We start from the raw sequence: 72089 nt of genomic DNA on the forward strand, positions 1-72089 counted from the left end.
AGCCATAGCAACTGTGAGATAGAGGGAGGGGGACCCAGCTACTGGCAGGGCAGGACAAGCCATAGCAACGGAGGCCGAGTAAGAGCGAGAGGGAGAGGGAGAGAGAGAGAGAGAGAGAGAGAGAGAGAGAGAGAGAGAGAGGAGAAAAAAGAGATAAGAGATAAGAGAGAGAAAGAGAGGAAAAAAATTATCTACCGGCCTCACCTCCATCATCATGGTTAGAGATAAAAATGATATAGATATTATCTATCTGAATCTATTTTCGTATTCAAATCAATCCAAATATAGATAAAAATTTGAGAATCCGACTAATATTCGTATTCGTATTCATATTCATCAAAAAAAAAATACATATGGATATGGATAGACAACTATCCGATCCTTATCCAAACATCCGAATCTGTATGTAAGCTCATATAATTTTATATAATACTTATTAATTTTTTTAAAAAATATGTAACTATATAATAGTGTTATTTACTTAATTTATCATCTATTAAGTAATATTTTTTATTCTATAGTCATAAAATTTAATTGTCTAAATAATATTTATAACTATATCCATACTTTCAATATCCTAATTGTAGCCGTATCCATTTAAAACAAATATGAATATGAATTTTTGTATCTAAATAATATCTATATCCATATTTATATTTGATAGATAAAATAAATATAAATATGTCCATATTCGATCTGATTTCAATTTTAATCTTGGTCGTCAAAGAGAAGACTAGAGAATAACACCGCCTATGGTAGTGTGGGTAGAATTGTGCTGAATTTCGCCACAGGACCTACTTCTCGTCGAAGTGTGGAGAAGTTGGGAGATGAAAATTTTTGTTGCGGAAGAAAATAACCATATTCAATTGAGGATAATTTTATCTAATAAGGATTGAAAGTTAAACTTAACCTAATAATGGATTGAAAGTTCTAAATTTGGTCAACAAGGATTAATTACAAGCTCAAGTTTGGCTCACTAATGGACTGGGCATTAAATTCCCAAATTGTATTTCTTTTTTCACGTGTCAACATGGAGAGAAAAGAGATACCAATTTTCAAAAAAAGTTGTCCACGCCATGCTTGGTCCCAGGGGACATGCATAATATCATGGTTTGCATGCTGGAGCTTCGAGCACCTGGCGATGAACCTAAATGTCACGTGGCACTGTAAATTAGTGAGAGAGGCCCACGACATCACGTGAGCTTTGGATTCTCATTCCACCAAGCAGCTTCCATTCGTGCACCAGGGAAATTCTTTGTACACCATCTATCACGTAGAAAATCTGATATGAAGCTCGTCGATTGAATCATAAAATTATTATTTTTAATATATATTTAATAATAATATATATTTAATGATGGAATGGTGTATTTTACGTCTGATTTTCTATATCGCAGGGTGTACAAAAAATTTCTCCAGTATACTATAATTCTATTCTACAGTAGTGCTACTACACGGCCCAACCCGGGTACCAAGCAGATTTGTCTTGTGGCCATCATGCAACTTGGCATCAGTTTGGTGCGATCAACAGTTGGTTGCAGCAAGGCACCAGGGCAGTGGCGTAAACATCAATGTCCTCGTGCCACGTGGTATGATAGCTTTTACACAGAAAGTCGTCTTGCAAGAGTGACGCCCTTAACGATTTTTTTCCCTATATCAATATGAAGCTTGATTAAATCCCACCACAATTTATTTTTCTCACACCGAGGTACGACTCTTGTGTACTAGCTTTTTTTTTTTTTTTTTGATAAATTACAATAATCTTTCTGATATTTTCATTTATTATAATTACATCCATTATTTTTCAAATCATACACTTACACCCCGAAATTCAATATCGTTAATCAAACCATTTCAAAAATCTGAAATAACCAAATTATCCTTCATTATAACCCGATAAAAAGAACTTAGCATAATCTTTTTCTCCGTCTTCTCCCCCCTTTTTCACTGATCTTCATCTTTTTCTCAAAAAATAAGGTTTCTTCAAAACAATTCCACCCATCTTGTACGGTTAATCTCATAAAATTATAAAAGAAAAGATTTTGGAAGCGACTGGGAGCCGACTTATTGTTCTTTGGTGTATGGTAAAATTTTTTTGGGGTTTTTGCCTTGATTTTTCTTTTAATTATAATACATGCATTTTTTCCAGCTGCATGCATACACATCCTATTATTCTTTTGAAGAGACATTGCTTTCTCTTCAATTTATTTGTTTTAGTGGTAGAAACAGAATGCTGTTTGTCAATATTTTAAAAATCCAACCGCATGTGGTCCCCTTCCTAACATGGGTAAATAAGTAAATGAACACCATTTGTGATCCCTTTCCCCATGTGATTGTCCAATATCATAGAGTAGGCAGCTTATCTCAAATATTTTTTTTTCCACTTATCTATTTGGAATATAGGGTAGAAGGTCGGAGATAGTGCCAAAACAGTATTTTTTGCTGACAAATTACTTACTGGATGACTTATGATAATGAATTAAGAGCTCATGCATTTTGCCTCAATTGACTGCGTATTTTACTTTGATGCATTTTATTATAATATCAGTTCTCCTTATTTACCTATTTGTAGCTATTTCAATTATTTATGATGCAAAAAAATATCTAATGATTAAATGCCTGATGGTCAAATTTGTGTGGACTAATATTGTGATCGATTTATGCAGGAATGCAATGGCATATCATAATCTGGTGGTGCACTATAAGGATGTCCGACATTGGATCGACAATGTTGATGAGGATCTTTATTCATATTTCGAAATGGTGGCTAATATTTATAAACTCATTGGTAAGAGGGGTATTAATCTTACTATCTCTTATGGCAGTGGCTTTTTAATTAAGAATGTTGATGATGTGATGCATATATTTAGTACACATCAAGGAGTTGAGGAGATACATTTATTTGTTGAAGATAATGTTAATAATCTAACTCCTTCTATAGTCATACCTTTTGGATGGGATGTAAATGAGGATGAAGTTCAAGATGAAGCTGAAAGGGATGTGGGAGGAGATGTTGGAAGGGATGTTGGAGGAGGGATGGTTGAAGGGCATGTTGGAGGTGAAGTAGGAGTAGAAATTGAGGGCAGAAAAGATGATGATATGCCTGAATTAACAGAGGAGGTTTATTCTTTTTCTAATTCAGATGACGCTGATTGAATGGAGAGAGAGAGTCAAATGATGAGAATGAAAATGATTCAACTGATGGGGGTGATAATGAAAAATCTGAGGATAAAGATAGTGATGAACTGCTAAGTGATGTGAACTCTATTGAATCAGTCAATCCCTTGAGTAGTGATAAGGAGCTCGATTCTAAGATAAGGAAAAGAAACTTCTCCTCACCGGATATAAAGGGGAAATCATTTAAGGCTGCAGAGGGAGGGCAAATTGTATTTGAGGAAGGATAGCTATTTGTAGATGTGAATGAATTTAGAAATATATTAAGGAATTATGCAGTTTTGGATGGATATGAACTTAAGAGAGTGAAAAATGAATTTGAAAGAACCATTGCTCATTGCTTATGTAAAGGATGTAATTGGAGAATTCATGCATCCATTACTCATGATAGTAGAACTTTCATGATAAAAACTTTACAAGGGCATCATACATGTGTGAGATCTATAAAGAATAATTATCATGCCCCCGATCCGAGATTGTGAATCGAGGGTCGCGGCAACCGCCGCATACTTATGAAGAACTCTCTCCATAAGCATGCAAGGCATCTCATCACGATATCAATGCATCACAGCGGAATAAATTCAAATAATTATTATTCAACTGTAATTCAAGTAATTAAATCAAATGTCTTACATCCAATAAAATTTTTGCTAAAAATAAAACAATAGATCTAAGTTTATTGAAGTTGACAATGCTAAATCTCGCCTCTAAAAGCTCTGTCCCAATATTTCTTCCCACGCTCGAAATTAATTATCTGAATCTGAAAAATAGAAAGAAAAGTAATGAGCTAGACAGCCCAGTAAGTAACAATTATCTCAACTAGATATTTCAGATATTATATAATTTCCAAGAACAATGTTGCAAATAAACATAAAAAATATATTTCATGCTGATTTAATACAAATTCAATATTTTCAAATATTCACACATAATATGATCATAAATCCGATTCGATTCAAAATACTCATAACTCAACAGCCTCGACTATGACCAACGTTTAATCCCCATTGGTGGGGTCCACAGAATACCAGCGCACAACCCCCACTAGCAGGGTCCACAAATACCAGCGCACAACCCCCACTGGCAGGGTCCACAAACACCAGCGCACAACCCCCACTGGCAGGGTCCACTGAGTACCAACGTATAATCCCCATTGGCAGGGCCCACTGAAACATAGTTAGGCTGAGAGCATAAATCCGATCTGTATCAAAATACTGTACCATAATATATCATAATTTTTCATTGAACATGTGCATAAATCGACGTACCATAATATTTCAAAAGTATTTTTCTTTCAAAACATAATTTCATAAATCATGCATAATTTCAGAGAATAATTATTTTTTTCAGAATAAATATGAAATATCTCAAGAAGATGATTCATTACTTACCTTTCACGGAGCACTGAATGAACAGATCGACTAACTTCTAGGAGATTCTTCCGTGCCTATTATCCAAAATTATATTTTTACATTAATTTTAATTCAAAATTAAATCTAACAAATTTCAAAATCAAAACCTCACTTAAAATCAGACTCTTCCCTAAACTCGATCAAAATCATCAGATGAAGCCTTCCACTACGCTAATCCTAGAGGAATAACTTTAGAGAGAGAGAAATCCATCAAGAGAGAGAAACAATCTAGAGAGAGAAAATTTTAGAGAGAGAAAGTAGAGAGAGAAAGTCCAATTCTAGAGAGAGAAAGTAAGGGTTCAGATTGAAAGAAGAGAGAGAAGAGAGAGAAACTCTCTCTCTCATCATTTTTTTATTTTATTTATTTATTTATTCATTTATTTATTTATATATATATAAGTATATATATATATATTTTTTTTTTGTTATTATTTTTTCTTTTCTTTTCTTTTCTTTTCTTTCTTTTTTTTTTCTTCTTTCTTTCTTTTCTCTTTCCTTTTCTCTTTTTTTTTTCTTTTTCTTCTTTCTCTTTTCTTTTTTCTTCTTTTTCTTTCCTTTTCTTTTTTTTTCTTTTCTTTTTTTTTTCTTCTTCTTCTCTCGGCTCCTTCCAGGCCGAACAGGGGACGGCAGTCCCCTCCTTGTGCTGGGCTGTTCAGGCCACGGCCACCGCGGCGGAGGCCGATGGCAGAGGGGGGCCACTCCCCCGGTCACGGAGGAGCATGGCCGGCGATCGATTTCGATCGCCGGCGTCAAAAAATTCATGGAAAAAAGAGACCAAAACAGAGGTCCCTTTTTTCGATCGAAAATCGGCGACTCTCGTCGCCGGCAGCCGCACACAAGAGCACGGGAGGAAGGGGAAGGAAGAGAGGAAGAAAAAGGAAACTCACCTCGGCCTCCGGTGACCCTACCGGCGAGCAATCACGGTGAGAACGAAGCAAGGATCTGCGGCTCTAATTCGAGAAAATCAGAGAGGAAAAGAGGGGAAAAGGGCCGATGATCGGCTTCAAGGGAAAGGGAAGGTCTTTTTATAGAGGACCCTAGGACTCCGAGAGGTCCTAGGATTCCCGATTTGCCCGGTCTCGTCGGAGAAGAAGACTCCTATCGGGAGTCTTCTTCCCAGTTTGATTCCTCTATTTTTTTTTTTTTTGGGCTTTGGTGGGCTGAGATTTGTTGGGCTTGGGCTATAACATTCTTCACCCCTAAAAAAAAATTTCGTCCTCGAAATTTTTTATACCTGTCACCAGTGTTTTGGAAACTTGTGCATTCTGTTGAGTAAGCGCATAAACTCTTCCCTGGGTTTTAGAAATCTGTCCACCACCCTTATGTTGTCCTTCATGAGTTCTTTGGCCAACTTGATTTTCAGTATTTAGCGGGCAGCTAGCAATTTTATGATCCATCTGATCACATTTGAAACAAGTACCTGTATTCCAATAGCAATCCTTGTCAGCATGATTTTTACCACATTTGGAGCATGGCTCACCATCAATCTGTTGAGTCTTATTGTCTACTGCTCCCTTAGCTGATCTTTTGATATTTTTATTATTCTGCCCTTGTGTATCATTTGATTTTGCTCTCTTTCTTTGCTTTCTTTCCCTTTCCATGCGTTCTCCATTGACTTCCCTTTCAATTATCAGTGCTTTGTTTACCACATCGGCATAAGTTGTCAATTCATATGGAACCACTTGTTTTCGAATCTCAGTTCTCAGTCCCATCTCAAATTTGTGAACACGTTCTTGCTCACCATCCACTAATCTCGGAGCAAATTTTGCTAACTTTGTAAATTTTACTTCATATTCAGTCACACTCATACCCTTTTGCTTCAAATAAATAAACTCTTGCTCTTTCTGGATCCTTATACTCCGAGGAAAATACTGATCATAGAATGCAATCCGAAATCTTTCTCAGATAAGTATTTTGCCGTCTTGTTCATGCTTGCACTGTAGTCGCTAACACCAGTTGTATGCTTCTCCTTGTAGTAAATAAGCTGCATATCGAATCTTTTCTTCATCAAGACACTCTTGGACAGCGAAGGCCTTCTCCTTCTCCATTATCCAGTTATTAGCATCCAAAGGTTCAGTAGTCTCCTTGAAAGCTGGAGGAGCAAGCTTTTTAAATTTTGAAATGTTATTCCGTTGTACTGGTTGCTCTCCATGTTGTGGTGGTGGATGCTGATGTTGTTGTGTATCTCGTTGTATCTGCTATTGTTCAAGCATTTGCTGCTGTATTTGTTGTTGTGCTTGTACCATTCTGATTAGGGTCTGCATTAACTGAGCCATATCTGATTCTTGACGTGCTCTCGAAGTACTCCCATTAGGATCTACGAATCCCTCCTTCTGAGGGGTGCCACTGATCAGATGGGGAGTGCTACCATCCCGTGGTTGTGATGTCTCTCTTGCAATTCCTTGAGTAGTTCTTGTCATTCTACGGGGAGGCATGGTAACCTTGTAGTAGTAAAACCTTATTAGATTCATTTATCTATTTGCTAGGATAGATTTATTATGATGCTCATACTTTAACGTCCCAATATTCTTAATATTTACCCACCTACACTCATACTATGTCTAATTTTATGTGTCACAATTTATCCACTTATGCTCTGATACCATAATAATTGTCACGCCCCCGATCCGAGATTGTGAATCAAGGGTCGCGGCAACCACTGCATACTTATGAAGAACTCTCTCCATAAGCATGCAAGGCATCTCATCATGATATCAATGCATCACAGCGGAATAAATTTAAATAATTATTATTCAACTGTAATTCAAGTAATTAAATCAAATGTCTTACGTCCAATAAAATTTTTGCTAAAAATAAAATAATAGATCTAAGTTTATTGAAGTTGACAATACTAAATCTCGCCTCTAAAAGCTCTGTCCCAATATTTCTTCCCACGCTCGAAATTAATTATCTGAATCTGAAAAATAGAAAGAAAAGTAATGAGCTAGACAGCCCAGTAAGTAACAATTATCTCAACTAGATATTTCAGATATTATATAATTTCTAAAAATAATATCGCAAATAAACATAAAAAATATATTTCATGCTGATTTAATATAAATTTAATATTTTCAAATATTCACACATAATATGATCATAAATCCGATTCGATTCAAAATACTCGGAACTCAACAGCCTCGACTATGACCAACGTTTAATCCCCATTGGCGGGGTCCACAGAATACCAGCGCACAACCCCCACTGGCAGGGTCTACAAATACCAGCGCACAACCCCCACTGGCAGGGTCCACAAACACCAGCGCACAACCCCCACTGGCAGGGTCCACTAAGTACCAACGTATAATCCCCATTGGCGGGGCCCACTGAAATATAGTTAGGCTGAGAGCATAAATCCAATCTGTATCAAAATACTGTACCATAATATATCATAATTTTTCACTAAATATGTGCATAAATCGACGTACCATAATATTTCAAAAGTATTTTTCTTTCAAAACATAATTTCATAAATCATGCATAATTTCAGAGAATAATTATTTATTTTCAGAATAAATATGGAATATCTCGAGAAGATGATTCATTACTTACCTTTCACGGAGCACTGAATGAACAGATTGACTAACTTCTAGGAGATTCTTCCATGCCTATTATCCAAAATTATATTTTTACATTAATTTTAATTCAAAATTAAATCTAACAAATCCCAAAATCAAAATCTCACTTAAAATCAGACTCTTCCCTAAACTCGATCAAAATCATCAGATGAAGCCTTCCACTACGCTAATCCTAGAGGAATAACTTTAGAGAGAGAGAAATCCATCAAGAGAGAGAAACAATCTAGAGAGAAAAAATTCTAGAGAGAGAAAATAGAGAGAGAAAGTCCAATTCTAGAGAGAGAAAGTAAGGGTTCAGACTGAAAGAAGAGAGAGAAACTCTCTCTCTCATCATTTTTTTATTTTTTTTATTTATTTATTCATTTATTTATATATATATATAAGTATATATATATATTTTTTTTTGTTATTATTATTTTTTTTTCTTTTCTTTTCTTTTCTTTTTCTTCTTTCTTTTCTTTTCTCTTTCCTTTTCTCTTTTTTTTTTCTTTTTCTTCTTTCTCTTTTCTTTTTTCTTCTTTTTCTTTCCTTTTCTTTTTTTTTTCTTTTTTTTTTTTTCTTCTTCTTCTCTCGGCTCCTTCCAGGCCGAACAGGGGACGGCAGTCCCCTCCTTGTGTCGGGCCGTTCAGGCCACGGCCGCCATGGTGAAGGCCGGCGACAGAGGGGGGCCACTCCCCCGATCACGGAGGAACATGGCCGGCGATCGATTTCGATCGCCGGCGTCGGAAAATTTACGGAAAAAAGAGATCAAAACAGAGGTCCTTTTTTTCGACCGAAAATCGACGACTCTCGTCGCCGGCAGCCGCGCACAAGAGCACGGGAGGAAGGGGAAGGAAAAGAGGAAGAAAAAGGAAACTCACCTCGACCTCCGGTGACCCTACCGGCGAGCAATCACGGTGAGAACGAAGCAAGGATCCACGGCTCTAATTCGAAAAAATCGGAGAGGAAAAGAGGGGAAAAGGGCCGATGATCGGCTTCAAGGGAAAGGGAAGGTCTTTTTATAGAGGACCCTAGGACTCCGAGAGGTCCTAGGATTCCCGTTTTGCCCGGTCTCGCCGGAGAAGAAGACTCCTATCGGGAGTCTTCTTCCCGGTTTGATTCCTCTATTTTTTTTTTTTTTTGGGCTTTGGTGGGCTAAGATTTGTTGGGCTTGGGCTATAACAATAATAATGCAAACTTCAAGTGGACAGTCAGAATATTAGAGCATTACTTAAAGGCTGATCCACATATGAGTTATGAGCTGATGTATCAAATTTTGGCTGAGAAGTATGGCGTTGAGCCTCACATGATGCAGCTGTATAGAGCAAAAAGAAAAGCATTGGAGGGGGTTGAGGGAAAGCATAGTAAGTCCTATTCTAAGTTGTCGAGGTATGCTGAACTACTTTGGATAAAGAATTTTGGTACATTAGTAAAAACACAGTGACATGGAAGGTTTGTGCAATTCAAACAACTCCCAACATTCAAAAGGATATTTATATATTTTGATGCAATAAAGAAGGATTATTTAGAGGGGTGCAAACTCTTCTTAGGGTTGGATGTGTAGGAGTTGGTGTGGTGCTCTCAAACCTTGGGAGGCCATAAAGAAGAGGAATCAGGGTGTTGGCTTAGAGAGACTAGGACGGTGTAGTCCTAAGACTAGGACAGGAGTAGTCTTAGGGTGGAGGCATGAAGCTCTTTACAAGCTTGAGGTCCAGATGTTGAGGACTTTGAGGAGCTTGGTTCGTACTCTAGAGATTTGGAGACACAAGATGGAGTAAGGAACCAAAGCCAAGGATGAAGACTATTGGAAAGAAGCAGTTTTAGGATCTTAGTCGACTCAGTCTGAAATTGAGTCGACTATATCTCAGAGGACGAGCCAGACAAAAACATGCATCTTAAGATTTTTTAGGCCGGCATGCAGGTGAGTCGACTCAATTTTAGTTTGAGTCGACTCAGTCTGAGATTGAGTCTGTTCAGTTTCACGGACAGAACTGCATGGATTTTCTATTTGGATTTAGGGTCAGATTTGATCCTAGAGATCTTAAAGTCTGGTTTGAGAGGTCTTAAGGGAGCTAACTAAGGGTTTGGACTAGGATTAAGTCCAAGAGATAAGGGTATGCAAGACTTGGGCTTGGGTGAGTGCTTTTATGTATGGATTAGCCTAGGGAGTTTTTTGAGCTCGAATTGTTTAACCCTTTATAATTGGTATATACACAAATCTTGTAATACTAAGAAAAAGAGGAACGAACATAAAGCTTTTTCTCCTGAAACCCTAGCCGTCTCTCTCTCACATCTCTAGTCTCCACCTAGGATTGCACACCAAAGAGAAGGTAGCCTTGCTACCCCCATCTGCCATCCAATCAGGCTTCCGTGCTTTTTCTTGTCTCTTCTCCAGTTTTTTGGATTAAAACCCAGGTTTCACGCAAGAGATCGATCCATGGCTAGTATCAGAGTGGTACCAAATTCTTTCAGTTGGTATCAGAGCTGGTTGAGCATGGAGGAGGAAGAAGAGAAGATCAAGGAGTTTTCTACAGCAAAAGATTAGTAGTAAGGTTTCAGATCTAGAATTTTCTCTAGATTTTATGAGGAAGGAAGAGATCTGGCAGTTGCTGTCCACCATTCCTTATCAGGTATTTGTCAGATCTGCCTTTGTGCTGTATATGATTTGGATTGATCATGGAAAGCAACGGGGTGAAGGTTGGGTTTGATAAATTTGATGAAAAGAAAAGTTTCATCACGTGGAAGGTGAGAGTGGAGGATCTGCTGGTACAGATAGAATTAGATTCAGCCTTAGAAGATAGGTCGGAGGGGATGATTGACAAGAAGTGAGTGTCCTTGGAGAAAAGGATAAGTACCATGATTAGGGCTTGTCTGGCTGATGAGGTATTGTATGGTGTATTGGAGGAGAGATCACCCAGGGATCTGTGGTCGAGGTTGCACATATTGTATATAGAGAAGAACATATGTAACAAGTTGATGCTGAAGAAGCAACTTTACAGCCTTCGGATGTAGGAGGATGAGAATATTGCAGGGCATATTTAGTGGTTCAATCGGATGAGTATGGACTTGCTCAATATTGGGGTGGAGCTTGAAGAGGAGGACAGGAGTTTACTGCTATTGTGTTCACTATTCAGAAGCTTCGATCCATTGGTTACGATGCTGCTATATGGTAAGGAGACATTGGTGTATGAGGAGATCGTGTCAGTGCTTAGGTCCAATAAGCAGTGGGAATGGATGATGAAAAGGAAGATTTTCTAGAAGGATCTTGCTATTTCGGAGAGACCCAGGAGTTGGAAGAAAAAGAGCGAGTAGGTGGGGCAGAGACAGTCCCAAAAGGACAGCAAGGAGGCTAGGTGCTTCAAGTACAATGAAGTTGGGCACTTTAAGCGGGAGTGTCCATTTTGGAAGAAGTGCAAAGGAGGAGAAAGAAAAAGCTTGGATTTTTTAGGTTCAATCACTGAATTAGAAGAGTCAGATGAGCTCTTGTTGGTTTCGAAGGAGCTCGTGGAGTGTGGAGGGTCTAAAATGACTTCAGAGGGATCTGCGGAGTATAGAGGATCCAAAGGAACGGCGACAGTGATCGAGATGCAGTGGCAGGGCCAACAGGATAGCATTGGATGGTTAGCCTCGGGTATAAGATTGACTTCTACAGCATCAGGTAGACTTCGAATTCAGATGGAGCATCAGACAAAGGTGGCTTCACAGGTGGAGAGAGTTTTGGCACAAGTTCAGAGTGGAGTTACAAAGGGAAAAGCAATATCCCAGCACCAGCATCAGAGTTACACAGAGCCAGGTGGAGCAAATTATGCAGATGGAGAGGTATGGCTCTGAGGAGACTATGTCAGGTGGAGCATCAGTTGTAGTGAATGCCGGTATAGGAATACTGCGGTCTCTCCAAGAAAGTCAAGGCAACAAGTAGTGCAACTGTTAAGCAGAAAGATGCCTATAACAAGTTCCAAGGCAGCACCAAGAAATAAGCAAAGATCTTCAACTATGGAGGTGGTCATCCTAAAGGCCTCCAAAAGAGCTCAGAAGCTGAAGAAGGTTGGCGGTGGCAAGGATGTTCCCACAAGGGACTATCAGGGTATACAGCGACAGCGGGATCGTGCAGTAGGATATTGCCAGATGTATCAAGGTTTGGAGGCACTAAGATAGAGATTGTAAGAGTTGGTGTAATGCTCCCAAGTCTTGGAAGGCCACAAGAAAGAGAAGTCAGGGTGTTGGCTCCGAAAGATTAGGACAGATGTGGTCCTAAGGCTAGGATAGGAATGGTCCTAGGGTGGAGGCATGAAGCTCTCCATGGGCTTAAGGTTCAGGTGTTGAGGACTTTAAGGGGCTTAGTTGGTGCTCTGAAGATTTGGGGAAATAAAGTAGAGTAAGGAACCAGAACCAAGGATAAGACTGCAAGGAAGAAGTAATTTCAAGGTCTTAGTCAACTCAATCTGGGATTGAGTCAACTATATCTCAGAGAAGGAGCCAGATAGAAACATGTGTCTCGAGATTTTTCAGACTAGCTCGTAGGTGAGTCGACTTAGTCTGAGACTGAGCCTACTCAGTTTCACGTGCAGAAATGCATGGGTTTTCTATTTGGGCTAGGGTCAGTTTTGATCCTAGGGGTCTTAAGGCCTGATTTGAGAGGTTTTAAGTGGGCTAACTAAGTGTTTGGATTAGAATTAAGTCCACGGGATGAAGCATGCAAGACTTGGACTTGGGTGAGTGCTTTCATATATGGGTTAGCCTAGGGAGTTTTTTGGGCTCGGATCGTTTAACCCATTGTAATTAGTATATATACAGGTCTTGTAATACCAAGAAAAAAGAGAATGAACATAGAGATTTTTCTCCTAAAATCCTAGCTACCTCTCTCTCTCTCTCGTCCCTAGTCTCCACCTAGGGTTGCACGCCAAAGAAGAAGGTAGCCTTGCTGCTCCCATCCGCCATCCAATCAGGCTTCTGTGGTCTTTCTTATCTCTTCTCCAAGTTTCTGGATTAACACCCAGGTTCCACGATCCGCAGCTGGTATCAGAGCAGTACCAGATTCTTTCAGGATGGATTTCATCTAAAAGGATCCTTTGGTGGTGTACTACTTTATACAATTTTTATTGATGGAAATAAGGGATTATTCTCCATGACTTTTGGTGAGGTGGAGATGGAGTGCAAGAATAGTTGGAAGTTCTTTCTGGAGCATCTATATATTTGTATTGGTGTTGGCATGGAAGACAGCCCATTAATTATAATGTCTGATAAGCAAAAAGTATGCTTTAATCATTTCATTAATGTTTTTGAGCTTTCATATTAATGTATATAGTCCATTTGGTTTGTTATATAGTTCAATTCATGTAATGTATGTGTAGGGTCTGGTTGAGGCAATTTCAAAAATATTTTCAGATGCTAGTCATTGATTCTATGCTAGACATCTGTATAACAATTTTAGGGCAAAGTTCCCGAGGTTATTGCTACGATTTGACTTTTGAAATGTAGTGAAAACATATGATCAGATGTGCTTTGATGATGTAATGAAAAGAATGAAGGAGCACAATAATGTCGAGGCTCATGCATACATGATGAAGATACAACTATCAATGTGGGTAAGGCATTCTTTTTATTCGGAAGCTCGAAGTGAGCATATTACAAATAATATGTGTAAATCTTTCAATCAAATGGTGAGTAAGTTTAGAAGCAAGCCCATTCTTGGGTTGCTTGAGAATATGCGGCTGAAGTTGATAAGCAGATTACAGAAGAGGTATGCTAAGGAATATACTTGGAAGGATAGATTAACTCCATATGCTAGATCTAGGTTAGATTAAAAACATACAAATCTCCTGAATCTGTAAATTGATACCAGCAAGCAAACAAGAGTTCTAAGTGATGGAAGGAGCTAGAAAATTTGTTGTGGATTTGAATAAAAGGATTTATACTTGTGGTGAATAGGAGATCACTGGAATGCCATGTAAAAATGCTGTGCTATGTGTTGGTTATACAAGAGAAAATTTAGATGAATTATGTGATGATTATTATACAGTAGCAAAATACTTAAAAGCTTATAGCTCAGTGATTGATCCATTACCTGATAGCAACCTTGATCCAAGAAATGATGATGAGAATTTGCAACCTCCTCCTCTCAAAAGACTACCCGAAAGGCCAAGAAAAAATAGAAGAAAGGAAGAAGGTGAAGCTAGTGGGAGGAAGAGGTCAACCACCGTTAGGTGTGATAATTGTAAAGGATTTGACCATAATAGGAGGACTTGTCAGCGTGCTCCTGTAGCGAAAAAGGTACCTACCTTATTTCCTTATGATATTTGCATCAAGTTATTTACCTTATTTCCTTGTGATTTTTGCAGACAAGAGCACAACAACACTCCCAAGCTAGTGATAGAACATCCACTACTAGATCTGCCTTAAGGAGAAGAGGTGGATTTACTTCAAAAGGAGGATCTGCTTCAACTGGTTCATCTACTTCAGGGGTTAGAGTTAGCAGAAGGAGGAGGCCTTGAGAGGATGGTTGAAGTATCGAATACGCTTCAAGAGGGAGGGGTGCAGATTTATTGCATAGCCAGTAAAGTAGCATTGGGGGATGTTAAATTACGCTGCTGGATTTCTGGCTTTTTTTGTCTTTTTGCTTGTAAAGGATGGACAATGCTTTTGATGTCATGTGGGTTGTAAAGGATGGACAGTGCTTTATACTTGTTAATCACCAAGTTGGGAAATGTGTCTATGCTTTATGTTTCTCTGTAATGGCTAGGGTTTGTTGATGTTAAACACTTTTTATCTTCAATATAGTATAATATTTTAGAATTCCGATATATGTCCTATGGAACATGTTGTGTTATACGTTATATAGTGTGCTTCAAGTTGTTAAAAGTGTATTGCACAGGTTGTTAGTCTAGGATACAGGCTCATTTAGTTGTTGGTTCCCGTTGGTTCAGGTTCATGTTCATATTATGGCCTGCAACAGTGAAGGGTTGTAATTAGATTTCTTGAGCTTTATGAAATAGTGAAGACATTTGAGAGTTATCATGGGAGTCCTTGTTCAGCAGACTCTTCTACTTGTTATGTTTAGATCAGGTTGAAATATTCAGCAGACTCTTCTACTTGTTATGTTTATAGTTATCATGTTCAACATCATTATTTTCAACTGAGCCTGATAAGGTTGAAATGTTTATAGTTATCATGTTCAACATCATTATTTTCAACTGAGCCTGATAAGGTTGAAATGTTAGACCACCTGAAACTTTTAAGAGCCAAAATAGATAATATGTTCAGTAGTGATTTTCTGGTTTGCTCTTAAATCCTTTATATCATGTTAGTCCCAGGCAGTTAGATCATGAGACCTAAAATACATTCATTAAGACTCTTGCTATCATGCTTTTGCCTTGATGCTCTTTTATGATCTGATTTCAGGAAGCGATACAGAAGAAACGAGCATTGCTCATGACTACAATACAAGCATTACAAAAATCTCATACAAGTCCAACTAATTACCACAAAAATCATTCTGTGCATTCGCACTTCATTAGAGTACAACTAAGATCATGCCATATAAAATTAAGTCAAAATGTTCATTGCAATAACAAATTTTCCGATAACATTCACTTTAATATAAACAGGACTCCAACAACAAGTAGTGTCATCATTTCAAACAGAAGTCTATTTGTCATGACACTATTCTTATCTAAATCTTTAATTTTACAATACAACTTTTTAGACTCCAACCTTAAATCACTAATTTCCCTTCTTATATCTCGAAGTGAATCATCTACTGAAATCGATGATTGAGGCTTTGATGGATCATTTATCGATAAATACCAATCTACAAAATGATATTCTTCACAACTGTAATACAACTTGTTTGGATTTTTTTATGAATTTGAGATTTTTATTGATGTTAATTGACCATAATAGCATCTCTTGTTCGAATAATCGAGCCAACATGAGCTACTCTAACAACTTGAACTCTGTTGAGACATTAAAACTTCTGCACAAACCAAAATAAATTGTATTAGTTAGGAAGATAGATAGGGAGACTATGTCAGTTAGATAGAGAAAGATATAGTATGTTCTACTACATTCAGCTACATTCAAATACTAAACAAGGGTTACGGTAGTCAAAAAACCAAAGCGTTAGGGTTCCAATAGAGGGAGCAATCCGGCTTCAGTGAAGGATATCGATTTGATGCTTCTGTAGGCACATTTGGAGGGGAGAAGGGTTTCATGCATGGGAGGCCGAAGAAAGTTTTCAGATTTTCAATAGAATGGGAGAATCTACAGGGTAGCTCGGAAGGCACGTAGGAGCTTTAGAGTGGACGCGCACTGGAGTAGGAGGCCATCCTTGCTCAATACCACTAGAAGAAGACAACAATGGAGCGCCCAACGATATCAGAGGTAGGGAAGATTTAGAGGGGAGAAAGGTTTTTATCTTACTCATCCTTTGATGGAGGGTATTTTTGTCATTTTTAAAATTTTTTATTATGTGGCACTTCAATCCTCTTTTGGCTTAACGGGCTGCCCAAAGGTCGGGACTAAACTATAAGGTTAAAATAAATGTTAAAGGTGTAATCGTAGGTTTTTCTAACTGTTGGATTTAAGTATAATTTCGATCTAATCTTAAGATTTTTTTTTTGTTCCTGATAAAAGATATTAGCGCTGTTTGAAGTCCAATGGTACGAGGGACAAAGATCTTGGTTTGGTGTGGATTGAATGCGAGCATTTTGGATTGACAATCTGACTAGAATTGTCAGAAAAATTGTTCTTACATGTTAAACAGACAATGTTTTTAAATCTGGATATATAAATTCTCTCAGTGGATGAAATGAATTAAGAAGTTGATTTATCTCGGACCATATGGTTGATTTATCTCAGTGATGGCAGCAACTAATGCGGACGGCTTTCGAAGCACATCACTGTCATGATCCACGCAAGCAAAGTGTGTTTCCACCTTTCATATGAGCTGGGCATTTCAGATGGATGGGCCATTAGGCCCATTTACCTTCTGGAATTTGCCAAAAAGGCTTCATAATTTTTTTTTTTTTTGGTTTTTTGATGGAAAATGGAGGAAGTGAGAAACTTCACTCAAAATTGACTGAAGAAGAATTATATACAGGAGAGATGGGAAGGAAGAGTATGACAGGCGTAAAGCAGAAGCTATAAGAAGATTTAGCATTACAGTGATTCCCTCATAAGGAGAAGAGGTGCAAAGTTGATAAGGCTTCATAAATTATGCAAACTGCTCTTTATGATTCACGTTTTAGGTGATTTCAAGCATTTGTATAGGTAATTGAAGGAGATAGCCATGCCTTCGTTGTTAGAGTAAGAACGATCCCTTTTATTGAAATAGAGAAAATACAGTACAAAGTCAATGAAACTGAAATACAAAGATACAGTACTGACCAGGAGACAAGTTCTCCAGAACGGACCAAGCAGAAGCCGACTAATACTGTGATGTTCCAGATAACTATTCTATGTGATTAGACTACAATTTATAATCTCGCATGTCGTGTAAACTTTATTCTAAGAAAGGCATCTTCTCATCATGGCTCCTAAGAATCAGCTCATTCTTTTATTTGGTATTAGAATCTTTCCCTCTTCTGGAATAGACCCTCAAAATCCGGTGTTCTTTATGATCTGCATGGTTGACTTGGCCAGCTGTTTGATTTGCATGATTCCCGCTCTTTTCTACATGGCAAGTGTGTCCCGCTTCCTCTCCTTGATTCTGGCCATCTATTGCATGATTTGCGCCTGTAACATTCGTTTTCTTAATTATGGTTATTCATAACATCTTCATGAGGCATCATGCATGCGGAAATGATCTTATTTTTATGGCAGAAAACGTGAAGCCGAAACGTCAATTGCTCGTCTGCCTATATTATCCTCTTTGTATATAATAATCCTCAATTGTTCTATAACTACAATCTTCCTACCTTCGGAATGCCAGCGTATGTTTGATAACCTATAAACATAGCCAAAATTCGAATGCGTATTAGCAGAACTTAACCAGGCCTCGAAGGAGTGAATAATCTTCTTACAACAGGAGTCTGCCTGTAAAGAAAATGAAACAAAGACAAAACGCTCATGGTCTATTTGGATGATTAGGCCCAAAATTTCATGAGATTCATGGGTTGGATCCATATAACCAATAAAAGCATTGGATTGTAGGTTGGATTGGGTCTCTATGTTTACAAGTACTAGTACTATTTTTTGAGTGGACTGGCCTTAATCCCATAGAAAAATGGCCTCGGCAGGTCATTTGGTGATGTCGGTATAATCCTCTCTTCTATCCTGTTCATATCATAATACCTTTTGTTCATTTGAACTGAATGGTGCAGGTCTTATTTTGAGGATTGGTTCTACCGTCGTTGAGTTTGCACTGGCTTGCAGGCAAACGGATCTCTTTGTAACCCTACCTTAGTGGTAACTATATTCGGTAACATCCCTTATCACCCATTTATCAACTATGCCATCTCGACAACATCTTCTGCAATATTTTATCCTCTGTCATCGTCTTTCATGTTTTTGACGTTTGTAGAGATGAAGTTAGCTCATGAGGCTGACAAGATCCTAAATAAATGATATAGACAAACATTATGTGAGCTCCAATATGTTTTCTACTTTGCCATTAGTTCCCGTCATAGCAAAGCCTTCTAGATTATATTTAATCAAATTTTATCCAATTCTTCATGGGCTTTCTCTCTCTGTATACTATTTTTTTTTTTTCTTTTTTGCTATTTTTCTGCTGCTTCTTGTATCAATAGGATACCGCAATTAGCCCTGAGGTGGAGGATGTATATCTGCTAGGTGCTTTCTGATATGTAGCTTGAATCGGAGGTTATGTCGGGGTTAAGAAACACGGCATCATTATCGGTGTTTGCTTCGTCTTCATCCTCTTCATTTTTATCATCCAAGAAAACAGGAAAAATCTGCTCATAAGAAGAAGCTTGGTGAGTTTTTCATGCATGTCATGACACTTTATCTGCCTGTGGTGAGAGTTTCAGAGCTGCTAATTCAGATGAAAATAGGTATGGGCTTTGACAGACACTGGATCACATTCCCTGGACACGAAACTTTCGGACATAAAAACCATCCCTTCTGTTATAAGGAGATATATTTCTTCAAAGATATATATTATGTCTTGATGATACTTAATTTTATTTGAGGTAAAGTAAGCAGTTTTATTGGATCCACGTTCGGTAAAATCGTTTCTTCATATTCCAGTTGTATTATTTGTGAAAATAGCAGCAAATCTATGGGAATCATCTCAGCTATATGGTAGTTGCAGGCCTTCATGGTTAAGTCATAGTTAGATAAAAGACCAGATATTTAAATAAAGGACATAAGCAAGCGTACAGCAACACTCTTATGCATCACCATGTTAAACCAACAGGCATACAACATGCTGAAACACACTTCAAACTTACAATACCAGCTACTTCACCAGTCATCTTTTCTGGTAAACTTGGGCTTACCACCCGTAATTTCTAGGAAGGTGGTTTAGGGTGCTGATTGTTCCATGTCTGCAGATCTATTGTGTGATGGCTATCTGTGCTAGCTCCCAGCTGGTAACCAGGGCCAGCTGGTTGCACCATTTTGTCATTGCTGGAGCTGCTTTCAGGAGAGTCAGCTTCTTGTATTTGTCTCCTTACATGGGCTTTTATCAGCTTCTCTGGAGGTATCAGATTATCATGTCCTTCCAACCCATCCAACAGCAACCCATGCTGGCTCCAGACTGATGAAGGTGATAGCAGTAAGGAAAGGACTGCAAGTGAAAGGAATAAACTAGAGGGTTTCATCTTAGACTTCGTAATTGAGGTTGTGTGGTTTATTGAGGGTTGTCGGAATTAATATGGTCGCCAATTTATAGTTCATTACTTGGTTGAGCTTAGCACGCAGACCAAAAAGTACACAGTAAATGAACAGGTTGCAAATGCTAAAAGATTTACAAAATGCATTTTTTTTTTTTGCCTGCAGCAGTGCAGTTTTTATTGCTTTTTAAAGAAACTGTGCATAAGCAACAAGGAATCTGTGTGCATGGTGTCAAGCAACATGCCTGCTCCTTTCCTAATGCCTTGGTGTCAGCAATTCTTGTCAATTGACCTTTAGTATTGGTTTCCTGCAGAAGGTATCTAAGTGCTTAATCTAGTCAAGTTATTAGTGTTACTTGTGACCACATTCACTGCACCATGCCAATAAATTCTTTGTTTCAGCAACATCATTTACTGCTGTCTTACGAGAGTTCTAATTGATCTCTGAATGGTTTTAACCAACAATGTCAATCATGTTGGTAATGAATAATGTTATTAATTTATATGGTAGAAGTTACTGGCTAGTTCGGTTCCTTACATTTTTTGTTAGTAATTGATAATTATTTCTTCGGAGAAAACTTATACTTGGAGGTTTTTGGTTCATGCTGTCTAATCCGTTGTCTATCTGTTATCAGATGTGATATCAAGGTGGATGCTGGCATTGAGGTAATCTCTCAAATTCTGTTTGATGCCTTTACCTAGCATAAAATTGTATCATAAATTTCTCTGGTTGCTCTTCTTGCTCAGCTTCTTCTTCTTCTTCTTCTTTTCCTCCCTTGTTTTTTTGTTTGACGCCTTTAATGTTGATCTAATTTTCTAATTTATTGTACTTCAAAAAATAACTAATTTACACGATACGTTAGCTTCCAAGCAGGAACACCACATCTTGCCGTTTGCTTGAATCTGCTTGATATGCTTATCCGCAGCACTTAATCGTTTCATCCTTATCTGTTTATCCTTAATCCCAATTTGGAGTCCTGTCAAACTTGTGATTGGTTGTAAATGCAGAAGTGGATGTTGGCCATCAGCATAAAGCAAAAATTTTAATCATGGTGCCAAGGCGCGTGCCCTTTTTTTAGATGGTTGCACCATTAATTTTGCACCAAATCATTAGACAAAACAAGGAAACGATGGTAACGAGAGAATATTATCAACCTACATCAACATTTTCGGTTTGAATAAGCAAGTAATTCCAATAAGTTTGATAGAAACTGGCGTAAGGTTGGATCATAACCATAGCTCTATTTGTAGATGGTTTCTGATTTTAGCTAATGGTCATGGTTTCTATATGACCTTGGCCTTTATCTCTTTATTCAATCTACTGGTTCTAGTTAGAGATTCTTTCCACACACATCTACGGCTGAAGCTTGCGTAGAACTATTGAGTTTTAACCTTGAAAGTGGTAGCACTGCATCAGTCGTCATCCCTTCTAGTATCAATTTTAATGTACAGTTGACCGCTTCCACCAGTGATTATTGCGGACTGCTCCAAAACTCATTTTTGTCACAAAGATGTTCAACCAGTGTCACATCTCCAACAACTTGATCATTTATTTTTACCCATAAAAGCTTGGTAATTTATAGAAAAAAAATATAATAAAAATAATGAAAAAAAAAAAATGTTCCATTGCACAAGTTTCCGACCACTTCAGGATCTAGGGAGGACAAGGTGCAGGAAGTTTACCCCATGTCCAAATACGCCATTTCAGTGTCACAGTGGATCAACCACCTCAATCAAAAGCAACCAGTTTGCATTTTCTTCCTATTCCAGTTCCTCGGCCAACCACTACCTGATGCCCTAGTTTCATTTGAATCAGGAAAATATATGACAACTCTAGTTATGCTGTTAGTTAAGCTGATTGAAGTCTGCGATGGGATTTAATAAATGTGCTGAAAAGCAATCAGTTAGGAACTGTTTGGTATTGTTGCCATTCTCTTTTCCTGTTCATCTACAAATTAGTCAGATCTCATATGAAGATTGATGCGGAAGACAGCATGGCAATGAATCTTTGATTCTATAGTATATTTTTTCTTGGATGTTTTAAAACAAAAACAGGAAACAGAAGCAAGACCGAAGGGCTACTACCTGGCAAGAAAAAGTGCACGACATGTTCTAGAGGACCTAGCATATTCCTACACAAGCAGAGACTCTTGACTGCAGAGGTTTCACGCAATTTAAACAATCTGAGCTTTAGATTAGAAAAACAAGATGCTCCTTTCACAATCTCCAGTTCCCTAAAAATAACTTTGAGGGGAAATGGTGGTGGAAATAGAGATAAAAGATAGAATTTTGCAAGAAAAGGGTCCATCTGAGGGAAGTATTATGTCTTGAAGCGCATTTGTACCAAAACAGACTACACACTAACCCGCAACAGCAAGAGATAAAATGCTAATAATATTACAGAGAATCCCCTGATGTGTAACCAGCAAAGTGTTTTAAATATAACCAAGCATCAGCATTAGCTTCATTTGATAGTCTGAACAAGTATCCCAAGCAGTGCAGTATCGAAGCTTACCAGACATGATTTCATTTTTGAGACAAGTTTGCCAGGCATGATTTTTGAAAATGTTGTCATCGCTCGGAACTTGTTCAAAGTCTGGGAATATGAGCCATAGTTTTAAACCAAAAAATTTTCATTGTTAATGCAGTTGATGGCTGCAACTATCAATGACACTGGCTGGTGATGCAGTCACACTGTTTCTAATCGGTGACAACATGTTATAGTTAAAAATTGAATGAAGAGAAAAATTTGTCGAAACACCACAAAGGCTGAGCATGCCTCATCCTCAATGAACTTAAATAGAAAAAGCTTAGTCTACTAGCGAAGATCATATCAGTACTTCAAAACGGACATATTTAAATACCTAGTAGTCACATATGCTAACCTGAAAGTATGAGTGTCACTAACAACATCTTCCAGTAGCTTTTGAGGAAGTTTTCACCGTACCTATGATGTCACCTGCCAATTTTTATTACTAGCAGCAAATTCAACTTAAAATACAGTCATAGACAGTCCTATTTTTATTTGCCTTTTCTTTAACAAATCCTTGATTTTTGTACTTAATTATATCGGACTACAGCACTGAAATCTGATTCACAACATTACCAGTAACATACCATCTAGTGATGGTTTCATGTATTATACTATCCATTGCTGATATAACTCAATTACTACATGCTGCACAACAGCAAAATGTTCAGCTTTGGAAATATCAGAAGTCGGAAAAAAAAGGAAATGTAAAAAGGTTAACCATGTGCAATTTGAACATAGGTGATGAGTCAAAGGAAGAAAATCATCATGTGCACTTCCCACTCCTGCATCTCATGGGTCATTATTTATTTTGATAGCTAGTGTTGATACAATGTACAACAACTTGAGTTCTTAGTTTATAGGTTTCTTATCTAGTTGACTTGTGCTTAATTTGAGAATATCCATGTTGTGACTTTACTAGCATTGAAATGCCACTTCAAAGTCTTAAACAGTAACAAAAAGTTGAATCACATTCTTGATAAGTGATTTTCAAACGCATTAGAATGATATTAATGACCCTAAGAATATTAATAACCATTTCTACTTATCTATACACCATTTTTTTCCAAAGGGCCCAACTTAGAGAAAGCTTATCAAGATTTTAGTTCCCAGTCTCCAGCTAACAAATAGGTGGAAACCGGCACCTACTCCTGATTGGTACAGCATGTGCAGGAACGACCAAAAGAAAGCCCAAATCATAGGTGTTCAAGTCTTCATCAAGGGAAGACCTGAAGGAAACCAGAGTAAAGCTATGATAAAGGAATTTATGCAATTTATAATGAATAAAAAAATTACAACAAAACAAATGAATGGCAAAGAAAGATCTATCACCATTACCCACTATTGGTGTTTATGGATCCAGGTTGCGCGCCCATGATGGGTCAACCTGATCCATTTGAATTTGTGTAGATGAGGGATTTGGTCTCCCACCAATGTGAAAAACTACTCTGTAGTTTTTTTGAACATGATAAAACCATCCCTTCTAAATATATGAGAGGATTTTTATGGTGGTTGTATAACTTACTTCTCCCTCTCCTTCTCTAGACACTCAATTATCTTCTCTATACTTATCCATACAAAGGCATTTAGATTGTAAATCAAGATATATTTTCCTCCTATGATTGCGCTTTGGACTAGCAGCCGGTAATCCAACATCAATTCTTGGGATTTTTCTTGAAAGCAACTTATAAGTTCATACACGTAGTATAAATTTTATGTTAAACTTCATTCTTTTAATGGTATCAGAGCCTATATTGTTGTTGTTCGGCAGGTCTAGTTATTGATTATACCATTGTTTGAGTGTTTAGAAGTTTGTTTCATATGTTTTCGTTATTTGAGAATTTGTTCACTCAACAATGGCAACTTTATGTATATAATGTTTCATGACATGATTTTTTACATATATGTACACCATATAGTATGAAACAATTCTAGAAATTTTGGCATTTCAACTTTGAGTGTGTAAAGAGAAAAATACAATCCTAGTTAAATGACCCAAAAATTGTTTGTCCATATTCTTTCCATAGAATATGTTTGAAGCAATAAAATTTATATGGGTCTATGGAGCTTTTCACAAGCTTCAAATCGGCATATTTTTTGTGAATTGTGGTGTTGTATTTTGAGCGTTTTATCTCTCCATAAATTATTTTTGTTATTTTTTTAAAAAAAAATCTTATTCAAGAAGAGGCTGATCACATGCATTCATGTGATCATGTTCACGAACAGTGCCGCACATCACCATAACAGTTGTTGTGAAGGTTGACTATAGAGTTGACCATTGTGTTCCTCATATTCCCACATCATTGAGTGTTCACCTCACTTCACTTCATAAAAGAGATTTGTTTTTTTTCTCCTCTAGGCTACAAGTCAAAACATTCTGCGAGCACCCCCAAGTGTGTTGAGTTTCTGGTCGCACGTGACCGCAGCCCCCCCCCCCCAAAAAAAAGGATATGCCAAGCCTATGCAGTAGTGCAACGCATGGGCAACATGCGAGGGCCCGTGGCAAGCCACTATAGTGGGCTCCCCCCCATAAAAATTAATTTAATATCATGGTCGGTCGATGGCCCACGTATCAAATATTAAATTGTAAATAGGGGCACGCACCCGCTCATGGACAACGTACGTCTACATGGCGTGCATGCATCGGCACCTAGGTGCTGCACATCTATATGGCACACGCAAGTGCATTATTGAGCTATGAGATTAAATAAAAACAAAATGTGATTTCAGTTTTTTTAAAATTTTGTTTTGTTTATATGCTGCACATGTCCATATGTTTGATGGAATTTTTTTACATTGTTACACTTTATAAATATTTAGATTTTAAATATGGAGTTTCTACCAATAATTCTTTGATGTGTGTACGAATTTGTTTTATATAGATGGCATGCCTAAGGAGAACCAAAAGGGTTCTTAAAACACCTCACATAATTAAGAATTTTGAATGTATGTTGATCTGTAAGTATAAAAGAGAAGAGGTGAATTCAGATTTTGATCTGATTGAGCATATTACTCACCTAGACCATAAATACAAATGGATATTGAATACCAATGAAAAATATCGAAAGATGAAAGTGAATGTGCTAGCAGAAACTTTAACACAAGATTGGTTTGGAACTGTAAAAAGGTTTTGAAAAAATATTGAAATAAGCAAAACATATAAAGATTTAAATTTATTGCTTAAAAACGAATGGGATTGCCATTTGACAAGTGCGGTGAAGCACACTTTTATGTGATCTATGGATGACAAACTCCGATTTTATGGCCATGCTGTTTTTGATCGGACCAATAGTGGTCTACTGACACGAGGAGTAGGAGATAGGATTAGGGATGAAGTTCTTAAGTTAACTAAGTCTAAAGAAGAGGATTAAATGAGTATTAATCCTAATGATTGTAAATATTGTAATTGTAGTTGTATAGGAACTAATGAATATTTGTTTCATGTTATACATGAATATTTTTTTGATATAAAAACTCTATGATATATTATATGTATGTTTGTTTCAATATAAAATTTTGCATTAAGTGGCAATTCTAAGATAACAAGTAATTAATATGTAGAACTAAAATTTTACACTATGAAGTAAAATTTATGATAATTGGATGTTAGGATAAGGGATGATGACTAGGAACATTGTGAACTTTCGATACCATGCCTTGCGTTAAATTATCATTAATTTAATTATCATGAGTAGTAGAATATATGTGTTGTGCTGGATATTGACTTGAATCGTATCTCTCTGTAATACAAAGAATGGCTTCAAAGAATATTATTACTGACTTAAACAAAGATGACAATTTGAATGAAGATAATTATGGTATTTGACGCTTTAAGATCCAGTACATTCTAGAAGAATAAGAAGCACTAGAGGCTATCAACCATGTCATGATGGAACCTAAGCAAGAGAATATTGTCCAATATAAGAGAGACATGAAAGCTTATCAAGCATGAAAAAAGAAAGATTCCACTGCACGTAGTATTCTAATAAATTAATGGATGACAATTTTGTCCTTGGATATCAACAGCATCCCATTGCTTATGAAATATGGATTATCCTAAAGAGGAAGTTAGGAGGCACCACTATCACTAAACTGAGATAGCTAACTATCAAATTTGACATATATAAGAAACTACCCAATCATACTATCAAACGTTTGAGAGAGATGTCAAACATGATTAGGGAGCTGAAATCAGAAGAACACTATCTCATAGAGGAATAGCAAGTTTAGGTTGTAATTTGGTCTCTCCCTGATAGTTGGAAGCACATAAAGGTCAATTTGACTCACAATGATAGTATCAAGATCTTTGATGATGTTGCTCGCAATGTTGGGTTGGAAGTGAATGACTTGGGGTTGTTAAAACTTTTGGACAAGCATATGTTGCTGCAACCAATTCTAGAGAAGCTTCAGGCTCTAAATATAATAAGAAATGAAAATAGAATGGAAAGGGAAAGGGAAAGAAAATTGGATTTTGTTCCAAGAAGAATAAAAAAAAGTGGTTCAAAACGAGAAGGCACTTTGACAAGGAGAAAGCAAAAATGAAATACTATAACTATGGCAAAAAGGGTCATTTTGTTCGTGAATGCTCCAAGCAAAAGAAGATAATATTTAACACAACTTTTAATTATGCATATATTTCTAGCACTGCATTATATCACCAAATCTTATCCTTTGTGGATTATAGACATAGGAGCCACAAACCATATAGCTAGAGATAGAAGTGCATATATAGAGTTTCATCGTATTTCTACATGAATAAAATTGATATGTAGGAAACAATACTAGAATTGAAGTTAAAGGAATCAAGACATGTAAGTTAAACCTTCGTGGTGGCCAAACTTTACCTGCATGATATCCTCTATGCATCTGAGATCCGACGAAATTTAATATATGTAGTTGTTCTTCTGAGTGTAGAGTTTAGCTTGAACTTCTATGATGGTTGTGTGTATATCTATTATAATATTATGTTTTATAATAATGGGTATGTATCTAACGGTTTTATGGTACTAGATGTTGAAAATTCTATGTATAATTATAATGAACGTTATTTTTCTTTAATTGCTCATACAAGCCATTCAAATATGGATGAGAATGCATGGCATGCTAGATTAGTACACATTGAGCAAGATGGAATGAATAGATGAGCTAGAGAGGGCTCATTAGGCTTACTCAACAAAATTAATTTGCCCACATATGAGCATTACCTAGTAGAAAAATGATAAAAAACCATTTAATAAAGCTATTAGAGTAGAACTTCCATTATAGTTGCTCTACTCTGACATTTGTGGTCTGATGAGTGTGAGGGCGAGGCATGAAGCCTCATATTTCATTACATTCATAGATAATTTCACACGATATGATCGTATATATCTGATTGCTCATAAATCTGAGGCACTAGATTATTTCAAAAAATATGTGACCGAGATTAAGAATCAGTTAGAGAAAAAGGTGAAAATCTTAAGGACAGACCAAGGGCATGAATATCTATTAGAACAGTTTAAGGAATTTTAGAATTTCATGCGATATGGTCATGTTGCTGAGAGAAGAAATAGAACTCTTTTGAAAAATGGTTAGATATATGATGGTGCAGGCTAACTTGTCAATCTCCTACTCGAAGATGCTTTGTTAACTGCGACCTATATACTTAATCGAGTGCCTCAAAATTAGTTACCTTCACTTCCTATGAGTTATGGACAAATAGAAAACCAAATTTGAGCGATTTAAGATCATGGGGATTAGTGGCTTCTATTCATGATTCTTTTCATAAATATGAGAAGTTGGGCCCTAGAGGAAAGAAATCTATTTCATTAGGTACCCAAAACACTCCATTAGATATATGTTCATTGGTAAGCATGCAAATGGAGGTTTAACTGAAACTGAATCACAAGATGTCACTTTCGTAGAGAATGAGTTTCCTAACAGGGTGAAGTTGATGAGAATATTCCTATATATGAGTTGGAGGATTCAAGTAATACTAAAATAGTTGAGGTACATAAGAAACTACCTCAACATTTTGAGTCAAGTAGGAGTGAGAAGTTACCTGATAAGTCTCCTCTATAAGAATTGCAACTACATAAAAGCAATAGAAAAAGTATTCCTTATCATCGCTTTGAGATTAAAGAAGAAACCTTGATGGTTACTATACAAAGAAGAGGAAGAACCTAAAACTGTAAGCGAATCTCTATCGTGCCCTACAAAGGAAGAGTGGAAAAAGGCCATAGAAGAAGAAATGGGATTGATGGAAAAGAACAAAGTCTGAGAATTGGTTGATCTATCTAATGGACTAGGATCATTAGGAATAAATAGGTTCTCAAGATTAAACGAAAGGTAGATGGATCAATTGAGAGGTATAAAGATCGACCAATTGCGAAAGAATATACCCGATAGGAGGGTATTGACTTTGAGGAAATTTTCTCACCAATAGTAAGGTTTGCCTTTATTTGTCTTATCCTAGCCATAATGGCATAATTGAATTTAGAATTGTACCAAATGAATGTTAAAATGTTATTTCTCAATGAAGAATTAGAAGAAGACATTTACATGAAACAGCCTATAGGTTTCCTTGCTAAAGGTCACAGCATAGGTATGTAAACTCAAAAAATCAATATATGGCCTAAAGCAGACATCTAGATAATGGAATTTGAGATTTCATCAAGTGATAATTTCATATGGTTTTACAATGATAGATAAAAATGACTGTGTATGTCAAACATTCACAAGAAAAGTTTACAATATTATCACTCTATGTGGATGATAGTTTACTGGCCAGAAATGACAAGGAATATGTCATAGCTACAAATGGATGGTTATCTTTGAAATTTGAAATGAAGGACATAGGAGAAGCAAGTTATATACTTGGTACAAAAATGCATAGAGATTGTTCAAGAAACCTTATGACTTTATCACAAGAAATGTATATAAAAAATTCTTAAGCATTTTCATATAGAAAATTATAACCCATTTGATACTCCTGTAACAAAAGATAAAGGCTTAAGCCTCAAAATATATCCAAAGACTCCAGAAGAAAGAAAGAAAATGACTAAAGTACCATATTCTAGTGCAGTTGGAAGCCTTATATATATTATGATATGTACAAAGCCTAACATATATTATGCAGTGGGTCTAGTCAACCAATACCAGTCTAATCCAGGACCAAGTCATTGGAAAGATATCAAGAGAATCCTAAGATATTTGAAAGGCACTATGAATTATTCCCTTTGCTACGAGGGAAATGACTTATGTTTAAAGGGATTTATGGATGCTGATTGGGGTGGAGATCTAGATGAGCATAAATCCACTTCAAGTAATGCATTTTTATTCATTAATAGTGCCATCCCTTGGAGTAACAAGAAGCAAACTTGTATAATATTGTCCACGATGGAAGTTGAATTTGTGGCTTATTCAGCAGTAGTACAAGAAGACATCTGGTTGAAAAAATTTCTTAAGCATTTGAGATTCTTGAATGATAGTAAGAGTCCAGTGACTATACACTGTGATAGTCAAGTAGCCATTGTCTTTGTGAAGGATCCCAAGCATCACTACAAAACTGACCATATTGGTATCAAGCGCAACTTTGTGAAAGACATTATATAGCATAAAAAGAGATGACTTTGCAATACATTCCGACATATCAAATGATAGCAGATTCGCTCACCAAACCAATTACTAGAGACATATTTGTTGAGCATGTAAGATCTATTGGATAAGAAGGATATGATGCATTTTGCAAAGTACAATTTGTTCATATGACTCTGTATATATCTTCCTATTGATATTTAATAGATGATGTTTGTTTAAAAAGATGCTCGAGATTATTATGGTTAAGTTCCATATTTGATAAGAAACATATACACACAATAATATGTGCTAGGCATATATTATGAAAGTATGTCGATAGACTAAGATTGGCCTTCTCACATGGGCAATCGTATCTGATGTTTTTTTTGAAGATATGTAGAGATGAGATAGTTTTAAGCTAATATAAACCTTAAGTTGAAATTTGAGCTTAAAACAATTGTCGCCTTGACAAAGAAGTCAAGATGAGGTTACTTAAATACTTTAAAAATAATAATATTGTAACCAGGGTAGACGACCCCACCGTCTACTTAGTCTATTTAAAAGCCAGACATGAGTTCTTAATTGTCAAGAAAGGAAGGGCATTTGAAGGATTCATCAGGTTGTGATGTGTCTGAACTCATGTCTGTATGCTACCTGCAACACTATAATTACATATGCTAAATTGAGAAAGAGAATTAATATCGTAGCAAATGATTCATGCTATGTATGCTAAGACAACCAAAAAAGGTTAGTGAGAGAATGAATCGCTGCTTCTTCATCATATGAGATCCTTGAAATTTATATGACCTATAATAGTACCCTTAGGACTTTTAACTGCTTCTTGAGATTTAATTGTTTCAATGGGAGCTACTTTAATATGCAACTAATGACCATGATAATACGGTCTAATGAAGCATATTTAGAAAAGCTGTTAAATTGAAATTGAGAAATTCAAGTTGAAAAGGAAGACTATTTATCTGCATCCTTATTTATATTCATCAGTCAACCAATTATATCATATTCATTAGTCAACCAATTATATCAATTGTGAAAGTTTGAGATATAATTATGGATATAAGTAGTGTTTATGGTCTAGCATGGTCTCATGTACATTAAAATTTATTTTAAGAAATTAAAGATGCTGAGATCGATGTAACAAAAGGAGTGTGGGATACAGCAAGATATTTTTTGTTCAGGATTCAAGCTGTTATTTATCTTTAATAGATGAATAGTTATAAAAATTCAAATATGCTTACTGGACACACGATCATTTGCCAAGTATAAATATATGGATATGTGAGTACTATAAAGAATGGTACATATTTATGTGGGAACAAAGTCGAGCCTATCATGTGCGAGTGAGAGATGTTGGTGTTTATGGATCTAGATTGGGCGCCTATGATGAGTTGACCCGATCTGTTTGAATTTGAATAAATGAGGGAGTTGATCTCCCACACCAAAATGAAAAACTACAATGCAGATTTTTTTTCTTTTGAACGTAAGAAAGCTATCCCTTCTGAATATATAAGAAGATTTTTATGGTGGTATTTCTCCCTCTCTTTCTCTAGACATTCAATCATCCTCTCTATACACACACAGAGGCATTTAGATTGTGAATCAAAGTGTATTTTCCTTCTGTGATTATACTCTAAATTAGCAGCCAGTAATCCAACATCAATTCTTAGGATTTTTCTTAAAAGAAACTTTTGATTTCATACTCTTATTATAAATTTGATGTTAACTTCGTTCTTCACCCACAATCAATGAGAATGTTACCAAAGATAATATGCATGCAAGTTTGCAGCTAAAAGGTTTCCATCACTTCAAGGATCAGTCATGTATACAGCTGGAGCTTATAGACACAGAGCTATGTGCCTAAACATGCATTTGCTCTTCAACATTTTATTTTAGAGAAAAACATAATGGTTTTTCTTGAAAAGATTACCCCTAAACACTCTAGACACTTACTCAAAGGAGGCTCAATCATGTTCCTTGATATTTATCATACAAGAAATTTGGGAACTAACATCTTTCTCAAGTAGTGAGTAACATAACATCCACCTATAAATACACTTCCACTCTGCTGACTGCTCACAACATTTTGCATCAAGAAACTACAATAGGTGGTCAAAGCTGCATGATCCAAATTCTGGCTCATACTCAGAGAAGTGCTTGCCAACGTCTTCTCAAATTTGATTTATGTGAAGGTAATGAACATCGATATTAATATATATCTAATAAAGAAACAACAAGATAGAAGTGGACATGGCATGAATAGCTTCTTGCTGATCGGAGATTTTTTTTTTTTCTTCTTACAAAGTCACCTATGAGCCTCTACATGCAGGTCAGGTTTTTGAATGGTTTTCCGTACACTGGCCATCTCGCTGTCAGTTTATTGCACAGAATCCAAAACCCTTACATCTTGTTCGCTGATAGCCACCAATAAGTTTGCTTAAATTAGGAAGTAAATTACTCTTGGATCCATTTAATTATGCACGCCCAAGTCTCAGACTCCCACCCGATTGCCACTTTAGGTTGCTAGGATTTACACTTATAACTGAACATTTGGGGTTTTTTTTTTTTCAACAAAAGAATGATCGGGGATCATTTTTTAAATTAAAAAAAAAAAAAAAAAAGAAAGAATGGAACTCCAATGTGATATTTCAAGCCCCAGAAAGAGAGAGAAGAATGCCACACGTTCCAAACTAGCAGTCACAGAAAATAAACACCAAACTCAGCCGCCTTCAAGAATTTGTGAGAATTCAAATTCCACCCAAAAGATGAGAAGTTTCACATGGTATGTTTATCAAACAAGAAGATGCCAGAAACCAGCGGGAAAGAGAGGAAGAGGGACCGACCTGAAATAGAATAGTGAGGCAAGCTAGTGGAGCCGTGCTGGTCTTGCTGACCTCTCCGGCAACGCCTCCCGCCAACCGGTGCGCCACCGTCCCGATCTGCGGCTGGTGTTGTAGCCCTCTGCTGGCCATTCTGCTGGTAGGGGTGCGCGGACGAGTACCGCAGGATCCCGCCCTCGACGGCAGCGCAGTGGCCAAAAACGCCTCTGTCCCCCGCCCTCATCCGCGCCTCCGTCTGCATCTCCGATCTCCTTCTCCCGCCGCGTCCCCGAAGACTTAGAAACAGGCGGGGAGGCTCCAGAGCCGGGTATGGGAGCGAGATCCATTCCTTTCTTGGTTTTTTTTTGTTGTTTTCACTTTTTTTTTTTCACTTCTTTTTTTCTTTTCCCGGTCGGTTCGTGATGTCCATCGGGGCCAAGGTAGTCACATTCAAATTCTTGCATGCATCCTCCAAAGCGGGAACCAATAGAACAACCAATACCGTGGTTCCTACTTCCCTACGAGTTGCTAGCTGCACCGAAGGAAAATATATGTGTAATGGGTTGGCACATGGTGAACATGCAGAGCATCCAGTTCCATGAACTTGTTACCGACATTAAGGGTGAGGTTAAGGGAAAATCTGGAAAGAACGATCATTAATTAATAAAGAAAGAAAGAAATACTAGTCAATTCTTAATTATATTGCATTAATAACCCATCATGCATTCACGACTTTACTGGCAAAATATCCATGATGCATCCATCGATTAGCAAAAGTCCAGGTAATTAGCAAAAGATTCATCGCACAAAAACTTTTGCAATCAAGGCACACTTTTATCTTGACCATCACATGAAAATTATCCCTAATGGTTGGAACGGCCGTGCACCATGGTCATGAAAATGATTCAATTGCAGTACATACTACATAATATTATGTATAACATAGACTATGTTATTTTATTTATATTACTAATATTGGTGTGATATTTTTGTTCATACTATAGCATTACTAATATCATGATATTAATAATATTTACTGTTAAATTCTTTTAAAGTAATTATTATTCAATAATATCATTATATTAATATTAATGTATTAATAATTATACATTATATTATATATTATTTAGATCTGTTTCATTTTTTTAGAGATTTACATTGATTTATCCAAATACAAGTATCGAACTAATCAATTCTAATAACTCCTAAGAATGGATTTTCCAAGAATGTTTTCCCATTTCCGAATTATGTTCCTGTAGTCAAACATGCCGATAAATTGTATGAACATCCGATGTCCAACCCAACTTTGAATTCCTGCCAACGTAGTCCAAACAATATCAAGTGCGCATATATCACTCGGACAAGTTTGGATTCACCCTTAAATTATTTTATTAGATGCACTTTAAGATGATTACAAAGCAATTTATTGTACGTTTAGAGTAGACCATTTGCAATAACATAGATAAATTCTAACCTAAAAAAAATATTTTACTATATTTTATATAATAGCAAATAATTTTTTTTTTTAAACAGCTTATGGTAAAGCTAAACAAATATACATAGCAGCACCCCTTTCCCTAAATACCCTCGCCAACAGACTAGCAAGGACTGGAAAGCGCCTGATAAATTTGGGCTCCACGATGCGATTGCTGACAAAGACCACAGAAGACCATGAACGAGAAAGGGTTGGACACCGTAAACGCAAGTCCTTCCCTCACTACATCACTAACAGTGCATGTCATTTCCAAGAAAGTCGCTTGTTCCGCACAGTACATGTCATTTCCGAGAAGGAGACGCATCGGCCACCACAACACTCACTAATATTTGCTCTTGGCGCACCCTAGAGCCCATGATCTTTGCATCAACCTTCTCACATACCAGCTTGCCACTTTAAATAACAGAACAGAGGTACAGGTTCCGTAGAAGACGTTACCAGCATTAACGTGCATGGAAACCTACCACAGATTAATCCTATCAATCAACGCTCTTAACTTAACAAAGGACATAGGTGTGCACCCCCATAAGTTGTTGAATTACAACCACCCAAAAGAAACAAGACGGTACGCCAATAACAACAATCAAACCATTTGACATGGGATTGAGTGAAAACTATAAATTAGCTCCCATAATCTATCCAAGTTCGGTCTTGGCGGGACACAAGCACGCAACTCCAGTTCACAGACAAGCCTGCCCCCCCTCGACATGACAAATGGGCTCCAATATATTTCGACCATATATCTAGCAAGCTAACATCAACTCAAACATTCTTTTAATATCATTTTCTCGCACGCTTAGCAACTTAAGCTTGCAGGTCGATTAATATAAACACTTCATACTCTACATTCAAGTAAATGTATCAATACTACACTACCATCGTTTCCTGTTTCCCTTCCCAGCCAACTCAAATTAACAGCATCCTAGCCAGCTTGCCCTCACATTCTGTACATGAAAAATAAAATCAGTGCGTGTCTAGAAGAGAAAATATTCTCCAGGCTTTATTGGATCTGCCTGTATTCACTACAGGATCCAGCAACAATTTAAGAGAACAAATAAATCTACATACCTGCACGTACCCCATGAAGGACAACCTTCCAAACTCCTGCTTGGAGACTTCAAGTCACACAAAGTCTTCGGTTTATCAACAACGACGTGATTACTTGAGCAAGAAATCAGTCATGAAGGAAATGCCCGCCAGGTATCCTTTCCAAAGCGCCGGTCATGCTCCCCAAATGCACCCATCACATAAGCATCACTGCAGTCTTCAAGGCCATAACAGCGAACAACATTCATGGGAAGTGACTCTGCTAAGCAAACCCCGTTATTTTGATGGAGGCCCAGAGTGAGAGAAACATTACCATTTGCATTACTAGCAACATTCATTCCGTGCTGATGGCTGGATAAATCATCGTAGACAAAATTCAAGGGTTCCTGGAGGTGGTTTGGCATGCGAGTGAAGTCGTCTTGAAAGAGTTTGGTGGATGGGTTTTGATTCTTTTGACTGCTGGTGCCATGGAGTGGCTGAGAACTGGAGGGAATTCCGATGGATTCTGATGGTTGATTAGTTTGCCCTAGGTCATTATGGTTTCTATCAACTGCTGGGGCCTTCTGCAGTTGTTGCATCTCCAGAGTGTGTATCTCTTCAACCATAGGCTTCCAAAGTCTTACTCTTGCATTGATAAACCAGTTTGAGACCTGCTTGAGACGAAGATTGTGATTAGTACAATATATTGTCCTTCTGCAAGGATGAAGAACCATAAAAAACAATATATTCAAGGCAAAAATGGGGTATTCAAGGCGAAAAATAGGGGGTCGATCATCCATATAAGAAATCAGACGAAAGATTGGTGCCATTAATTCAAAATGTTGGCTTTTTCCCTTTGGAGTCATCAAGTCTTTCTTCTTAGTCATATTTTGATTATAGGGTAATATATAACAGCCACAGTGCAGTAGCAATTTTCTCCAACAGAAAGTCCTCATTCAATTAGACAAGGAATGGAGAGACAACAGAACTTGACCCATGCTTCAGTGTCTAACATACAAATTCCTAGTTAAGTAAATATAACATAAAATAGATTTTGCTTACCTGGTTTCTTGATAAACCTGTTTGTTTAGCCAACATCTGTTTGTCGGTGTCGGTCGGATATCTGGAAATCAGTGATGAAACCATATAAATAGGCACCTATATGCATAGATCTGGAAAAGACGAGGACAGCCCACAAGTTTTGAGTAAAATAAATCTAGCCATTTTCCCATTCATTTTATTTCCTAGTGGCTCAGAACCTCAGACAGCCATATTGGCCATTTGGAGGAAAAAAAATGGAAGGTGATACTGGTGGTTCCAGCGAAGCAAATGGAGCCAATATGTTTTTTATTTATATTATAAAACAACCCAACATGTAGATACACCCACTGATTTTCTGCATGCATTATTTACCTCTACTAAACACTACCTTGTCTTATAGCCATACTTACAGATGATATACTACATCCCTATCCACAGCACATAACAAGTGGCCCATGCTCCACCAGACAGTGTCTCAACAAAGATGTCAAGAAGACTGTGTCCTCTCGTATGTAGAACATCATGTGAATGAGTTTGCCTTTCGATTCATGACAGCTAATTTGCTGTTGTCAGCATAATGGCTATTCATCCATTTGACTGTCTGGTGGGCGTGCTGATATTACATATCATATATATCCAACCATGGTTAGCCAAAAAAACAACTTTCCAACTAGAAAGTGAAAAAGAAGCCCCCCTTTTTAAGTATTACACTCAACGATATTACAAAAGTAGTTCAAGAAGTTTAGCCACTCACGGGTGCAAGAAGTGTTCAAACAACCATGCACGTAGTACAGACACTGCACGTTCAGGAAGTCCTCGTTGGGGCCGCCAAACATGTGCCTGACCAAAAGTGCCAGAGTTGTTTGATGCTCTTTGATGACCAACACCACCACTTATGAGCCCAAAGCTTGAACTCTCTTCTCTATTGAGGCCATCTATTCCGAGAACCTTGTTTGTGTGCTGAAGTTGATTAGATATCTTATTTTTGAGGGACCTGAAGTGCTTCAACATGGCCTTGAGGGCCATGCAGGCATATGGAGCTGCACCACTCAAGCCTGACACTGATTCAAATGATGTGATAACTGCTTGCACCTGTTGATAGCATTGTTTGTATTTTCTGTAGACCTACAATAATGTCATTGGAAGAAAATTACAAAAAAGAAACAACAGATGGTAGGATCCCAAAACATATATAAAATACCCCGAATGAACTATTGTAGGACAGAAAACTACTCCTTGGGTGGTCAACAAATCAAATAAAACTGCAGTTTGAAAAAAGAATTAATCGAATTCTGAATGCAAGTCAAGTCCAACTAAAAAAAAAATTGCTCATGATGATTCCATGCAGAACATAATGACCTAAGAAGGATCAAAGAAAAGAATATAATTAAAATGAATAATTTAAGAGTCATGGAAATATATCCAGCATGAAACTGCATTTCAATATGATGTTTTGGTTTCCAATTTTGTGCCCCAACATAAAGATTTAGCAATTTTTTTGTCATCTTTCCACCCTATTATAGACTGTGTCAAAGTCTGGATAGTTCCAGGTGTTTCATCCCTTAGTTGCATGATCTCAGACTACCCATAATAATGGAAATTCCCTTACCTGCAGTGGCAGACCACTCTCTATATAGCTCAACCTGCCTCATACCGAAATTCTGCAGGGAAGTTATCGCATGTTTTAATGATAACAGATGAAAAGCATAAATTCAAATCCTTTTAGATTTCCCCTTCCAATACAAAGCAGTCATTTAGTCATTCTAATGCTTATGTTCAAGGAAAAGCAAGATATCCTGATACCTCCAGCACTGCAAATTGAAAGCCATATAGCTTTAACATGACCAAGAGAATCTTATGCAATTAAAAGTACTGTCTAAGTAATTCAATAGGTCATGAAACATATAAGAATATGCTTCTGCTTGGGTGCATGAAGAATTCTGGAGCAAGCTAGATCAAATATTATGTCATTCTTGATATTTAAAAAGCAAAATCATTTAGGAATCATCTGAAATCTGAAGTAACAACTGATGTAGATCATCAGAAATATCAAACATATGAAAGGATAATGCTGTGGTTATAATCATTCAAGACATAATAGCATCACTTTGAGAAGGTAACATGATATATATATATATATATATATATGCACATGTTTTTAGCATTGTTGGAAGAAGACATGCAGTGGATAGCACATACAACTTGTAGGAAAAAAAAGAATACATTGCCTAACTCGAAGACTTTTTGTTTACTCCCACATGACCGCACTTATTTACAGACAATCAAAAGGCATGTTACCAAGAGACATGTCTTTTCAAAGAGACAATTCTTTCAATATTGAGACACCTTAATAAGTGACATGTCCTTTTAGAAGGGACATAGTTCTTACCAAAAGACATATCTTTTTAGAAGGGACATAACTCTTACTAAGAGATGCCCTTTCAAATTAATGGGATACAAACTAATGCTAAGAGACACATCTCTTAGACTAAAAGACACCAATAAACATGTTTATATACCGATAAAATAGTGATTCGACACTCATTAATGTCTCGTACAGATTTCTCTCAACTATGTTTCACAAAAACCACCAGGAAACTGCTCGATTTTAGCTGCTTAGAGCTGAACAACCACAAATCATCCATATGGGGGAAAAGAGAAGCGGGGGGGGGGGGGGGGGGGGGGGGTGCGGCGGAGGATGGCCCATGCCTTCACTCATGGCCTAAGGAAGCATGGTCTTCATCCATCAGGATATCCAGCTAAGCACAAGCAATATATTGTTTCTGTGATATCAACTACGATCTGCTGAATTTGTTGATGCAAGCTGGTTGTTAATTAACATAATTCACTCATAAATGGAGTTTTATAAAGGTAGATTTTTCTCTCTAAAATAAATGATTTATAGAAAAAACCTTGCTAACAGCCCTATATTATGTCATCTAACAAAGTCTACCTCATGAAGCAACATTCAAGTCTATGAAGTAAATGAGTAAATGATATGAAGTTCTCAACTTTTTTAGGCATAAAAAAGTGTTCCTCAAAAAATCCTTCATTCCTAAGCGGCAATACATTTATAGTCACAAATTCCACACCGAATTTTCCCAGTGTGGGTAAACTACGAAGCACTTTGAACAACACTAAACTTCCGCCTCAAATTCTCCCCATGATGCAATTTTCGTTCCATGATGAGTAGCAAACACGTTGTTCATCTCCATTTTGTTTTTCCTTACAATACAAAGTAGACGTATATTCCTCTTTCTCATATTTGAATATCATAAAATCAAGCTCCAAAAGCTTCTATATGTCCATAAGAATATAATGGTAGCTAATTAACTAAAACATTATTTTTCAAGAAAAACTAACTAAAACTATGGACCAGACAACACGATCCGACAACGCCAGCATTTACAGTTCCGTACAGCAAGTTGACCAGCTGACTTCAGGAATATCGAATAAATGCTAGGTTAAACCATTCAAAAGCAGGTGGTGTAAAAGTAACAGTCGCAGTAAATCAAGAAATACTTCATCGATCTGAAAGAACTAAGCTAGCCTAAGCAGCGAGCATCACCAACAGCACGAAACATAAAAAACCTACCATCTCCAGATAAGCAAAGATTATATCTCAAGTAATTATAGTTATAACCATGATATAAATTCACGACATGACCATGATCTCGGACAGTAACAAGATTCTACCGGTTGCATCCAAAATCTCTTGACATGAAAGAACACGGGAATAATTTAATAATTTACGATACGCCTCGAGAAGTAGCAGAACTGGAGTTGAGAGAACTGAGACAAAGCGTGGCAGCTGGCGAGTCCTTGGGTAGCAATAAAGAACAGGAAAATAAATGAACGAAAATCCAAGAAAGCAGGCCAGGTTGTTTCATGAGCTGGACTCCCACCTCATCAAGCATGGACACGAGCGTCGTCTTCGTCCACCGATTCTCCGCCCCCGAGATCGCACCCTCCTCCACCCGTCCTCCGGTCAACCCCTCCATCTCGTGATGTTCCTCCGACGAAAACTCCGGCGGATCGGCGTCAAGGAGCATTCCTCCGCCGCCACTGCCACCACCAGGACCTCGTCCTGGTCTGCCTCCCACGTCGCAAATCTCCTCTAGAAGTTGCCGCGCGGGCTCGAGGAACGGGGAGCGGTTCAGGACGGCGGCGTAGCCGGTGAAGGGGCCGAAGGGTCCCGTGGTCCTCTGCGCCGGCCCGATGGTGAACTGGTGGTGAGGCGAAGAAGGCGGAGGCGGCTTAGAAGAAGAGGAGGCAAGTGACAGCGAGAAGCCCTGGTGAGAGATCTGGTGGCCGGAGAATTGGGTAGTGGGAGAGAGACTGTAGCTAGGGTTTTGAGGATAGAAGGAGGAGGAGGAGGAGGAGGAGGAGGAGGAGGAAGAAGGGAGGAAGGTGGTGAGAGAGCCTGGATCGTGGTGGAGGAAGAATAAGGAGGTGGACGGCGGGGATTCCTCCGGTGGGAAACGGAGCTTCTCTCGCCGGCTATGTTGGGGCACGTGGTACATCTGGTGGTGGTGGTGGTGGTGGTGAAGTAGATGCTCCTGTCCTCCTCCGCCACCACCGACGTATCCCTCCGCCGCCGACGACGACATCTCTCTTTGTCAGCGTTTCCGTTTCTTTTTCTCTGCTTTAAAACGCTGGAGAGAGCGAGGGCGGAGACGAGAAGGGCCGCCTTTCACTTTTGCTTCTTTTTCTTTTGTTCCTCCTTTCTGCAAAGGGGGTGAGATAGTGAAGGGTGACCAATGAAAGCGATAAGAGAATGGGGACTTGGGAATAGGGTTATGATGAGAAGTTAGAGTGAGAAAATTCATAGACAGAGAAAGAGTTAGGGTTGGGCTTGGAATATTTTTCGGAAGGATGGTGGGTAACTTGTGCCGCTTCCTAGATTCCATGCGTTACAAAGTGTATTTTATCATGCATTTGTAATAGTTAGTTGGTTAATTAAGAAGTTGTTAATTATATGATCCATGCTGTACCATAAATAGACGGTTTAAAGGCTAAACGAAAGAGATTTATAACGTAATTGGAGGGTAATTACGCTAGAATCTAAAATTTAAAATGCTTGGTAGTGCGGCAGTAGAATACCGATACCGTAACTAAGACTTCTTGCTTCACTGCCAAAAAAGAAAAAAGAAAAAAAAAAACTAACACGGCTTATTATTCTTAATAATTCAGGTGGCCGCTAATTGAGATAAGTGGGACCTTCTACGAAGGAAACGTTACATCCAACCATGGCCAGGCTGGGGCCTACATGGTTTTGCCATCTTAAGATGCGGTACATGGAAGTGAACCTACGGTGAGGAATAACTTTACTGGGAGACGGAGATAGTGCGTCGCACGTACGTATGTAGATGGTGATGATTACAGCCAGATGTGGGCTAAAGGGATGGTTCATTCAAATTTAAAAAATGTATGTTAGAACTGTTATTGAGTAGATCAAGGTCATCATTAACCACGTGTCGAGACCCAATACGAGAAATCTGTACTGGGTTTACCGAGGAATAATTACTGTTAGTCCTTGTCCTTTGCGGAAAAAGGAACAGGGTAGGTAGGGGTGGGGGGTGCAGTGCTACAGCTGTGACGCTGTTAAAGGCGCGGTGACGTCGTCGCCTGTTTCCTTTGTACGGAGAGAGGGTAAGGGGTTTGGGGTGGGGGGGGGTGGGGGGGCGGGCGTGGTTGGTTGGTGTGGTGTGGGGCAATTACTTTATTATTATTATTTTTAGATAGAGTTACTTTGGTTTTTGTTTTGTGTTCGTTTTTTTAAGGGGGTTTGATTGCTTTTTGTGGCAGGGAGCAACAGTGGAAGATCTTTTGCTTAAGGGAGGGGAGGGAGCGCCCGAGTTTCCCGTCGGTACACGAATATCGAAGCACTGGTCCTGTACGGCACCCGGGTGTGAGTTTTAAAAGCTGGTAATGGCGGGTGGTGGAAGAGGGGGGGAAAAAAAAAGGGGGGGGGGGGGGGGGGGAAGACTGTGGAGGCACCCAAAGCCAGACCCAAATCCAAAGCGGTAGCGAACTGGCTCACGCTGATCGCTCTTCGTTACCAGTGATGGAAATTTCTGATCGAGTGCTGCTGGCTCGAATACTTTGATGCCTTGAACCAGCCAAAGAAATGTTTGGTTGAGAAGAGTTTACGTTCTGACACAAAATGAAAATAAGTAATTTTTATTTCTGCTATTTACTTTGAAAAAACATTTTTCCACCGCGATCCCAAAGGAAATTGAGAATTGTCCCAAACTTCCAAAATCCAACTCCTACATTCTTCTTGTATCAATCTTATTTTGATTTTTGATTCCTCCGCTGATCACAAACTAAACATATTGAAAGATATTGCCAATTTCAACACCCATTCCGGTATCAATTCTGAATGGATCATGAACCAATGATGCTCCAAATTCAATTTGCATAACTTATGTATATAAAGACATACTTGGTTCACCATCGTGATCAAAATCTGAAACCAAATGTATTTGAACGAGAATCGAAATAGTCATTATCCTTAGGACATCTTATAGTGATAGAAATCGAAACAAAATATAGTAAAATTTGAATATTTAAAAAAAATAAAATTTAAATTTAAAAAAATTTGAATATTTTCATTCCACCTTGAAATCAAAATAAGAATAAGAATCATACCCAATCAAACTATTAGAATGGAAGCTATGTAACTCTCGTTCCCATTCCATCTCTTCCAAACCAAACATGCCCCAAATAGATCATATACAAACTTGAGTACGAGTTAATTATATTTTTCAGACATGAAATTTAATCCTGATTTATCTTCTTGGGTTGGGGCAAAAAATTGAAAACCTAGCTTTTGATCCGTGGATGGTGATCTTTGTTAACAAAACTCATCTTGCCCATTTCAGACAGCACTAGATGGAATCCGTAAACAAGATTCATAGCATCTATTTATATATAAAAACTTTAGAAAGGCACAACTTTTGCCTGTGATTTCTCTTTGAATTTTAGTATCTTTTTCAACATTTATAATATTTTTCAATTATTTTTTAATGATAACCTTTCCCACATCTATAACGTCACGATAACTTACCATTAGACACGAGAAAGCCACAAGAATCATGTTCCATCCTTTCCTAGATTCTCCAGCGACGCAAGCTCTCCTCCAAATTTGCCGAGTAGAAAGAATAGATGAGGGCCAGCATCTAATACCAAGTTGCTCAGCAAAAACTTTCATAACTTGTAGCAAATGTACGGTCACAAAATACATGGGAGACTAACTCCAGGAATAGTTACAGAGAACAGATACTGAAGGCCCTGACTAATTTTGTATTGGGACGCTTGAAGATGTATTTATACTAGGGTGAGATGATACAACCGTAATATCAAAAAAAAAAAAAAAAAAGAAACAAAAAAACAAAAAAGGCCCTGTCTAATTCTTCGAATCAAGTTATCCGTGGTAAAAATCGAAATCTGACACCAACCAATCCATGATTTTTTTTTTCGGTATTTCAAAAAAAAAATCCATGAATATGCCTCAAAGGAACTAAAACTTGCCAAATAAGTCGCAGACAATAAATAGACAATCCTCCCAAATTCATGAAGTGATGAAAGGAATTAACTGAAGAAACTCCAAATTGAATTTATCTTCAAATAACCTTATCTGCTTCTGAACAAAAAGATGCTCCATTAAATAAATCCATCAAAAGAATATAATCAAGAATAAGATTCAAAGTAATTGGATAGTTAAAAAGAAATATTCTGCTCTTAAACTTCATTCATTCAAGATAATCATTATGGTACAACACATCATTCACTCTCACACACATATATACACTATCATATAATTTTCACTCCAAAGTTCTTTCATTTAAGATAATCATCATGGTACAATATATCCCACATATGCATGTACACAATTTCCACTCCAAAGTTTTTTCGTTCAGGATGATCATTATGGTACAATACATCACACACATAATTTTCACTCCAAAGTTCTTTCGCACACGCACACACACGCACACATCCATGTATGCATACACATATGCACTTATATAATTTACGGATTACAATCGCACGAGAGAAGAAGTTCTGTTAACAAAATCAACATCATAATTTTTATAGCAATTCAAATCATGGTTGTAGCTGAAAAAAGAATTAATCGCCACCGTGGAATGTTTGGTAGGAGAATTAATATCGCATACACAAATATAATTTACAAATTATAATTTACAATACAAGAAGCTTTGGTAAGATAATCAATATCATGGTTTGTTATAGAAACTCAAAGCACGATTGTAGCTGATAAAAGAATTAATATCATAGCTTTTTTCTCAACCAAGAAAGTTTCGGTAGGAGAACTAATATCACAACTTTTATGAAAACTTAAACAAACCATTGTAGCAAAGAGTCACCATCATATATATAATTGAAACTGAAGGCAAGGCTGGCAAGATGCAAACATGACAACCTTTGTCTTCTATCTGGTGGTTAAAATCACCAATGATTATGAAGCACCTCCAGGGCTCCACTAGATTGGCTGGTCATGGCCGAACAGGGCCTCTTCTTAGGTTAAAAGGAGGTGGTACAACATCTAGTAAAGCCACCATGTTGGTAAAGCATGAGGATGAAACAATATAATGGTCCTCGATATGCTTGTAAAAGTGGTGGGTGGAGTTGCCGTTAATCCCCATCCAGTGCACCATAATGTGGGATCTATCAAGCATTTCCCTCTCAGAGCAACGAAGCAGCAGGCCAGGCATGCATTTCTCGTATCGGCAATAATTAAGGAAATATTACTCTATTAAAAGTTTTGCATTCCTCCTGTATACTGAAAAGGGGAAAAAAAGGATGTGATACGTCTCTTTATAAACATCTCAAGTAAAATTCCCAAACAGAGCAGCTGCTGTGGCAATTGAAGATGACTTAATCAGCGGAATACACTCACATGTGAAAATACAAAAGAATTTCATTCTATAAGTTAGAATCAAATCAACGGTACAAGGATGGAAGCACCATCATTAAGTGATTATCAAAAAAAAAAAAAAAAAAATCTTTAAATGCTTAATTCATTCCTCCGCTGCTCTACTATGCTTAAGTGCCATAACAAGCAAAAGCATAAAAGAACAGCTCAACATCCTAGCTATGCAGGTCATCTATCTCTTAATGGAAATTTTTTTTTCTTGAAAAATAAATCTAACTTTCAGTCTGCATCATCAAGCATGAAAAAAAAGTTAAAATGTAATTTACACATGGGTTGAGTTCTCACTGTAAGCCTTTTGAGGCTGATCCACTCTGACATTTCACTCCTTTTCTGGAAGTGGATCAACTAAGTGGAACAGCAAGCTCTCTTTACATTTCCTGAAGAATCAGCAACGTTGATAGTTGTTCCTTGGATGGGTGGTCCAGCTTTTCCTGCTGCTTCTTGAGCAGCAAGTGCGCTTCTTGCTTAGTATTTGGTAAATCTCCGTCAAAATATGCTGGAACGCCTTCTCAATGTTGAATGCCTCCAGTGCTGAGGTCTCAAGAAAGGGGAGCCCTTCCTTCTCAGCCAATACTTGGGCATCAACCTCTGGAACGGCTCGAAGGTGCCTCATGTCGGACTTACTACCAGCCATCATGATGGCAATGTTGGAGTCTGCGTGGTCTCTAAGCCCACGAAGCCACCTCTGGACGTTGTCAAAAGTTTGCCTCTTTGTTATGTCATAGGCTAGAAGTGCTCCCACTGCACTGCACCCCTGTAATGCGCACTGGTGTTGGCACGGTACCTCAATCGACCAGCAGCGTCCCATGTCTGTGCCTTGATTGTCTTCCCTTCGATCTGTTCAGAATATCAAATGAACGACTGCATTAATAGTAGCAAAAAAGTGAAACGGTTATTCAATAAGTAAAACAGAGGTGTAAATGCAACTTTGAATCTCTGTTGTCAAACCCATTGACTTTCATTCACAATGCAAACTACAGCAGCAGTGAAAAAACAAGTTATGTAATCTGAGCAAACTGTGCATCACGGCATTTCTTAAGAAAATTCAGATTCATATTGTCTTCCACAAGAATCAATTGAAACCCAATGTCCTACAGGAAAAGTAAAAGAGTCTTTTTTTTTTTTTTTTTTTTGAAGTTTTCTGGAAAATGGTTACTACTCAATTGAAACATAGATATCAAAAAAGAAAAGAGTACGTTAGCTACAGCAAGTACATGCTCCAGGTATTTGGATGGAGTACCGTTATCTCCACCCATCAGACGAACAGTTTCATGGATGCAGTAACTTGCGGTTGCACAAGAAAAAAGTAAACAAAACTTCCCCTAAAGCTATGACTCCAAAGTGTCGGACGTGGCTGAAATTGCCAATTAAGCATGTTTTTAAATTCATAGTACCGTGATTCTTCTCAGAAAAAGAAGGGCACCATGACACCGTCCATTAATAAGTACTGACCTGTAAAAACAAAGTTAAGCTTACCCGTAAAGGGCCAGGAAAGTGGCTCAAAGGCATCTAAACAAAACAAATCGGCAGAAACGCATTAAATATAAATATATATATATATATATATATATATATTGATATATTATTGGATTAGAAGAGATTTTTCTTCCTTTGGCCTTATTCTCCTTAATTTACCTCCGCAAAATCCAAGCACCTTCCTTTTCCAAGCCTTAGATGTTGATTGCACAAGCCCATACATATCGATCTGCTATCTACGACTAGTCCTCTTGGGAGCAACAACGACACATGACTTATCAATTCATTGCAGCTACGCATGAATTCATTGGCATTCCTATGAATGATTTATGAATTGCGGGTTTAGACAAAATGTGGACGAATGGAAATCACTATCTTTATGGTGCAATCACTTCCTTAACTGCCGGTTCATTCATTTTATCTTCCAGATGCCTTAACAAATCCTGGACAAAATTAAACTTTCATATAATTCTTATGTAAATCATGGCGCCATTTCTGCACAATGTGAATCTGTTGGTCCAAAATTCACATGCAGAGCACACCAATAAATATAAACTCCGATCTCGTAATGAAATTTACCATAGTAAATAAATAAACCAAATTGCATTGATAAATCAGAATACCAGATGATCAAGAAGGAGATAAATTTGATATGCAAATTCAAATTTGAGATCTTGGCCATGCTTGTTTCTCTGGCATCGCTAATGAACCAGAATTCGGCTTTTGTCTATAACAGATTCCTTCACCTTGAAATCTCTTTGGATCTAAAGAAATTGAGGACGATCGTTTCACCCCAAAAACAAATAAATGGATAAATAAAATGTAGCAATTTAACCGAGCGTGGGCAGATCATAGCAAACAAATGAAATGGACCAAGAACCTGAAAACAGATCGGAGGGAAAAAAGGATAGAGCGAAGTAGTTGACCTGAAGAGTCCTGGTGGCAAATTCGACGCCGATGGTGGATTTAGACTCCAGGCAAAACTCATTTCTGGCGAATCTCGAGAGGATGTTCGATTTCCCCACTCCAGAATCACCAATCAGCACGTTCTTGAACAGGTAATCGTCTCGTGATCCACTCTGCGCCATCTCTCCTCGTCCCCACCAGCCTATCTGAGCCCGATCCATACAGTCAAAAATGGAAAGAAAATGGCAACCAAATCAAATCAATACTTGAAACATAGGATCGAAGTCGGATTGAAGAAAAGCCTACCAGATGTGGGATTCAGTCGGAGGAGCGTTTAGAGAGCCAAAAATTCGATGCCGTCGAGGGTGGCGGGGGATCGGAGAGAAAGAATCCTCGCTGAGTCCCAGGGGATCAATGCCAATGGCAAGAAACGGAAAACCGAGGAAAGGGCGCTAGATTTGCAACGGCCGTCATGATTTTATTATTATTATTATCATTAGGTTCGTTATTAATTTATTATGCGTTATTTAATCACAGATTGCTTTACTTTCCAAATTCAAATTTTGTTGCCTTCATTTATCTCGGGGCGTACACCGCCTAGCGTGCTTATCATCGGATTTCACGGCAGGGAAGAGGCTCGGCAGATGAGACGTTAGAGTATCAACCAGTTGACATCAGGTTGACACTTTTTTTTTTAGGAAAATCCGCTCGTCCAACCTTCGAAGACATGGCAAACATATGACGTTATGGTGTGACCAACTTATGATGTGTGCTTCACTCAACATTAATATCATCAATTCGATATCGAACATCTGGACAGTTAGTTCCATAACTAACCGTAAACAACCTACCAACAATCTATTACTGCAACTTGAGCGATTGCTAACTACCTAATAAGAATGGGAAAAGAAAAAGGGATCTCTCGAAATACTATCTTATCCCGCTGCTCTCACCATCTTTCTCTACCATTCTCCCTCTTTGACTATCGCTGATTTAAGCATCGGAGGATATCTCGTTAGAGAACTCTCATTTCTTTCTTTGATGTGTACGGACTTTATTTACAGACGATCAGAATCCAAGCTGTCACTAACCTATTCCAACTAGACAAGCAATCCGAGCTGTCCTACCCCCATCACACTTTATCAGAGAGGTGCAGCAATAGATTGGCACTAGAGAAAGGGCCCGACCCATTTCTAAAGGAAGATGGTGAGAATCATGTCACAAAACCATCTCATCATGTCACATCGACAATCATCCCCACATATAGGGATGGCAAAATTGATCCGACCCGATGGGTATGCACCCTACCCAAATCCGATCAAATCTGAAAAATAGGGTTTAATTGGATTTGGATTCGGGTTTGGATAAAATCCGAAAACTATAGCACGGATATGGATAGGGTATAGGTAGTGCTATTTTCTATCCAAATTCGAATCCGAATCCGATTCGAACCTACGAGTATGGGTAATATCCAAACCCATATCCAAATATATATATTTATAATTCTGTTTTAATAATTCTATTTTGGTTGATAATATGTATAAAATTATTTTGATTATTTATATGTTTTATGTTGAATTATAATTTTATTTCTATATTTGATTTCTATAAATCTGGACTTATAAATTATGTTTTATGTTGAATTGATAATTTTGTTTTGATTGATAATATGCATAAAATTATTTTAATTTTTTATTTTTTTGTATATATGATAGGCATGGGGCGGGTATGGATTGGGTATGGAAAAATGAATTATCTATGGGTATCCCCAAATTCATTGGGTATGGGGATGGGTATCTCTTTTCTTATCCGATCGGATATCGGATAGGATTTGGATATAGAGTATTAAATTCGGATTTGTGGATGGGTAGTACAATATCCGACCCAAACCCTACCCACAGCGCACCTAATGCACAAACCGTCGGGAACACTTCCCTAACAATTCACTGTTGTGAATCCTGATCCTATCAATGTGCTAGCTGAGCAAGTTCAACCACTCACAACCGCTGTACGGCAACTACAGCAGGGCACAATGAGAGCGCAAGTTCCTTCGGTAGTTCCATCTCAGAATAGCTGCTGGACCCATGTAAAAGGGTCAAAATGAGGGCAATGGCACTCAAACATAGTTCAAGCCTCACGCTGACGATCACGATTGGCCAAACTAGCTCTACACCACTCGCCTCTATGTCCTCAAAGTTTCAAAAGAGATGATTGAAGACATGGATTGCCGGATCCCTCCAAGGGGGACTTCACTTCAAGCCTCTCTCCATGCCGACATTATTCTCGATGTAAAAATGACCTCAAGAGGAAGGTTCAGAAACTAGAATGTCGAATTAGCAAATTCCAGATGAGGAATCTTGAACAGAATGATCGCTTTAACTTCAACACTCAGCCACCATTTTCTCAAGAAATCCTAAGCGAACTGATCCCTTATTGGTTTAAAATGTTATAGGTCGAGTCTTATGATGGCTTAACCAATCCACTCGATTACTAGAGGGATATAAAGCCCTCATGATGCTGTAAGAGGCATCCGATGTCCTCCTCTGCCTCACGTTCCCAGCAACTCTTAAGAAGAATACGAGAGTCTGATTTTTCAGCCTCCTTCGAGGATCAATCCATTCCTTCGAATAGTTGAAAAAATAGTTCGTCATGCACTTTGGTAACTAAAAGCCACAGCGAAAAATCAATGACAGCCTCTTCTCTATTGAACAAAGAGAAGAAAAATTATTAAGAGACTATGTGGCACATTTTAATACTGCTACATCTACAGTTTGTGACTTCAATGAGTCTATCATATCGGCAATAAAGCGAGGACTCAAAGTTGAATATTTGATCTTCTCCCTTAATAAGAACTTTTTGAAAGATTACGTCGATCTCCTCATCCGAGTACAAAAGTTTGCGCAAGCCAAGGAGAGCGAAGTCCTTTGTCAGTAAGAAGGAGGGAAGAAGAATGGCAGAAAGAAGAGAGCCTACGAAGAAGATTGTGGTGCTCGAAAAGAAGGGAGAGAAATCCCCCCCCAAAAATCAAAAGAGGAAGAAGAATCTCCAACAGTGCTTCCACAACTACACTCCACTTTCTACCCCATGTGCTCAGATTATGATGAAGATCGAAGATCAAGACTACATACGTCGACTTGAAAAAATAAGAGTGCCACCAAACCAAAGGGATAGGAAGAAATACTACAAATTCTATCAAGATCGTGGCTACAATATCGAGGAATATCACCAGCTGAAGGATGAGATCGAAGATTTGATCTGTTAGAGATATCTTGAGAAGTATGTCCGGAATAGGAGAAAAGGCTCGATGGAGGGATCACATTGGGTAAATGCCGATATGAATAATAATCTCGCAACAATCTGACAGCTAGCATCATCAATATGGTCTCAGAAATTACTGATGACAAGGGGCAAAAGAAGAAGAAGCTGAAGAATCAGCCCAAAAGAGGCGACGGATTAGGAAAGCAAATATCATCTCTAATGATGTTATTTTTTTTTCAAATGAAAATGTAGACACAGTTTAAACTCTTTATAATAATGTTGTTATCATTTCAATAACAATAGTAAATTATGATGTAAAAAAATTTTTCGTTGATAATGAAAGTTCTACCGATGTTTTATTTTACGATATATTCTAAAGAACGAAATTGCTTAAAAAATGACTCAAGTGAGTCAATATATCATTGGTCGGATTTTCTGATTATTTAGTAGTTGTAGAAAGTGAAGTAGAACTACTCGTAACTGTAGGAAAACCACCTCGGCAAGCGATCATACTGCTTGACTTCCTCGTGGTTCGAATATCCCAGATATATAATGCAATCGTATGGTGACTTGGATTGAATGCTCTAAGAGCTGTTGTCTCAATGTACCACTTGCTACATACACATAAGTTGAATCGAATCAATTTGAATTAGTTTTCTAAATACTCAAATCAAAACCAATCCAAATTTTTTGTTAAAAAAATGATATAAATCGAGTTGAAGAGACTGATTCAAATTAGATTCGTGATTTGATAGATTTTTTTGCACAGCTATATCAATACTGAAGTCGTGCCATGTTTATGAACTTACCACATTATTACTGATGTATACATCAACATTGATGTTGCATAAAGTTTCTTGTTTAGTGGAGAGATATATCCTCTATGGCTCCATAAAATTGAATATCAAATTATTCTAATATCTAATTCATTACTTTGTGTAACTATACCATTTCGGAATTATGACTAGGGAACATATATTCATATGATCAACCTTTAGGTGAACTAATCATAAAATTTAAATAATTATTCTCCTGATGAGTTTACGATTAGAGAGTTTATTTTGATAATAGCTACTAGTTTGTCCATTCTCAAAGAATCAACCATTCCCGTTCTTCCAAGGCATGCGGGACAAGTCATTGAGCAGACTTTGCAGGTAAACCTACCTGGATCTTCAGCTTTTTACTGCTTCTGTCAGTTGTACACTGATACCGTCATGATAGAAAATTGCTTCAATGTTTATGTAAAATCTTTCAATTGCCATCTGCTAGTTGAGAAAGGTGAATTAGCAGCACCATCCTCCAATGACATTGGTTTTGGGATGTTTGGACTTTGGCGTATGAATAGGAAATGCTTAAATAAGCCATCAAAAATAACAAAGCAGTTCAGGAGGAAGACGAGCTGCCCTCAGAGAAGCTGGCAGTCGCCAATGTTGGAAGACAAGATGCAAAGAAGGATCTAGGAGAGCATGTCTCAAATCTGATGTCATCTAATATAGTTCGGACTGCGGCCATTCTAGACACCGTTGTCTTCCAATAGAAGATCAACATTTCAGCAAGACATGCATGGCTTCTCTGTCATACTTGTTCCATCATTTATTTGTTGAAAATAAATCTTGTGCAGGCTGGTGTTCTAGTTAGATAATATTATTGTTAATGTCGCTATCATATTTCATGAGTAACGGGGGCCATACTTAGAAGCAAGCACGTACCTTATCACCCTTCATCCTCGAGCTTCGCTATAATTGTGTTATAATTTCCACCCTGCTCCAAAGTCCAAGCTTGGTGCATGTGTGGAACTCATAATTGAGAGTCTGATGCCATGTTCGAGACAGAGACAGTGAGGGCAGTACCACAGCTGATGGCTTCTTCAAAAGTGAGCTGGCCTTGTCGTTCCAGTAAAGCCAAGTCAGATGCGTACTTTGCTGACAAAATAGCAGCTACAAGCAACCACACCCTTATCTGAAACAGAAACACTAATTTCGGCAGTGTACGACAGGATTGATTATTGCTGTCTCAATTGAACCAAATCCTGTACGAAAAAAAAAAAAAAGCGCAATGTATTGGTTCTGCATCACCCACGTTTTTTACTTGGAGTTGCTCGGTAGTAAAGCAAGCGTTCACCACCCTTCGCTTAGGGCACAGAGTGCTGCAATGTAGCCGACAACCAAGTTCGTTTTGGGCTCTAAGATGATGTGTTTATTATAAATTTGAGCAGAATATCATGACACAGTAATGAACTCCAGTGATGGATGCACGAGGTATATTATTTATTTAAGACAATGGGTTTGATGAATCTCTGACTTTATATGTATCAGTTTGAAGTGAATAGGGATAAACATTTACTTTTAGCTATCAAGACCGCATTTAGTTGCGGGTTTTACGGCTGAAAGATCCTTTAAAAGATCCTTCAAGTCCAGTTATCATTTGAACCCATCGAATGTTTTGGAAAAATAATGTACCAAAAAAAAAAAGTTTGAGAAAAATAGAATTATCTTTTCATTTAATCTGGCATAAACTACTCCCATCTTTTACATCCTAGTAATTTATTTATTATTCTAAATATATTTGTTTATTTATCAGGTGAGGGTGGGGTGCTTGCGCAAGAGCCGCACAGTTTTTCACGTGTCTGACACGTGCCATGTTTCTCGCCGAAAAGCTTCAGAGGTATTCATGTAATAAATAAATAAATAAACAGCTTCAGAGCTACGCTCGGGCCTCGCGCACAACTGCAACATCGAATTTTGGGCCCATCGAAATCTGAGAAGTCACGGGCTCGATGGACCACTGGCCCCAGAAAACCCTGATTCCGCCCGGAGGGCATTCGATTGAATTCCTTTTTATCGCCGCGGACTCCTCCGTTTGACAGCGTTGACGAGGATCTTTTCTCCGCTTGTGGTTCCAAACTTCCACGCCGTGGCAGGGTGGGGTAGCTATTCCTGGGCTAAAAAGGTGAAGAATGCCACGTCCATACTGATTGAAAGCCATTCCCTCTTCTCAACCTGATTATCCATCTTCCCCATTTATATAGTTTACTCACATATTGATTGAATGTTTTTTTAAATCACGTTTGCTGCTGTATTTTTTTAATAATATTTTATAATAAAAAATATTTAAGATATTATATATTATTTTTTATATATTTTATTTTTTTAAAAAAATAATATTTTATTATTTTTAATTTTTTTTCTTCTACGTGGCTCCTCCCACCACCATCTACTTTCCCCCACCTGCCTCCCCACCATTGCCCATCTTTACCTATCGATCAGGCATGCCACTCGTTGCCTCAATGCCGCCATTCGCTTCCTCATCTGTTTCTTTTTCTATCGCTTGGGCCCGCTATCACATTCCCCTAACCACACTGTCGCCACTCGAGCCCACCGCCCCTTTCTTCCTCCATCTCTGCAGCTCGCCTTCCCACGATCATACCACCACCGCTCGAGCTCGCCACCTCATTTCTCCTCAGCTTCTGTTATAGCCCAAAAAAAAAAAAAAAAAAAAAAAAAAAAAAAAAAACAGAGCAACCGGGAAGAAGACTCCCGGTAGGAGTCTTCTTCTCCGGCGAAACCCATGGAAAATAGGACTCCTAGGACCCCTCGGAGTCCTAGGGTGCTCTATAAGAAGACCCCTTCCCCTTGAGACCGATCATCGGCCTCTTCTCCCTCTCCTTCCCTCTGATTTTCCCGAAATAAAGCCGCGGTCACCCTTTGATTTCTCGCCGTGATTGCCGCCGATGAGGTCTCCGGAGGCTGAGGTAAGTTTTCCTCTTCCTCCCCTCTTTCTTCTCCTTCCTCCCCGTGCAGTTGTGCGCGGCTGCCGGCGACGAAAGTCGCCGATTTCCGGTCGGAAAAGACACCCTATTTTTGAGCTATTCTCCTTGAATTTTCCGGCGCCGGCGATCGGAATTGATCGCCGGCCACCCTCCTCCATGACCGGGGGAGTGGCCCCCGTCGGCCGCCGGCCTCCGCCGCGGCGGCCGTGGCCTGAACGGCCCGGCAAAATATGGGCCACGCCGGTCCTCTGTTCCGACGTGGGAAGAACCAGGAAAAAAAAAAAGAAAAGAAGAAAAAGAAGAAAAAGAAAAAGAAGAAAAAGAAAAGAGAAAGAAGGAAAAAGAGAAAAAGAAAAAGAAAAGAAAAGAAAAAAAAAGAAGAATAGAAAAGAAAAGAAAAGAAAAAAAAAGAAAATAATAATAATAATAATAAAAATAATAATAATAAAATATATATATATATATTTATATATATATATATATATGAACAAATATAAGTAAGTAAATAAATAAATAAATAAATAAAAAATAAAATTGATGAGAGAGAGAGTTTCTCTCTCTTCTCTCTCTTCTTTCGGTCTGAACCCTGATTTTCTCTCTCTGGAATTGGACTTTCTCTCTCTACTTTCTCTCTCTAGAATTTTCTCTCTCTAGGATGTTTCTCTCTCTTGATGGATTTTCTCTCTCTCTAAAGTTACCCTTCTAAGATTAGCGTAGGGGAAGGCTTCATCTGATGATTCTGATCGAGTTTAGAGATGAGTCTGATTTTAAGCGAGATTTTAATTTTGGGATTTGTTAGATTTAATTTTGAATTAAAATTAATGAAAAAATATAATTTTGGATAATAGGCACGGAAGAATCTCCTAGAAGTTAGTCGATCTGTCCATTCAGTGCTCCGTGAAAGGTAAGTAATGAATCATCTTCTCGAGATATTCCATATTTATTCTGAAAATAAATAATTATTCTCTGAAATTATGCATGATTTATGAAATTATGTTTTGAAAGAAAAGTGCTTTTGAAATGTTATGGTATATCGATTTATGCACATGTTTAGTGAAAGATTATGATATATATTGTGGTACTAAGTGTTTTGATATAGATCGGATTTAAGCTCTCAGCCTAACTATGTTTCAGTGGGCCCCGCCAATGGGGATTATACGTTAGTACTTTGTGGACCCTGCCAGTGGGGGTTGTGGGCTGGTATTTGTGAACCCTGCCAGTGGGGGTTGTGCGCTGGTATTTCTGGACCCTGCCAGTGGGGGTTGTGCGCTGGTATTCTGTGGACCCCGCCAATGGGGGTTAAACGTTGGTCATAGTCAAGGCTGTTGAGTTACGAGTGTTTTGAATCGAATCGAATTTATGATTATATTATATGTGAATATTTAAAAATATTTGATTTGTATTAGATCAGCATGAAATATATTCTTATGTTTATTTGCAGTATTATTCTTGAAAATTATATAATATCTGAATTATCTAGTTGAGATATTTGTTACTTACTGGGCTGTCTAGCTCATTACCTTTCTTTCTATTTTTCAGATTCAGATAATTAATTTTGAGCGTGGGAAGAAATATTGGGACAGAGCTTTTAGAGGCGAGATTTAGCAATGTCAACTTCATTAAACTTAGATCTATTGTTTTATTGTTTTAGCAAAAATTTTATTAGATGTAAGACATTTGATTTAATTACTTGAATTACAGTTGAATAATAATTATTTGAATTTATTCCGCTGTGATGCATTGATATCGTGATGAGATGCCTTGCATGCTTATGGAGAGAGTTCTTCATGAGTATGCGGCGGTTGCCGCGACCCTCGATTCACAATCTCGGATCGGGGGCGTGACAGCTTCCACCGCTCACCTTCCTATAGCCCCATCGCTACTACTCGGACCCATTGTTCTCTTTCTTCCTCCTCTGCTCATCTCCCCACCGTCGTTGCTCGCTTCCCCACCTTCTTTCTCCTTGTTGGGTGGATGTCTGGCCAGGACACCACCTCTCAAGACCTTTTCAGTACCACGCGATGCAGCACGAAGAAAGAAGAAACAAAACAAAACAATCAAAATATGTGGATCAGCCACAAAAAGATTCGTCTCCACGGGGCATGCAAACTTCACTATAAAAAAAAAAAATTACAAGAGGAGATCTCACCCTCAACCCTCGTACACCAAATTTCTCTTTCACTAGAAATTTTCCTCACAAAAGCTCTCTCTCTTGGAGGACCCTCCTGAATCCCTGAAGTGCCTGACGTACACCTAATTTCTCTCTCTTTCAGCGGCCTCATGCCTCTCTCTTTTTCTTCTCGGGTTCCGCATGGCGTCCTCAGCAAAAAACCAATCACCCGCTCCTCTCTGTTGAGGCACAGGCCTTTTAAAGGCCTTAAACAAGGTTTTAACCTAATTAGATTAGGTTTAGGTCTCCTAAACAAGCCAAATCAAGCTCCTGAACCGTCGGATCAAGATCGAAAACTTTCTGGACCGTCCGATCACGATCGATCTATGGAATAGTACTGTGGACCATGAGAAATGCATGGAAAATGCCCACACAGTCCATGCGGTCCGCCATGCACAGCCCGGTCCACGGTGGAACGGGGTACAGGGCCCAGGCAAGGTGCCTGGGCCTGGGCCGCGCACCCGACTGGGCCGCCCGCCCGGCTAGGCCGTGCGCCTGGGTCGCGCATCCCGTGCTTTGGCCCCACCTGAGCCATGCGCCGCCGCCTACGGTCGCACCGCCACCGGCGGTCCTCCACGGCCTTGGATCTCGTGCCGACTTCAAAAGCTCGTATCTTCTCCGTCCGAGCTCTGTTTTGGGTGATCTTAGTCTCGTTGGATTTTATTTTTTGCCGCGAACCTCACTGTGGGCTCAATGTGGGCTGAATCTCGAGGCATCAAATCCTAACAATCTCCACCTCAACTCGATATTCGGCCTTCTCCAAACTTCGAGAGCTTTTGGATCTCCTCACCCCCATGCCCTAGGGCAATCGCCTGCTGATCATGAATGGACAAACATGAGAGTCGAGCCAGGCTGCTCGATCCCATCTCCGTCGTATGCTGTGCTCCTCCTGACCTGAGACCTGCTCGGGGCATCGTCATGCGGCAATAGGAGTCTCACCTTGCGACGTCGCCTCTCATCCTCCCAAGTCTCCTGTCTCGTGCCCGATCCGCCTCTTGGAGCTCCACCTCACTCTGGGCTCCGCCTGGCTCTCGAAGCTCCATCTCGCATTGGACTTCTTGCTAGGTAATAATGTCCTCTGCTCCCCTTCTTTGTTGAGAATAGTGTCCCAAAGCCAATCGTCAGCCTGTTGACGGTTGTATTCTTTCTTGTATTAGTATATGAATTATAAATAAATAAAAATTATTTTGATATTTTTCATCATAAATTATTTCATCTTCTAATGAACTCCTATGTTGTGGTGAAGTCCTTAGGACTATTTAGACTCGACAAAGGAGGATTTGTCGTTTAGTCCTTAAACCTGTTCGCGACCAAATGATATGTTGTTATCAAAGACAACAACATTTATCAAGTATAGATCATTGTGTGCCATATGGGTTGGTTGTCCTCTTAACCAAGGAGTGTGGAGACACTGGTATGGCATACAGGTGAGATGTAAGGGTATATCTATACTGAACGTGACCGACTCTGGAGCTTTTTCTGCTGTCAAGATTTGCTCCGATGGGATATGGGTATAACTGTCCCTCCGACTTGAGACCGCCACGGTGACTTGCAAGCAACGCACCGCACTTAGGCACTGGACCACCTGAATTTCTAATTCAGTGATGGAAGGCTGCTGGGTGTAGTCAAGTATTTGACTTGTCGTACGTGTGTCAAGATGGGATTGACCACTCCAGTTCAGGAGCTGTGTACAGTCGTGTTTCAATTTAGCAAAACCTTGGCCAGGGTAGTCCTAGTGAGGAGTCACAGAATTATTTGAGTTGAGCACGATTCGGATGATCTGATCAGAGTTGACAGTTTAACCCTGAGTCGTCCTAAACATAGGGGTCAAAAGGATGAATTATACAATAACCATATTTACGTAGGTTTTGAGTGTTGCGATTGTGACTATTCGACCTATCCGAATATCGGGTACTATTGCTAGATGGTCACTTCAATTAGTACAAGAATTGGTTCCGGTGCTACCGGCTTAGGTTCGAACCTGCGGGGTCACACACATTAGAGGTTCCTATCTAATCTGATGGCTGGTAAAGAGTCCTAATGCTCGTGGACTTTGAGTCCTACGTGTCTGAAACTCTGTGATCGAGAATCAGGATTCTCTAATCACGAGTTCCACACATTTTGGGTACCGGGGTCAAGAGTCCCACTGGTTTGGAACTTTTTGATCAGGGTTTCATATCGATGGACTCTGATGTCTGATTGCCCATCGGATTTGGATTCAGTATTTATGAGAGATTTAATTAGTGATTTGATCGCTAATTAACTCAATTTGATTGAGTAATTATTTTTGGATCAAGTCCAATTGAATTGGATTCAGTTGAGTTTGACCTGATTAGGTTAAGTGTTGACCTAATCGCCAAGGTGGTTTGGTCCCTGATCTGATCAGGGGTTGGACTTAGTCAATTCTTGATTTGATTAAGATTTTATTAAACCTAATTAAGTCTAATTAAGTTGGGTTTAACTTAGTCTAATTATGCCTAACCTATTTTGATTAGGTTGGCTCAATTAGGTTGAAACCACTTTGACCTCATCTCCCTGCGCCACCTCACTTATCTGCGCCCATTTGAATTCACGAGAAACAACTTCTCGTAAATTTTTTCCCATGCAGAAGCCTTCCCACGCCCTCCCTTGTGCGCCATTTATCTAGATAAAGATTGGTTTGTTGGCCATTCAAATTCAAAGGATGTTTGAATTTGAATGGGCAACTAATCCATGCACCACCCACCTTATCTTGTGCGTCATTTAATCTACACGAGAAAGAGTTTCTTATGTAAATTCTCCACGCACAAAGAACCCTCGTCTCCTCTCTTCTCTTGCCCAGAGTAGATAAGGATGGGTTGGTTTGCATTTGAATTCAAATTCGATTTGAATTCAAGTGAGCAACCACCTATCTTTATCCTCTCATGCGGATAAGACGCGTCTTGCACTATTTTAAAAGAGAAGAGAAGGTGGGGTGTGCGTAGTATTTTTTTGAGAGAGAATAGTGGGCGTGAGGAAGCCTTATGCATGAGTCAGAAGTTCAAAAACTTTCGAGAGAAAAAAAAAAAGAAAAGAAGCAAAAGTGAGCGCAGGGTTTTCAGTGAGTACCCTAGGATTTCTGCCTGGGGTTCGGGAAGTGAGAAGGTGAGCTACGAGTGTCGTGAGTCCACTAAATTTCAGGGAGAGCTTCATCAACCTCTCAAGTATATTTGCTGACGATCCAAAGCTTTCGAGGAGTTGGCAGAATAAGATCGAAGGAGTTCGATCAACATTGGCCGTCGAAAGGGTTATGTGACGAACTAGCATTCGTGAGGAGCCGATCAGATCGGGAGCTTCGTGTGGACGATCCGTAGAGGCCAGACACACTGTATGGCTGCATTACAATGATCAGACCTTTTCGATGGTGATCAGACTGCAGCGATCGACTACCTGCACGAAGGTAATGTGTTCTGAACACATAATAGTAAAATATTTACTGTAGAGAATTTAAAATTTTAAATTTAAATACATGCTATATATATCATATTTAGATCTTTATGTAGGGTTAATATATATTAATTAATTAGATTAATTAATATTTTTCACTGTAAAATAGTAATTTTGAAAAAGTTTTAAAATTACCGTTTTACCCCAGCACTCAAATTAACAACAAATGGTATCAGAGCAGGTTCTAAAATATGATATACATTTGCATGTGTAGATTAAGTAGTAATCTAAAAGTTTAAATTTGAAATTTGAAATTTGAAATTTAAAATTTAAAATTTAAAATTTAAAATTTAAAATTTATTCAAAATTCAAAATTCAAAATTTTGAAATTCAAAATTTAAAATTTAAAATTTAAAATTTAAAAATTTAAAATTCAAAATTTAAAATTTGTTTGAAATTTTAAATTTAAAATTCAAAATTTAAAATTTGAAATTCAAAAATTTAGAATTTGAAATTTGTTTGAAATTTAAAATTCAAAATTTGAAATTTAAAATTTAAAATTTGAAATTTAAATTTTGAAATTGATATATTTAGATATACTTGATCCAAGTAGCAAGTAGTCTAATTGGGTTGGTTGCCATGGTCGTCCGGTCATAGGAGAAAAGAAGGGTTTAAAAGCCCTCTTCTCCCATTCGATGGGGTTCTCTAATGGTGGTAGGGGTGTCAATGCGATTATATCCCATGCAGACGAAGCAGCGAAAGGATTTCATTGTAAAGATTCAATTGTAAAATTTATCATGAATGTGTTAGATTAGATCTAAAGGAATATTCATGATTTATTTTGATTGAGTTATTTTCTGTTATCTAATTAGCAATAGGATTGCTGTTTATGAAATGTGCTAATCCATTTGTGAAATGAGTCAACACATTTGGTGAACAAAAAATAAAACCTTTCAAATTTAAAAATTATTTTTGAAATGCCAAACCCTGACCCATCAGTCCAAATACTTAATTAAAAGAATTAAGTGTTGTCTAGTTGGTCTAGAATTGTGAATTAAGACCTAAGACAATTGCATAAACTTGTGGGTCAATGGGTTAGATGGATTAGGTCCATAATTGGGTTAGACCTAAGGTTAGCTTAAAGAAATGGACTAAATTAGAGTAATTGATCAAATCTAATCAAAAGTAGAATTAGATTAGGTCAAAGACACTCTAGACTCAACTCCAATTGTTGTAGTTGAATGGGTCCATGTCTTTAACTAGACCAAGATGGACTTAATTCATAGCTATGCAGTGAAACCCTATTTACTAAGTTGATCAAATTAAAACTAATAAACCGGTTGGTGTCTAAGGTAAGTTCGGTAGTCTGACCAGTGGTTTTTAAGTGGGAGCTACTCGCATTAATTCGATCTCTGACGAGTTAATGGCATATCCTCACCACTGATTTCACTTATCTGGCCAACCTGGTGAGTTAAGTTTTGATTAGATCACTTGATGATTAGGGCTCATCCATGTCATTAGGTAAATCAGTGTGACTGATTTAGGTGCTCCTAATGTCAGTTTTAATTAAATCTTTTTTAATCTGACTTGGTGAAGTCAGTGGGAGGATTGAAATTGGCTAGTTAATTTCTTCTCTTCTATCCTTTAATAAAATCCTCAAAAATTATTAGGTCCCTAAAAATGATTAAGTTATACTGATAACTAAGTCATAGCCTCCCATTAAGTGAGTGATAATGAGTCCATTAGTTTAATAATCACTGGAGGCCCAAAGGCCTGGTGCTTATTGACTAATGAAATTATCATTCATAATATGATCATTTGGTTGAGTCTTTCTGATGGTGGTCAGGTTGGCTGGCCAAAGTCGGGCCTGATCATTTATTGGTCCGATTCACCAAATCAAGTCATGTTAATGGTTGGACCTAACCAGATCTTTTCAGTGGAGGCCAAAGCCTACTGATTAGGTTCTGGGGCAAAATCAATTACTAGAAGTTGTTTAGAGAAATAACTGGTTATGAACCTACCCATAGATGCACATGAGTTGACCAACCAAAGTTGGGCTCATGTGTGGTCTCTGTGGATTCTAGTACCCACTAAGAAATTAAAATAATTTTTTGAATTGGAAGTTGAGGCTATCAGTTCGTAAAAATACTGGGAGAAACTTTAGACTAAAGTCCAAGTCCTTAGTATTAATAATTTATGTACTAATAAAGGTCTGATTTTTCTTTATGCAGCTATGGCCACTACCTTGTCGCTCCGGTCATTATTAGATAATGACAAGCTCATGGGACCTAATTTCGATAGCTGGTATCAAAAATTGAAAATCGTTCTAGAGCATGAGCGGATCCTTTATATAGTAACGGATCCGGCACCTGAGGAGCCAGCCTCGAACGCTAGAGGGATGGTTCGAGATACTTATCAGAAGTGGCTCAACGACCGCACCACCGTTCGGTGCATAATGCTGGTGGCATGAATGATGAGTTCAGCTGTAGGTTTGAGAACGTCCAGCCACAGGAGATGCTTCAAATGTTGAATGACTCCTTTGGCACGTCTGACGACGTTGAAAAATACAAAACTAGTTGTACCATTTTCAATGCTCGAATGAGGGATGGGGCCTCAGTCATCGATCATGTACTGTACATGATCGAAATGATTGAGCACCTAAGTAAACTGGGCTTTCCCTTGCACGAGCAGCTCGGTAAAGATGCGATCCTTAATTCTTTGCCCAAGTCCTTCCTCCCCTTCCTTATTCATTTTTGGATGACAAAGTCTGCAGTGAACTACCACGACTTGTTGGGGTTGCTGCTGAACTTTGAGAAAGACCACCAGCTCTATAAGGAGTCGGTGAATGTTGTGGGAGGGTCTTCTTCTGGTCGTCGACCTTTTAAGAAAGGGAAGAAGAACAAGAAGGTGCAGCCGCATGCTGGGACGTCTGCACAGGGTCAGACCAAGAAGCGCAAGCCCGACCAGAGCCAGGCGGAGTGCTTCTTTTGTAAGAAGCAGGGGCATTGGAAGAGGAATTGTTTTCTATACATTGCCTCCCTGGACCCGAACAGGCCAAAGAAGAAGCAAGGTAATTATATGATAACACTTTGTAATTTTTTTATTTGTGATACTACTACCTGGGTATTGGATATCAGAAGCCCTTATCATATCTGTAATTCGATGCAGGGTCTGCAGGTCAGTAGGAGATTTGATGAAGGCGAAAGGTTCCTGAATGTTGGAGATGGAAGCAAAGTTTCAGTTCTAGCTTTAGGAATCATGAACCTTGTAATCAACTCTCGTAATATAATTCTGAGTGAATGTCACTATTGTCTAAGTTTTTTATTAAATATTATTTCTGTAGGCCTTTTGGCCATGTACAGTTATGAATTTTTAATAAAAAGAAACGTTTGCAATATCATTTTGAATGGTGTTATAATGTTTGTTGGATAACTAAATAATGGAATTTACTTACTATCACAGCCTGTTAATATGGTTCAAACCTCCAGTAAACGTCCTAGAATGGATAATATGTCAGAAGTCTACCTTTGACACTGTAGGCTAGGTCATATTAATAAGAACAGGATAAACATGTTGGCTCAAGAAGGAATTTTTAAAGTTGGTGATTGTGAATCACTTCCAACCTGTAAGTCCTGTCTTCTTGGGAAGATGACCAAGTCACCTTTTACTGAAAAAAATGAGCGAGCCAGTGAACTCTTGGGTTTGATATATTCTGATGTATATGGACCCATGAGCTCAAGTGCAAGAGGTGGATATTTCTACTTCATAGCCTTCACAGACGACCTATCGAGATATGGATATATCTACTTAATGAAGCATAAGTCGGAGTCATTTGAAATGTTCAAACTTTTTCGAAATGAGGTAGAAAAACAAACAGAAAAGTGTATTAAAACTCTTCGATCTGATCGAGAAGGTGAATACCTTTCTAATAAATTTTTGACATATCTTGAAGAGAATGAGATTCTCTCTCAATGGACTCCTCCTGAAACACCACAGCATAATGATATGTCTGAAAGAAAAAATCAGACCTTGTTGGACATGGTTTGATCCATAATGGGCTTTGCTGGTCTGCCGATCTCTCTCTGGGGATATGCACTCGAATCGGCTTGTTACCTTCTAAATAGGGTTCCGAGTAAGTCTGTAACCAAAACGCCATATGAGATATGGATAGGACGTAAGCCAGTACTCTCACACCTTAGGGTTTGGGGGTGTCCGACTTATGTTAAACATTTAATTACGGATAAGCTTGGACCTAGGTCTGACAAGTGTTATTTCATAGGGTACCCAAAAGAGACCAAAGGATCTTATTTCTACCTAGCTGATTAGCAAAAGGTGTTTGTCAGCCTTAAGGCAATCTTTTTGGAAAAGGAGTTCCTTGGTGAAGGGACTGTTGCCTCTAAGGTCGAACTTGAGGAAGTTCGACAGGTAGAAAAATCGACACAAGTTGCTAAACCTAAATCGGATTTGGTTAGATCAGATCCGGAGCCTATTGTTCCTGCATCCTTAAGGCGATCTGATAGAGTACCACGTCAACCGGACAGATACTATGGTTTCTTGATCCGGAACGGCGATCCTGTCAAACTTGATGAAAATGATGAGGATCCGATCACCTACATGGATGCAATGCAGAGACCTGACTCTGAGAAATGGCTAGAGGCCATGAAATCTGAAATAGAGTCCATGATGGTCAACAATGTGTGGACATTGGTTGACCCACCCGAAGGAGTAAAATTCATAGGGTGTAAGTGGGTCTTCAAGAGGAAGAGGGGTGCAGACGGAAAGGTGGAGACCTATAAAGCCCGTCTGGTTGCCAAGAGATATCGTCAACGTTATGGTATAGACTATGACGAGACATTTTCTTCTGTGGCAATGCTCAAATTCATTCGAATTATGCTTGCGATAGCTGTCCATCTGGACTATGAAATCTGACAGATGGATGTGAAGACAGTTTTCCTAAATGGAGAGCTAGACGAAGAGGTGTATATGATACAACCTGAAGAGTTCACATCCACAGATGAGTCTAAGGTGTGCAGGCTACAGAGGTCTATTTATGGATTTAAGCAGGCATCCCGAAGTTGGAACATACGTTTTGATAGGACGATCAAGACGTATGACTTCGTTAAGAATGGAGAAGAGCCCTACATTTATAAGTGGACTAATGGTCCAGTAGTGATATTTCTTGTATTGTATGTGGATGACATTCTCTTAATCGGGAATGATGTCCCTGCATTACAGGAAATAAAGATTTGGCTGTCGTCATAATTCTTCATGAAGGATCTGGGAGAAGCTTCCTACATCCTAGGGATGAGGATCTATAGGGATAGATCTAAAAGGTTGCTTGGCTTATCCCAGTCCACGTACATTGATACTATGCTGAAGAGGTTCAGCATGGAGAATTTCAAGAAAAGCTATCGACCGATAGGCCATAGAATTTTTCTCTCGAAGAGGGATTGTCCGACAACATCTTAAGAGAGAGAGCGTATGGGTAGAATTCTATATGCTTCAGCAGTGGGATCTATCATGTACGCCATGACATGTATACGACCAGATGTGGCATACTCATTAGGGGTAGTGAGTAGATACCAATCTGATCCAGGGGAGAATCACTGGAAGGTTGTTAAAACTATCCTGAAGTATTTAAGAAATACTAAGAACCAGTGGCTTGTTTATGGTGAATCGGACTTGAGACTTATGAGGTTTACAGACTCCAGTTTTCAGTCTGATCATGATGACAGCAAGAGTGTGTCAAGATTTATTTTTACCCTTAATGGTGGGGCTGTCTGCTGGAAGAGTTCCAAGCAGCACACTGTGGCTGATTCAGTTTGCGAGGCAGAGTATGTCGCTGCATCAGATGCTGCCAAAGAAGCAGTGTGGCTGAAAAAATTCATCACCGAGCTCGGAGTAGCACCCTCTCTTATTGGTCCAGTTCTGCTCTACTGTGACAGCTCTGGAGCCATTGCTTAGGTGAAGGAACCGAAGGCACACCAGTGGATGAAACATATTCTGTACCGCTACCATCTCATCCAAAAAATCGTGGATTGAAGTGACGTCGATCTTCAAAAGATCGACGGGAAGAAGAACCTGACCGACCTATTCACTAAAGCCATTGCGGTGAAAGAGTTCGATGACTTCAAGTCGAAGATGGGTATTAGATACTGCACCGATTGACTTTAGGCCAAGTGAAAGATTGTTGGAAATAGTATCCCAAAGTCAATCGTCAGCTTGTTGACGGTTGTACTCTTTCTTGTATTAGTATATGAATTATAAATAAATAAAAATTATTTTGATATTTTTCATCATAAATTATTTCATCTTCTAATGAACTCCTGTGTTGTGGTGAAGTCCTTAGGACTATTTAGACTCGACAAAGAAGGATTTGTCATTTAGTCCTTAAATCTGTTCACGATCAAATGATACGTTGTTACCAAGGACAACAATGTTTATCAAGTATAGGTCGTTGTGTGCCATATGGGTTGGTTGTCCTCTTAACCAAGGAGTGTGGAGACACTGGTATGGCATACAGGTGAGATGTAAGGGTACATCTGCACTGAACGTGATCGACTCTGGAATTTTTTCTGCTGTCAAAATTTGCTCCGATGGGATATGGGTATAACTGTCCCTCTAATCTGAGACCGCCACGGTGACTTGCAAGCAACTTACTGCACTTAGGCACTGCACTACCTGAATTTCTAATTCAGTGACGGAAGGTTGCTGGGTGTAGTCAAGTACTTGACTTGTCGGTGCGTGTGTCAAGATGGGATTGACCACTCCAGTTCATGAGCTGTGTACAGTCGTATTTCAATTTAGCAAAATTTTGATCAGGATAGTCCTAGTGAGGAGTCACAGGATTGTTTGAGTTGAGCATGATTCGAATGATCTGATCAGGATTGACAGTTTAATCCTGAGTCGTCCTAAACACAGGGGTCAAAAGGATGAATTATACAATAACCATATTCACATAGGTTCTGAGTGTTGCGATTGTGACTATTCGATCAATCCGGACGTCGGGTACTATTGCTAGATGGTCACTTCGATTAGTACAAGAATTGATTCCTGTGCTACCAGCTTAGGTTCGAACCTACGGGATCACACATATTAGAGGTTCCTATCTGATCTGATGGCTGGTGAAGAGTCCTAATGCTCATGGACTTTGAGTCCTATGTGTTTGAAACTCTATGATTGAGAATCAAGATTCTCTAATCATGAGTTTCACACATTTTGGGTATCGGGGTCAAGAGTTCCACTGGTTTGGGACTTTTTGATCAGAGTTTCATATCGATGGACTCTGATGTCCGATTGCCCATCAGATTTGGACTAAGTATTTATGAGAGTTTTAATTAGTGATTTGATCATTAATTAACTCAATTTAATTGAGTACTTATTTTTGGATCAAGTCCAATTGAATTGGATTCAGTTGGGTTTGACCCGATTAGGTTAAGTGTTGACTTAATCGCCAAGGTGGTTTGGTCCCTGATCTGATCAGGGGTTAGACTTAGTCAATTCTTAATTTGATTAGGATTTTATTGAGCCTAATTAAGTCTAATTAAGTTGGGTTTAACTTAGTCTAATTGTGCCTAACCTATTTTGATTAGGTTGGCTCAATTAGGTTGAAACCACTTTGACCTCATCTCCCTGCGCCACCTCACTTATCTGCACCCATTTGAATTCACGAGAAACAACTTCTCATGAATTTTCTCCCACGCAGAAGCCTTCCCACGCCCTCCCTTGTGCGCCATTTATCTGGATAAAGATTGGTTTGTTGGCCATTCAAATTCAAAGGATGTTTGAATTTGAATGGGCAACTAATCCATGCGCCACCCACCTTATCTTGTGCGCCATTTAATCTACACGAGAAAGAGTTTCTCGTGTAAATTCTCCATGCACAAAGAACCCACACCTCCTCTTTTCTCTCACCCAGAGTGGATAAGGATGGGTTGGTTTGCATTTGAATTCAAATTCGATTTGAATTCAACTGAGCAACCACCTATCTTTATCCTCTCACGTGGATTAGACGCGTCTTGCACTGTTTTAAAAGAGAAGAGAAGGTGGGGCGTGTATAGTATTTTTCTGAGAGAGAATAGTGGGCGTGAGGAAGCCTTGTGCATGAGTTGGAAGTTTTAAAACTTTCGAGAGAAAAGAAAGAAAAAGAAACAAAAGTGGGTGCTGGGTTTTTAGTGAGTACCCTAGGATTTCTGTCTGAGGTTCGAAAAGTGAGAAGGTGAGCTACGAGTGTCGTGAGCCCACCAAATTTTAAGGAGAGCTTCATCAACCTCTCAAGTACATCTGCTGATGATCTAGAGCTTTCAAAGAGTCGACAGAATAAGATCGAAGGAGTTTGATCAACATCGACCGTCGAAAAGATTCTGCGATGAACTAGCATTCGTGAGGAGCCGATCAGATCGGAAGCTTTGTGTGGACGATCTGCAGAGACCAGACATACTGTGTGACTGCATTGAAATGATCAGATCCTTCTGACAATGATCAGACTGCAGCGATCGACTACCTGCACGAAGGTAATGTGTTCTGAACACATAACAGTAAAATATTTATCGTAGAGAATTTGAAATTTTAAATTTAAATACATGCTATATATATCATATTTATATCTTTGTGTAGGGTTAATACATGTAAATTAATTAGATTAATTAATATTTTTACTATAAAATTATAATTTTGAAAAAGTTTTAAAATTATCGTTTTACCCCAGCACTCAAATTAACAACAAATGGTATCAGAGCAGGTTCTAAAATATGATATACATTTGCATGCATAGATTAAGTAGTAATCTAAAAGTTTAAATTTAAAATTTAAAATTTGAATTTTAAAATTTGTTCGAAATTCAAAATTCAAAAATTTGAAATTCAAAATTTAAAATTTAAATTTTAAAATTTAAAATTTAAAATTCGAGATTCAAAATTCAAAAATTTAAAATTCAAAATTCAAAATTTAAAATTTAAAATTTAAAATTTGTTTGAAATTTCAAATTTGAAATTCAAAATTTAAAATTCAAAATTTAAAATTCAAAAATTTGAAATTTAAAATTTATTTAAAATTTGAAATTCAAAATTCAAAATTTAAATTTTGAAATTGATATATTTAGATATACTTGATCCAAGTAGCAAGTAGTCTAATTGGATTGGTTGCCATGGTCGTCCGATCATAGGAGAAAAGTAGGATTTAAAGGCCCTCTCCTCCCATTCGATTGGGTCTCCTGTGGCGGTAGGGGTGCCGATGCGATTATATCCCATGCAGACAAAGCAGCGAAAGGACTTTATTGTAAAGGTTCAATTATAAAATTTATCATGAATGTGTTAGATTAGATCTAAAAGAATATTCTTGATTTATTTTGATTTAGTTATTTTTTGTTATGTAATTAGCAATAGGATTGCTGTTTATGAAATGTGCTGATCCGTTTGTGAAATGAGTCAACATATTTGGTGAACAGAAAATAAAATCTTTCAAATTTAAAAATTATTTTCAAAATGCCAAACCCTGACCCATCAGTCCAAATACTTAATTAAAAAAATTAAGTATTGTCTAGTTGGTCTAGAATTGTGAATTAAGACCTAAGACAATTGCATAAACTTGTGGATCAATGGGTTAGATGGATTAGGCCCATAATTGGGTTAGACCTAAGGTTAGCTTAAAGAAATAGACTAAATTAGAGTAATTGATCAAATCTAATCAAAAGTTGAATTAGATTAGGTCAAGGACACTCTAGACTCAACTCCAATAGTTATAGTTGAATGGATCCATGTCTTTAACTAGACCAAGATGGACTTAATTCATGGCTATGCAGTGGAACCCTATTTACTAAGTTGATCAAATTAAAACTAATGAATCGGTTGGTGCTTAAGGTAAGTTCGGCCATCTGACCAGTGGTTTTTAAGTTAGAGCTACTCGCATTGATTCGATCTCTGACGAGTTAATGGCATATCCTCACCACTGATCTCACTTACCTAGCCAACCTGGTGAGTTAAGTTTTGATTAGATCACTTGATGATTAGGGCTCACCCATGTCATTAGGTAAATCAGTGTGACTGATTTAGGTGCTCCTAATGCTGGCTTTAATTAAATCTTTTTTAATCTGACTTGGTGAAGTCAGTGGGAGGATTGAAATTAGCTGGTTAATTTCTTCTCTTCTATCCTTTAATAAAATTCTGAAAAATTATTAGGTTTCTAAAAATGATTAAGTTATACTGATAACTAAGTCATAGCCTCCCACTAAGTGAGTGATAATGAGTCCATTAGTTTAATAATCACTGGAGGCCCAAAGGCCTGGTGCTTATTGACTAATGAAATTATCATTCATAATATGATCATTTGGTTGAGTCTTTCTGATGGTGGTCAGGTTGGCCGGCCAATTTTAGGCCTGATCATTTATTGATCCGATTCATCAAATCAAGTCATGTTAATGGTGGGACCTAACCAGATCTTTTCAGTGGAGGCCAAAGCCTACTGATTAGGTTCTGGGGCAAAATCAATTTCTAGAAGTTGTTTAGAGAAATAATTGATTATAAACCTACCCATAGATGCACATAGGTTGACCAACCAAAGTTGGGCTCGTGTGTGGTCTGTGTGGATTCTAGTACCCACTAAGGAATTAAAGTAATTCCTCAAATTGGTGGTTGAGGCTACCAGTTCGTAAAAATACTGAGAGAAACTTTAGACTAAAGTCCAAATCTTTAGTATTAATAATTTATGTACTAATAAAGGTCTGATTTTTCTTTATGCAGCTATGGCCACTACCCTGTCGCTCCGATCATTATTAGATAATGACAAGCTCATGGGACCTAATTTCGATAGTTGGTATCGAAAATTGAAAATCGTTCTAGAGCCTGAGTGGATCCTTTATGTAGTAACGGATCGGGCACCAGTGGAGCCAGCCCTGAACTCTAGAGGGACGGTCCGAGACACTTATCAGAAGTGACTCAACGACTGCACCACCGTTCGGTGCATAATGCTGACGGTAATGAATGATGGGTTCAACCGTAGGTTCGAGAACGCGCAGCCACAGGAGATGCTTCAAATGTTGAACGACTCTTTTGGCATGCCTGACGATGTTGAAAGGCACAAAACTAGTTGTGCCATTTTCAATGCTCGAATGAGGGATGGGGCCTCAGTCATCGATCATGTATTGTACATGATCGAAATGATTGAGCGCCTAAGTAAACTGGGCTTTCTCTTGCACGAGCAGCTTGGTAAGGATGCGATCCTTAATTCTTTGCCCAAGTCTTTCCTCCCCTTCCTTACTCATTTTCGGATGACAAAGCCTGCAGTGAACTACCATGGCTTGTTGGGGTTGCTGCTGATCTTTGAGAAAGACCACCAGCTTCATAAGGAGTCGGTGAATGTTGTTGGAGGGTCTTCTTCTGGTCGTCGACCCTTTAAGAAAGGGAAGAAGAACAATAAGAAGAAGAACAAGAAAGTGCAGCCGCATGCTGGGACGTCTGCACAGGGTCAGACCAAAAAGCACAAGCCCGATCAGAGCCAGGCGGAGTGCTTCTTTTGTAAGAAGCAGAGGCACTGGAAGAGGAACTGTCCCTATACATTGCCTCCCTGGACCTGAACAGGCCAAAGAAGAAGCAAGGTAATTATATGATAACACCTTGCAACTTTTTCATTTGTGATACTACTACCTGGGTATTGGATACCGGAAGCCCTTATCATATCTGTAATTCGATGCAGGGTCTGCAGGTCAGTAGGATATTTGATGAAGGCGAAAAGT

The 72089-nt window shown here is 38.3% G+C and overlaps 1 protein-coding gene and 1 pseudogene across 6 annotated transcripts; both read right to left on the reverse strand.

Moving 5' to 3' along the window:
- Positions 1-19526: 19526 nt before the first annotated feature.
- On the reverse strand, positions 19527-41223 carry LOC105052163 (BEL1-like homeodomain protein 9). Of its 6 annotated transcripts, none has more exons than XM_073244657.1 (6): positions 40321-41223; positions 37170-37540; positions 36437-36497; positions 35417-36045; positions 32878-33493; positions 19527-19856 (listed from the first exon to the last, which is right to left on the reverse strand). In XM_073244657.1, exons 1-4 carry the CDS (start codon positions 41023-41025, stop codon positions 35527-35529), a joined length of 1656 nt encoding a protein of 551 aa, XP_073100758.1. In that variant the 5' UTR covers positions 41026-41223; the 3' UTR covers positions 19527-19856; positions 32878-33493; positions 35417-35526. The 6 variants fall into 6 exon arrangements, with proteins under 6 accessions (XP_073100758.1, XP_073100760.1, XP_073100759.1 ...); XM_073244659.1 differs by lacking the exon at positions 19527-19856 and adding an exon at positions 21463-21721; XM_073244658.1 differs by lacking the exon at positions 19527-19856 and adding an exon at positions 21463-21729.
- Positions 41224-45538: 4315 nt separating this feature from the next.
- Positions 45539-48203, reverse strand: LOC105052162 (ras-related protein Rab2BV-like; annotated as a pseudogene).
- Between the last annotated feature and the right edge of the window lie 23886 nt (positions 48204-72089).

Source organism: Elaeis guineensis, chromosome 10, assembly GCF_000442705.2.
Source record: "Elaeis guineensis isolate ETL-2024a chromosome 10, EG11, whole genome shotgun sequence".
NCBI classification, from domain to species: Eukaryota; Viridiplantae; Streptophyta; class Magnoliopsida; order Arecales; family Arecaceae; genus Elaeis; species Elaeis guineensis.

Coding starts and splice junctions, on each gene's coding strand:
- LOC105052163 (XM_073244657.1), bottom strand. CDS start 41,025: ATGTCGTCGTCGGCGGCGGAGGGATACGTCGGTGGTGGCGGAGGAGGA. Junction 36,498..37,169: donor TTTGAACACTTCTTGCACCC/GTGAGTGGCTAA, acceptor ACTGATTTCCAG/ATATCCGACCGACACCGACA. Junction 36,046..36,436: donor CAGGTTTATCAAGAAACCAG/GTAAGCAAAATC, acceptor CGTCTCAAGCAG/GTCTCAAACTGGTTTATCAA.